Source organism: Mytilus californianus, unplaced genomic scaffold (assembly GCF_021869535.1).
Source record: "Mytilus californianus isolate M0D057914Y unplaced genomic scaffold, xbMytCali1.0.p SCAF_43, whole genome shotgun sequence".
In the NCBI taxonomy this organism is placed as follows: Eukaryota; Metazoa; Mollusca; class Bivalvia; order Mytilida; family Mytilidae; genus Mytilus; species Mytilus californianus.
In genome coordinates, this window is record NW_026262694.1 from 41777 (window position 1) to 113865 (window position 72089).

Sequence of the window (72089 nt, forward strand, 5' to 3'; positions counted from 1 at the left end):
AAGTTATATTTTGAATAATGTATTGTATTTTTTATGTTATTATACTACTTATCATGCTTTCCAATAAAATAAGGTAAAATAAGTGAAAGACCCCCCTCTCTCATGAATTATAGAAAATCTATCATTTACATTGATCATAATATTTGGCGTGTAAATTAGATGCACCAACTTGGGCTAACGCCTTCGTGGTGTATCTAATACTTACAAACCGGTATTTTATTGGATGTCCGTGCTAATTTCTTGACGTTTGAAGATAAGAGAAAAATACATGCAACATGGCTTCCAAATTATGTGCTGTCTTTGTATTAGATGTAACCCTCTCATATCTGAAGGGTGTCTGATTTAAATAAAAGCAATACATATTTTTTTTTTCTTTTTTCTTGTTCTAAAAACAGCAAGTAGTTTGGATAAAACGGGAAAAAGTGTTATCAAATTTTCCAGATGCAGAAACACTTTCAGAAGATGGTAGATGCATAGTTATGAATTGAGAATGAAATTTTAATTGTCTCTATTTTTCTGTCATCAAACCTTATAATAATAATAATTTGATTATATAACAAATTTGACAGATATTGTTCAACATCTTAATGATAACTTTAGTTCTTTCGGTCATAAATGTGTGCCTAAACCCAAAACCACTTTCTCTACAGATTGTTTAGCATCGTGTGTGAAGAGTAGGATAAATGGAAATGACTCATTTTTCCTCTATTCTGTTTCAATATCTAAAGTTTACAATAAACTTATTAAACTAGATGTAAGTCAGTAAGTCAACAGGGCTTGATGAAGTTGGACCTCGTATCCTACAACTATCCTCGCCGTTTATACCCGAGTCGCGTGCACTGTACATGTATTTTTCCTGATAAGCTACAGGAAGCTAGTGTTAAATCACTTCACAGGGGTGGCGACGCTACTGATGCGAACAATTATAGACCAATTTCTCTAATTATATGGAAATGTATCCCTTTCCGAACCAATTATATAAAAAAAAAATAATTAACGTGTGGTTGCGAGTGATCTCAGAAGATGACTGGATAAGTTTAAGGGTCATAACCTTTATCAGCTCACTGGATGAATCAAAATATGCTAACATGTGTTAATGAAATTGACAACTTTTTTTAAAGTGGAAGGCACTCGAAGGGGATTTTAGTTTAGCAAAAAAGGAAAATATATTTTTTAATCATTAGAGAAACATATTCTTACTCGTGGATTATCGGATTTATCCAATCTCGCTAGTTAAATTATAAATAATAAGGCTCGGACTTAAAAATTGACAATTTAACTATCTTGATTGGATAAATCCGATAATCCACTGGTATCAATGTAAGAATCTATATACCTTTACTCCCGACCATTTCTAAAATTTAAGCAACCATATGCATATTTCGTCAAATTAAAACTTCTTTTAAGGCAGTAATCGGGCTTTAGTTCGGGACATTCATGTAACACTGCACTACTTAAATTAATTGATGAATGCCTAAGTGAAATGGATAAAGGGAATTTAACATGTGTACTTTTTTTTTAAACTTTAAAAAAGCATTTCATATTGTTAATCATAATATTTTATTCAGCAAATTAAAAATGTATCATTGTGATGATCATGCTATTGATTAGATTTATCATGAAGATTTCAGAAGGTAATGATCAATGATATTGAATCTTATTTCCGAGAGGTTCAATCAGGAGTACCACAAGGTTCCATATTAGAACCTTTCCTGTTTATAATATCTCTCATTGATTTATCGCTTGTATAGAAATATGGTCAAAACCCGGACTTCTCAAACACGATACGAAAACCATTAAAAAGCGGCAGTTTGGTTGTTCGGAGTGCATTAATACGGCACCCACGTCATTAGAGAATTGGGTCTGCTTTTCAAATGACTTGCGAAAAAGGAGTTCCGCGCTCTCTGAACATTATAAAACTTTAAAGCACATGTTCAAGACTCCGAAAAATCTGCTTTCGTCATAATTTTATTCCTTCAGCCTGGTCGACCAACTATACAGAATTACCCATAGATAGATTCTAATGGCGATCTATAAGATTTTCAATTTACTATCCAAGCCTTCAATATCCTGCCTTTCAAAGGCACACCTCTGATTTCAGAGTAGAAGGGTGTACCCAACACCTGATGAAAGTTATTTACACGTAAAAAGTCTTGACAATATACATTTTGTAAAGATTCACGGCTTTGACTGAGTGATTACATGCAATCATTTCTTTTTATTTGTCGGTAACGTTAGTAATAGCAATAAATCACGAAATTCGAATTTGCCTTTTGGCCATATTTATGAGCAGAAAAATGGATTTCGCGATGTTAAGTAAATAGTGAAATCTTCAAGTCTATTCAGACTACAATCCTGAAAATCAAACAACTTTGAAAAACATGGTATATATATGTTGTGTACAAGTTATCATTTTGTACAAAAAAAAAATTGTACAAATTAAAATTTGTATTTTGACTTTGTACAAATTGTAATTTGTACAAAAAGTGCTTGTACAAATTACAATTTGTACAAAATTTCACTAAAATTCACTTATAACTTGTACAATAATTTATAGTACGGATTTGTTTATAAAAACAATTGATACACATCATAGAATTTTTGTTCAATGACCATACAATAAACCTCATTTACAAAATACAAAAAAATACCCAGATGGAGACAGGAAATGTAATTGATACATGCACGCCAGTTAATTCTGATAGTACAATAGAAATTGGCCCATGTGACAATTCTAAAAGAATAATAGAAATTGGCCCCAGTGACAATCAGGATGACACTGACATTGAAACAACAATCATACGTGCCAGGAAGCGTGCGCTGTCTGGACAACAGATCCCGGTGCACTACATTTGCGCGCAAAAATCATTACGCGCAGCTTTTGAATTCATTTGCACGCATTTATTTTATAGGTAATCCCAGGTACAGGAAAATACAAATTATTTCTCAAGACCACTCATTTTTTAGAATTCAATATGAAAAATATATAATTTAAACCAACAAATACTTTCAAATCTTGTCATTTATAGTTATATTTATTATGAAATACAACAATTTATAGTCATATTTATTATGAAATCTTTATGTTTACCTGGCTTACCTGTAAAATGAATGTGCCCAAATGTAACCAAAAGCTGCGCGCAAACATAATTTTGTTAATCCCCAAATGCGCACACATGTAATGCGCCCACAGATCAAAGCCGAATATCTAACCAAGAAAACGAAACGGAAATTATCAGAACTTGCTATGGGGGATCATCATACCAATTCCTCAGCATGATCGTGCCCCAACTGATCCTCGAAATATCTCAGGTGTAATTATTTAATCAGGATAATTTGGGTATCGCATTGGAATAGCTGTAGAAATTTTAACAGGATATTTGTCGAGAAATCAAATTTAAGCTGCTAATGACACACCTTTATTCGCAGCAATGGTTGCTGAGCTTCAACTTTCGCTACATGAACCAGTTAAAAAGCTTTCAAAAATGGTTGTCAGGGGTTTCTTTCATGTAAATGTAAAGGGGGATGAAGCACTTCTAAATGTAAATGTAAAAAGCAAAAGATGTTGTGCAATTCCTGATGCCATAATTCACTCGCATGCTCAAACAAATAATACAGAACTATTTTTGTACTTTGTAAATAAAATTTATTGTGGGGTCATTGAATAAAAAATCTTAAGTGTATCAATGCTTTATTTTTATAACAAAATTCACAGTCTAAATTATTGTACAAGTTATAAGTGAATTTTAGTCAAATTTTGTACAAATTGTAATTTGTACAAGCACTTTTTGTACAAATTACAATTTGTACAAAGTCAAAATACAAAATGATAACTTGTACACAACATATATAACATATGCAAAATTCAAAAGTCAGTGGCATCATATTGTGTATGAAATTCCTTGGGTCATAGCAACAAGAGAGTACAAGATCCTAAATATTTTGTCCTAGACTTCCTCTTACACATTAAGCGATAGAAACATAAAAATGGTGCATTACAATTGCACTTTTAAATTTGCAGCATTTTAAGATTAATCCTAGGGACTAACAAAATATTCTAGAAAAGAAACTAATGTATAGCCTTTGTTAGTCTTGTTCTTTTTTGAATTTTGGTTCATTTCTATGCTTTCGAAGCGTACAGTGGTGTCCATTTTGCTAAACTACATTTGTAGTATACATTATTGTTGAGGTGCAAGCTCAAGCCCGCCACTGGTTGCGGGATTTCTCGTTGCATTGAAGACCATTGTCGGCCTTTGGCTATTTTCTGCTCTTTAGTCGAGTTGTTGACCCCTTTTCCATTTTCTATTTTATTATTGATTTGGGAAAATAATCAATGGTCCATACTTTCAGACAGTAGTAGAACAATTGCTGTTAAATAGCAAAATTGGATTAAAAAAATTCTTCTAACTCTGTTAAATTTTGCTGAAAGACTCTCAGACTTTTTACAGAGTGGAAATAAATCTACAGCTAGCAACCATTCATATTATCAACCAAAAACAGAATGCAGAGCGTAATATTAGAAGAAACTGTATCCTCTCAAGTTCCGGTACTATCAGACGTTCCCCAAGGCACAGTTCTTGGACCTCTGTTATTTCTGACCTACATAAATGACATGCCAGAAACATCAACGTCATCTGAAACAAAACTATTTGCAGACGTAAGCCTACTCTTTAGAACAATCAACAACCAGGCAGACAGTGACTTTTTACAAAAAGACTTAACATCATTAGAAGAATGGGAGAATACATGGCAAACATTGGGAAATGAGCTTTAACGCAAAAAAAAAATGCACAGTTATCAGAAGAACAAAGAAGTAATAGATACACCATTCAAACTTCACAGACATACACTAGACAACGTTGATGCCAGCAAATACTTAGCCTTAACTATCAGCAACAACCTATCCTGGGATAGACACATAGACAACATTGTAGGCAAAGGAAATACAACATTGGGATTTATCCAAAGAAATCTGAAAGACTGCACTAAACCAGTAAAAGCAGCAGCATATACAGCCATGGTAAGACCTTCAGTGGAATATGCCTGCACAGTTTGAGACCCATCAAGCCAAAAAAAGATCAAATCATTAGAACAAGTTCAAAAAAGAGCAGCAAGGTTTGTTCATAACAACTACTCAGACCGAACACCTGGCTGTGTAACACACATGGTTAAACAAATACAGTGGGAAAGCCTGGAAGAACGTAGGAAAACCTACAGACAATGTATGCTATTTAAAATCCAGCATGGGCTAACCGATATAGACAGACACCAATATATAATCCCCAACGACAGCCGGACCAGGGGTATAGGCCGCTTTTTCCAAGAAAGAACAAAAACTGACACCTATGGACAGTCATTCTTCCCAAAGACCATCAGGGATTGGAATCAACTTCCATCTAAAACAACCTCGGCTGATACGATAGAGGGATTCGGAGCTGTTGTGAAAGCAGGCTCTGAAAGGAAGTAAACAGCACAGCCTGAAATATAATTTTAATTGTAAATTGTTGAATGTTTTAAATGTAATTAACTTTGAGAAGACTTGCTTTGCCCGGCACTACGCAAAGTTTTCGCGGGACCATACACATTAAATATGAATTCGGTTTCTTACTTGGAAGAAGAAGAAGGATAATGTCACAAAAGTTAAGGTAATCATTCAATATTAAAAGATGGAATTCCAACTTTGGAAAAAGACTCTTTGCACCTGTCCTAAGTCAGGAATCTGATGTTCAGTAGTTGTCATTTGTTGATGTGGTTCATAAGTGTTACTCCTTTCTCGTTTTTAAAATAGATTAGACCGTTGGTTTTCCCGTTTGAATGGTTTTACACTAGTAATTTTTGGGGCCCTTTATAGCTTGCTGTTCGGTGTGAGCCAAGGCTCCGTGTTGAAGACCATACTTTGACCTATAATGGTTTACTTTTATAAATTGTGACTTGGATGGAGAGTTGTCTAATTAGCACTCATACCACATCTTCTTATATCTATCTTAAGACCCTTTTTTGTTGGAAAAGTATACCTTAGAAATATTACAAGTTTGTCAACAATATAACAACAACAGCTGTATATAGCGAATGATTATATTTCCAAAATTAAACGGATTTGTTTTTTTTTATGTCATTTGCCTTTAAATCATTTCTTTTATAATTTGTTATAAACAACTGTGGCGCGGGGATATGCAATGTTGCTACTGTGTTACAAATGCATATCATTTGGAGAAGAGATTTCACAACGTTGTATATTGAATCAAACAATATATATAAAAAGCCAAAATATAAAACGTGATTTTATTAACTACTATCAGGACGCTATTGTTGGTTATACATCATATATTTACTGCAATAATATACATTGCTTATGTGCGACCTGTAATAGAATCACACATACATATCAATACACAGAAATGTTGTAAAGCTTCGTTCATGTCCTGTGGGATAAGGGATAGTGTTGATTCTTCGCCTGTAAAGTATCGAATCATTTCTAAAAATTCTTCGGAACATTCTCTAATGGGCTATTCCTCTGAATATTCAACAGCCAATTCGTCCAAGGTTTCTACGCTTCATTGTAAGGGAAATGAATAGTCGAATGAACCAAACATTTGAGGCTGAAAGTGAAGTACGTTAGGGATGCATGTGTGAGCTAGAAATCTTACTCGATGTTCATTCCAAGTTTCCATGAATTCTTGAAGCTGCCTACATATCAGTGGAATAAAACAGTATCTGGTACACTCGATATGAAATGGTTCGGCGGTACAAAAAATGTAAGCGTCACGGAAGTACGCGAATTTATTCCTTCAGAAAGACTTTCCGAAAGATTTCTCCATGACCTTTCAATACGTTAATTTCCAGTAGACCTCCCAGTTGAGAAACTTCTTAATCCAGACAGTGCATCACCATGATCAAAACGTAAAGCTATTTGTAGGTCTCTGACTATGACATTCTCGGTACCAGCATCCGCTCGTACGACACGAGGTATTTTTCTGGATTCCTTCACAAAATTTCAATAAAACTTGGCAATATATCTAGGATTGTTATTTGATGGCCCTGCCTTTAACCATAAGATTCATCTTGAATATCCGTCAATAGCTCAATGAATCGCTATACCATATGACTTTAACTTATCGTAGCTATCGATGTGTAATGGATAGTTTGGTCCACTGTTGAAATAACTTCTTCTGTGTAATCGGTGCCTTCTTCTTGATTCTTGACATACACTGTCAATAGCACGTAAACAAAGTCTGACAGTTTCTTGTGGGACAGTTAAATTGTACTGCGAGTTAAGTAATCTCCACATGGATCTATAACCAAGATTTGCATAACCTTCCGAACGGAGCGCTAATATCTTCTCCTGAACAAGAAATGTAGGACTGTGGTTTTGGCGTCTACGTAGTCCTAATATTCTTTTGATTCGTTCTATTGTTGACACACTTACAAAAATACCATGACACAGCATGAGCAACCCACAAATCTCTCTTGTATATAAACAACAGAAATAATATTTAACTAAATCTTCGGTTGATGCATCATCGCCTGTGTAAGGATACTCAATAACGCCGTGTAGGACAATCAATACTGATACGACAACCTGAAAATAAGTATAAATATATTATTACAGAAAGTCCACAAAGTATAAAGATATATACATTTTGTTCAAGGAATGGGGCATCAGTGTACCATAGACAAATTTTCTTGTTCATTATCGTTTCTTGTGTAGTGTCTTTTATGAGAAAACGTTTTGGGAGATATGTGAATACAATAAAAGAGTCCTCAAATAGACAAAGTACAAACAACAAACCTTACACATACTGCAATTTTTTATATAAAGTTTAAAATCGAAACTTATACATGATTGCTGTTGATTACGTGGGCATATTGGAGTTTGCTTCCCTCGAGAAACGCGGGAAACTTCGTGATGTGATTTGATACTTTTCTGCGTTACTTGCACTCAGTATCAGTATGAAAACAAGGTACATTGACCCTATACGACTTAGGTTAATTCTACCCTTGTAAAACGGGCGAAATGGCTGAACTGTAGGATATATTTTGAGAACGTTATGTACAATGTGATATCGAGCGGGCAGGTTTGCAAGCTATCCGCCAGCGGTACATCACCTTTTCGGTAACTGGATTTTTTTCGCATAAAAATCATGGTAGTTGTACCCGTGTATTGTATGATTGGTTACTGTTACACTTGTTTTCAATATAGTGCTGATACAATATGTAATCTAGAAATCCAGTGAATACAGATCACTATTGATGCACAGCTCAAATGATGAAGCTCCATATTATGCTGTAGAAGACCCCCAAAAATATTTTTGTTTTGTTGAATAAAATCAAAAATATGAAGTACATGTATCTGTATTCCAAATATGGCTAAGTGTCTGTAAAAGTTACATAGAAATCCCGAAAAGCGATATTTGAAGATTGATAATTACAATATTGGTACCACTTGCTAAAATAGGATTTAGTCAATGTTATGCTACACGAATCTTCAAAAATCACGCAGGTCGACTTCTATTACTAGTAAATTCAATGTATGGCTAAATAATATGGATACAGAAAGGAGGTCAACAGACGGACGTACGGACATCAGAGACACTATATGGGTCATTTTCAAAATCTGTCAATATTTGAGATAGAAATTGAGAAAATATTTTATCAATTTAATTCGATGTTATTATTATTAATGAACTCTTATTTATATGAAAAAAATCTAAAATATGCAATCTTAATGAAATTGGGAAGATTATTTTAAATGCAAATTGATATATTAGAAATTACGGAATTTGTCAACTACATATAGTAATATCATGTTGATATCTAAATGTTAAGGACTTATAAATGATGACTCTTTCTTAAATATCATAAGATAATTTTTGTTTTCTAATTACTTCGATTATTACAGTGTTCAACGACCGATTTTGACATTTGCTTTTTGTCACCTACATAACGATATTGTCAACCACACAACAAAAATGTCCACAACATAATACAGTTGTAGTTGGCCGTTACACTTAATATATTTATGAAAGTATAACTACTCTTTTCTTGAAAATGACAGCACCATATGAGACTTGTATTAACCGAATGTATACGTATGTTGAGCAATACGAAGGTTGCCACATGTGGAGCAGGATCTGCTTACCATTTCGAAGCACATGAGATTACTCCGGTTTTGTGTGGGGTTCGTGTTGCTCAGTTTTTATTTTTATAGTTTGTGTTGTGTGTTGGTGTTTGTCTTTTTTTTCATTTCTTGCCATGGCTTTGTCAGTTTGTTCCCACATTTGAGTTGGATAGTCACTTTGGTATCTTTCTCCTCTCTTTTACCAAGTGAGATCTCCCAAAACATGTTTAACCCTACAGCATTTTTGCGCCTGTCCTAAGTCAGGAACCTCTAGCCTTTGTTAGAATTGCATGTTTTTTTTTATTTTGGTTCATCTCTATGCTTCGTAGTGTAGAGTGGCGTTCATTTTGCCGATCTAGTATACGTCACTAGTGTTTCGGGACCTTCTCAAGCCCGCCTCTGGGTGAGGGATTTCTAGCTGTGTTGAGGGCTAATTGATGGCCATGGGTTGTTTTGTACATTTGGTCGAATTGTTGTCTCTTTGATACATTCTCCGTTTCCATTCTTTATTCTTAATTAAAAAAAAAAAACGGGGCTACCTCTACTTACTTAAATGCCAATAATTGTTGATACATTTACAGAGTTATCTTTTTATGCTTCCATTATTATTATGATATGTAAGTTAAGTTAATGCTGATGCACTTTCTAGTTGAAAAGGGGTGTCAGAAGTAATATTTGGCAAGCAAAAACGTGCTCATTTCACATGTAGTTGACATAATATATCAAGGACACTATAAACAAATAAAATAAATCTGAAACCATTGCCAACTACTATTTAATGCCTTTATGATATCATTCTACATTGTATTTTATATCATTAAACAGAAAATTGTATGAGTTTTGTAATAATTATAAAGATGTCTATTTTATAACGATAAATTGGTATTTTTGGTACATGCAATTTACGGTCATTTTAGAGCTGTGAGTTTGAGTTCCAAGAAAATCCTGGTACCTATTCCTTATTGTTCTTCTGCAAGTAGTAGAACCTACAAATCTACGTTGCATGGACACCAAAATTCAAATAATGATACAGCCGTATTTTTCTCAAAGGTTAGCCGGACAAGAATAAGGACGGATTTTGAAAATGACCCATATTCCGCCTTGCTTGCTAAGCGGCTGTATAATAATTTTTATTTAAGGAGATAATGTATTCATGAATAGGTAAGCGATAAATGTATGTGACTATAGCTAAAATGTGTCTTAGCAAAGGTGGCCATATTTTTCGTTGACGAGCACATCGAGTATGATTTCTATCTCAAATCGTTCAGCAATTGCTCTGATTTCAAAATTGAATGCACAAATGACAGATTAGGGATATAACACTCATGCATTTCCTAACTAAGGTGTGATAATACAGACATTTGAATATTTACCTTTAATATATAATTCTTTGCCATGCTTCCAGACAGGATAGAGTTGTAAGCAAAATATACACTGAGACCACGTGGTTAAAATATTAAGCCCTGCCGACAGATTTCAGACCAAGTTGACTTTCAACAAGATAACTTGCAATATTTTGATATCAAGTTTATTTGTGAAAAAGTACACTTAGTTAGATACAAACAATACAAGTATATTTTCAGTAAATGAGAAAGATGAGAAACAACTCGACAAGTAAACATTATTAGCAAGGAAAGTGAACAAAATCAACACCACAAGATGAGAATATACATTTTGTTCACTTTAATTTTGTTAATATAAAGTTCAGAAGAAGTTAACAAGTGTTCTTTCGGTAAGTCGGAAAGTTTAGAATATAACTCCACTTGTAAACAAAATGAAATATACAAGGTTTGTTGCAATGCAACTATCAGACTAGTTGTATGTTACAAGTGAACAAAGACAATGTACACAAGGCGAGTGTTTACTTATTGTTCACTTTGTCAAAGTACACTTGTTCAAAAGAGGTTAAAAAGTGCACTTTCGGAAAGTCGGAAAATTAAGAAAAAAACTAAACAAGTACACAAAATCAAGTTCACAAGGTTTGTTATAATGCAACTTTTCCTCTGATTTTTGTCAACAAGTTGAGCTGAGAACTGATCAACTCGTGACTATTATAAGCGTCAGAATAACACACGAGTATCTTCTAAAAAATGAAGTTAAATCATGCTTTGAATGCAAAATAAAGGCAACAGTAGTATACTGTTTAATGGATGGAGAGTTGTCTCACTGGCACTCATACCACATATTCCTATATCTATAAATCGATTAAGTGAAAACAAATCCGTGTTACAAACTAAAACCGAGGGAAACACATCTACTATTAGATGAAAACAACGGAACAACAGGAACACTGCAACAAAACCGACGCCAACATACATCATAGATGGTTCATTTTTTAAAGAATATAGAATGTATTACATATAATACAAATATGTTGTTTCAGTTTAAAAAGATTACAACTTTTATCACTTTATCTTAGTGTTGAATTTTTATTTGTAAACATTTAATTTTGCTTTACACTTGAGTTATAGTATATGAAGGGCCTTATGTCTAACTTTTAAAACTACCTCCGCAAACATATTTAAAATAGCTCTAGACACGATATAGTCTTTTTGTGCTGAGGTTGAGTAAAGCAAAATACAGTCAACAAATCAATTTGTCATGTTCTACCAAGGAATGGTCCGTTTGATAGACCAACAGCAGTGAAGATGGATCTAACCACATGATACTTGTAAATAATTTGAATGTGGAGTAAGTGCTAAGATTTCCCAGGAGGTTTTCGGCATTCTTATGGGAACATACTCGGCGCCTCCTCTTCTTAACTTTTTGTAAATTTCATATAAGTCGTAGTTTCTTCAGACACTTGTAAAAATCAAGTAAATCAGACACGCTACATTTTCTAATTTCATATACATGTATATTGATGATGTTCTCTTAATTAACAATTCAAATTTGTTTTTAATTGGATCACATTAATATATAGTTCGCAATTAGAGATTTCAAAAACCACAGACACAGCTTCCTGTACCTCATATTTTGACATATACCTCTAATGTGACTACGCAGGTCATCTCAGTACCAGAGTCAATGACATACAAGATGATTTCGATTTTGAAATCATATATTTCCTTCATCGAAGCATGCATTTCAGCAAATATATCAGATTTACCCGCGTTTTGCGTATGCATTTCTCAACTAATACGATTTTCGAGAGTTTTCAGCTGCTATTCAGGCTTTGTAAAACGTCAATGGTGTCTTAGCGAAACATTTATGAGCCATGGTCTCAAAAAGTTCCACGAAACGTACCACGATCTTAAAGACAAATATTGAGTGTCAACCTCATAAAATAATACAGGATGGTCTTGAGTTATTGATTTCAGGTGTTGACGTTGTGTATCATGTCATTACTTTTGCAGTTTTCTGTTTATTTGTATTCTTACTATTATGTCCCTTATGGTCGTATGACTCCTGACGTGACTATGTATATGTTGATACGGCTTTCGTGTTTTTGGCTTGGTGGCTTTCCTGATTGTGCTGGATCTAGAGGGGTGACTCGGACGCATGACATTTGTATAGCGTAATTTCATTGTGTTTACCCTTGTATTTCTATTTTACTTAAACCATACTGTATCGGGAACGTGTGTATATTCCGCGTTGTTTTATGTTTGAGTATAATGTACTACATTATATAAACTATCGTCTAGAAACGGTTGTTGTTTGTTGACGTCTCTGCTAGATGTATCTGTTTGTTTGTCTGGATTTAAAAACAAATAGTTATATTGTATATATAAATGATGTATGTATGCAATATGTGCTGCTGGATCCCAATTATTGTCACGTTAACCAAGTTTGCCTGTTTGGATTGCTCACGCAATATTGTCAATATAATGAAACTATATACAATTGTTATACAAGTGGGAGGTTAAGCGAGCTATAAACCCACATTAACGCCATTGTTTTCTTCGGAAAATGCCTATACCAAGTCAAGAATATGTCAGTTGCTGTCAGGTCTTTCCATTTGTTAATAAAGTCGAGAATTTGGTTTTTGTCAGTTTTTACGGACTTCACCTTTTTGATTTTACCGTGGAGTTCGATATTTAGGTTAGTACATTCTTTGTATCTTATAATCTTAAAGCATGATTTCATTGACAACGAAAATCTTAGTTATCTGTATTGGTATTTGCAAACTACTGTTTATTTACAATACTACATGGAACAATTTGTTTCGACATAGGTATGTATTTGTTTGTTAATGCCTGGTAATGGTATACGTTGGTGGATGTTCTGTTCTTATTTTTACGTAATTGGTTTAACCAATATTCAACACATCTGCAGTCATTAACGGTTTCTATCGTCAGATTGTTTTCCAATAAGAAAAGGCTGTATAAACATGAACTAGTAATCATGATCACTTACAGCAGACACGTTTGGTTTCCGGATTCTGTAAAAACGAATAAAAGTAAACTATGAACATCAAAATTATTTATTTTGTAAACATATTTCCTTTCTCCTTTTAAAATGAATACCTAACAACAAAATTATTTTCATTTACCTATGTATAATATTATTGTAAATGGCGGATTTTTGTTTAAGGTTATTGTTGTTTTTCTGAAATTGTTTAACATTTCACAGCGGTATAATACTGTAACTTTAATTATTCATCCCTGATTTTATTGATGTTGTATTTACATTGTATCGTAGATCAAATTTATTCGTTCAGTGTATGTTCACTTGTGTTAATATGTCTTTTGATTGAGTTAAGCCATTTCAATTGGTATTTTATTGTGTATCTTTCTATGTTATGATGTTACACTATTGTTTCAGATAAGGGTGAAGGTTTGGTACCATTAAAACGTTAAAATCCGCTGCCATTGTTTGCACCTGTCCTAAGTCAGGAATCTGATGTTCTGTAGTTGTCGTTTGTTGATGTGGTTCATAAGTGTTTCTCGTTTCTCGTTTTTTATATAGATTATACCATTGGTTTTCCTGTTTGAATGGTTTTACCCTAGTAATTTTTGGGGCCCTTTATAGCTTGCTGTGCAGTGTGAGCCAAGGCTCCGTGTTGAAGACCGTACTTTGACCTATAATGGTTTACTTTTATAAATTGTGACTTTGATGGACAGTTGTCTCATTGGCACTCATACCACATCTTCTTATATCTATGTAACCTTCATATCTAAGTTTTGTATATCTAATAGTATTTAATTAATTATATATGTGATGTAATTTTACTTTAAAAAGTGAATAACTACAGTATATCATTAAGGTTCGTATATTCCAACGTATGTTCGTATTAGCTTTAAACATGTTATCATTTCTATTCATTTTATGACTGCGACTTTGTTTGACACATACATATTATAGCTGTTGAAAATACAAAAGGAGAACTGACAATAGTCCAATTAATACAAGAAAATACAAGTTCAATATTTGGCTTTCAAATATTCGGCTTTGAGCGTTCTTGGTCAAGGAAAATCAAGAAATTCGCATCGGACGTATGAACATTTAGAAAGCTTTCCCTTTTTTTTACTGTACATAAGGTTTGAAACACAACTTAAGTTAATAAAGAAAAATGATGTTAAAGTAAATACATAGTCTTATCTTTATGAATATAATATGTGATATGATTTCCAATGAGAGAACTTTCAACTACATTACAAATGTCGTAGATGTTAGCAGATTGTTGGTTATTGCAATATTATTTTCACAGCTTTAACTATATCTTATCATATTTCGATTGCCTTGACTGAGACCTCTTTCTTGAAATCTGCCCGTAATGATATCAACTGTTATACTATGAGTGTGATAAATTTACCATGATAGTGTTCGTGTATTTATTTTGTTGGAATATAAAGCTTCGTTCAGTGATATTGGTTATACCATGGCGACCAGTTTTTGTTGGTGGAGGAAGCTGGTGTAAACAGACAGAACAACCGACTTTCTGGAAAACTGGCAATCTTTGTCAATTGAAAAGGAATTCGAATACACATCACCATGAACTAACCCGAATAATTCAGTCGTTATATTCCACTGCTCTACGATGGCTACATTAACGCCTGAAGGCCTTGTCAATAAAAAAATGTCGAATAATCATTCGGAATTAGCTCGGGATTTACCTATCTCGATAACATTGAGCTATTAGCTGATTGGCTCTCTCACCCAGAGGGCACCAAACAAAATCCTGGATTCGTGACGCGTTTTTATCGTATAAAGAATTCAGGCCCTCGTGAGTAGGCGAGTCGATCACGGGGAGGGACTGAATTATTCGGGTTAACCATGAACATGTTTTTTTTTATGTACAAAAGTTATTCACTCAATCCACATGTACAGTTTCATAAAAAAATGTAATGTATAAAAACGGTTTTGAAATTCATTAATCTCGAATTGTTAGCCAATGTTTTTCTTTGTACTCTAATCATTTGTATGACATGGTTGTGTTATACCTTTGTAGGATAATACGAACATTGCAAACTTTGTATTTCAGTGTTTTGGTACTCCCTTACACGCAGCTGCTAGCGGTGGATTTATCAACATAGTTAAATTGTTATTAGAAAGAGCAGATATAGATCCAAATAAACAAGATGAGGTACAGGATGACGTTCTTTACAGTATTGTCCAACTTTGTTCAATCTTCCATCAAAGAGGAATAATACAAATAAAAAAGGCTATAAATAGATTGGTGGGATAGTATCATTGGGACATCAGAAAAAAGAAGTTAAATGATGTTAAAATTACACGTCATGATATATATGGAAAAACAGAAAATGTGATATTATTGCCAATGAGACAACTTTTAACTACGTAACAAATGTCGTAAATGTTAGCAGATTGTTTGTTTTTGCAATATTATGTTGACAGCTTTAACTTTATCTTATCTTATTTCGATATCATTGACTGAGATCTCTTTCTTGAAATCTGCCCGTAATGATACCAACTGTTATACTATGAGTGTGATACAACTTACCATGATATTGTTCGTGTATTTATTTTGTTGGAATATAAAGCTTCGTTCAGTGATATTGGTTATACCATGGCGACCAGTTTTTGTTGGTGGAGGAACCTGTAGTAAACAGACAGAACAACCGACTTTCTGGAAAACTGGCAATCTTTGTCAATTGAAAAGGAATTCGAATACACATCACCATGAACATGTTTTTTATGTACAAAAGTTATTCACTCAATCCACATGTACAGTTTCATCCAAAAATGTGATGTATCAAAACGGTTTTGAAATTCATTAATCTCGAATTGTTAGCCAATGTTTTTGTTTGTACTCTAATCATTTGTATGACATGGTTGTGTTATACCTTTGTAGGATAATACGAACATTGCAAACTTTTTATTTCAGTGTATTGGTACTCCCTTACACGCAGCTGCTAGCGGTGGATTTATCAACATAGTTAAATTGTTATTAGAAAGAGCAGATATAGATCCAAATAAACAAACTGAGGTACGGGATGACGTTCTTTACAGTATTGTCCAACTTTGTTAAATCTTCCATCAAAGAGGAATAATACAAATAAAAAAAAGGCTATAAATAGATTGGTGGGATAGTATCATTGGAACATCAGAAAAAAGAAGTTAAATGATGTTAAAATTACACATGTCATGATATATATGGAAAAACAGAAAATGTGATATTATTGCCAATGAGACAACTTTTAACTACGTAACAAATGTCGTAGATGTTAGCAGATTGTTTGTTTTTGCAATATTATTTTGACAGCTTTAAGTTTATCTTATCATATTTCGATAGCCTTGACTGAGATCTCTTTCTTGAAATCTGCCCGTAATGATTACAACTGTTATACAATGAGTGTGATACAAATAAGATTGATATTTTTCGTGTATTTGTTTTGTTGGAATATAAGGCTTCGTTAAGTGATATTGGTTATACCATTGCGAACAGGTTTTTGTTGGTGGAGGAAGTTGGAATAAACACACAGAACAACAGAACTTCTGGAAAACAGGCAAACTTTGTCAATGTAAATGGAATTTGAATACACATCAACATGAACATGTTTTATGTACACAAGTTATTATCTTAACCCACATTTACATTTTAAACAAAATGCGATTAACAAAAACGGTTTGAAATTCATTGACTTCTCGAAATGTTGGCAAATGTAATTTTTTGTACTGTAATAATTTGTATGAATTGTTTTTGTTAGCTTTTATCATGTTCATATGATGCAATGAGCAGTGCAAGCTTTTTTAATTTCAGTTTAGTGGTAATACTCCCTTACATTTAGCTGCTATTGGTGGAAATCTCGACATAGTGCGATTGTTATTAGAAAGAGCAGATACAGATCCAAATAGAGAAAATGAGGTACGAGTTGACGTTTTGTACATACTTGTCAAACTTTGTTGAATCTTTCATCAAAATCATTGTCAACATAATTTTGCTCATAAAATCTATACATATCTTGGCAAAATACTTTAATCTTCAGAGTGAAAAAAAGCGTTATGTATCCAAAATATTCGAAATGCCAAGACATACTTAATCCTAAATCATTGAGATTTTATAGGAATCAAAGATAAATAATCAATTAAGATTCGATTTACTGTTAATAAATTTGAGAATGGAAATGGGGAATATTTCAAAGAGACAACAACTCGACCAAAGAGCAGAAAGCAGCCGAAGTCTGTTTTTATGATATCCATTTGACGTGACTCTGTACTTATGTATCCCGTCAAACTTTGAACGGCAAAATTATTTCGTTTTATTAATATATCTTTTAATGTTAAGTCTGTTTTTTTGTGATATCCATTTGACGTGACTCTGTACTTATGTATCCCGTCATACTTTGAACGACAACATTATTTTATTTCATTAATATTACTTTTACTGTTAAGTCTTTTTTTTGTGATATCCATTTGACGTGACTCTGTACTTATGTATCCAGTCATACTTTGAACGACAAAATAATTTTATTTTATTAATATTACTTTTACTGTTAAGTCATTTTTTGTGTGATATCCATTTGATGTGACTCTGTACTTATGTATCCCGTTATACTTTGAACGACAAAATTATTTTATATCTACCTGTGTGACGTCAAACGCGCGATGCTACACCAGTACTTAAAACCTTCCATCCTTTATGGGTGGATTACCGACCGTGCAAGGGCTGCATAGCCAGTCAAGGTCGTTAAAAACTTCCATTTGTTGTTGGGTGGATTTTACACAGATAAATAAAATCGTATAATAAAAAAGCAAAATGAGGATGTTAAATTTGATGTATGTCTCTTTGTGCTTCTTTGTTACATTTGGTTGTTTTTATAGTGATTAAGATGATAACACAATGTTGACTGCTGTACCCCTATTTTTGACATTTTTACCTATTGTGTCTGTTTGTTTTGTTCACGCATCGTTGTCAATATAATGGAATTTGGTGCGACTGTCATACAAGTGAGAGGTTTAGCTAGCTATAAAACCAGGTTCAATCCACCATTTTCTACATAAGAAAAAGTCTGTAAGTTTATTTTGTATTCCAATTGCACAGATACATTAAAACAAGGATTTGTCATTCATTAACGCATGTATATACAACCACTAACTATTTGAATAAAGTCTGAAAACGGGAATCCGTGATGAATGTAGATGTAGTATTATTGCAAAAAAAAATGTACTCAGTTAATTATATTCACCATGAGGCCGATTATAATCCATTCCATGCTGTATAATCAACTGTTTTTTAAACCCGAAGAATATATGGTTTTTTTTTGTACCATATAAAACAGCATATGATTGACCGAGTCTGATTTAAATCAAGCAATTTTGCTAAATTTATTTTTAAATAAAAAGATTTAACCCATTTACCAATGATATATATATATTTCAAAGTGTTGTATTTATCGAATGTTTAATCTAAATTGTTGTTGCTTTCCAGGAAATGAAATATGTTAGTCTGATGACAAAATTATATGACCTAGGTGATTTATTGTTTTACATCTTGAAAATTTCATTTACATTACACAATTTTCCTTAATTCACATGTTGAACTACTGCTAATTGATATCATAAAATCTAATTCTTATAAGAATTGTTCTTTCTAAATGTCATTTTACATCCATCACTTGTAGAATAAAAATTAGAAATCATTCTATGCTGTATAATCAAATGCTTTTTAAACCTGATGAGATTAGATTTTATGATATAATTAGACTAATACCTAAGACTTATATGGTTTATAATATCGAACAGTTTATACGCTTTTAAATCTGACACTGTTTAACCGAACCCTTTACTTTGTAAGAGTTATTTTCCCGAACACCGTTTTCTTGTTCGGACTACTCCTTCGCAACCGTAAAAGATAACGACAAATTTATTTTACCAAATTGCTCGTTATATCCTAAGGGTATGGAGAATAATTTTGACCGTAGAGATCCGGAGACTCCATATGAGAGTTATTTCCCTTATGCATTTGATATAAGTGATATGCATTTGTAACCGGTAAACCATCAGTGATAAGTAAGTAAGTAAGTAAGTAGGCAAATTTTATTTCAAGTCGGCATATATATATATACATAATAGCAGATACAATAGGAGCTCTGGTGAGCTCTTTAACCGACTATCATATAAAAATCATACAGCTTCATGTAAATACTAATAAATAAAAAAAAAAAAAAAAAAAAATGCAAATATAATGAAAGCAAATTAATTTTGATTTCTGAATCTCCAGGGTCACTGCCCATGCGTCAAACGCCTCTATGTGCATTGGATGAGGGAACCAGCAATCACTTAAATATCATAAAATACTAAAAGACTAAAAAGCATAAATAAATTAATTAATTAAGCACTGTCATTTAATAGCAGCTATATACCAGTGCATAGAAAAGCAGAGCAAAAGGCCAGACAAGAAAAAAAAAAGAAATTTCAGCTATGAGGCAGCACTGGATGGAAACGGCATGAACTGCAGTTGTATTTTTGACCCCACACCAGCAATTTATATAATTCCTAAATTGGTCAAAAGAGATAATAGTTCTAGCCTCATTGGGAAGGGAATCCATTCTTGTGCTGCCTCTGAATGTATTCTGAATTGTTTTATATAACAACTAGATCTTAAATAAATAAGACATTTTTTATTAATTATTTTAAAGATCTCCAAGGCATTTGAGCGTATTCTACTAGTTTTTAGTAAAGGAAGGTTTGAAATTTGCAGTAGTGTTTCGAACGAGTTCTGACGGTATTCTTAAAGAAAAACAAAGCGCTCGATCTTTAATTTTTTTCTATTTTTATTGTATTTTGTTCCCCACAGAAATGCCAAGTCAAAGGGCAGTAACTAAAGTTTGACATAACGAATGAGTGAAAAAATTCAATTTTACTCAGTTTGTTTAGGTGTTTCCTAATTCTTTTCAAAACGTTTAATTGCCTTGCAGCCTTTTTACAAATATTTGAAATAGGTAAATTGAAATTAAATTTAAATTCAATTGTATTAAATAATTGCTGTCTTCCTCAAGTGGATAAATTACATCTTTTAAGGAATTTCCAGACGTTGACAAAGTATTGTCATCAGCATAAGTATATAAAGAACATTTTTTTAACAAAAAAGAACAAATCATTTATAAAAATTTTAAATAAGGTGGGTCCAAGGATGGAACCTTTTGGTACTCCTTCAAATATGCCAATCATACCTCTTACATTTTCGTTTAATTTCACACACTGTTTTCTTTTTGTTAAATAACTATGTAACATATCAAGTGAGGATTTTGAATGACCATAAGCTTTTAGTTTAAGTAGCAGTAAGTCATGGGGGAAACAGTCAAAAGCAAGGTATTTATTTTGGTCTAGGATTAATTTCCAATCTTGAAACACTCTTATAAAAGTTGACTGACATCCAAAGCCTGATCTAAAAGCTGCAAAAAAATGGATTGAAGATATTATCAAAGTACTGTATTAATTGTACTTCTATGGCATTTTCTAAAATTTTAGAAATGGCCGGTAACATACTTTCCAGTCTATACTTTCCTTTTTCTAATACACTATTCTTTTTGTAAACAGGTGAAACTTGAACTTTATTAAGATGCTCAGGGAAGGTTGATGACGATAATGATAAATTAACTATATCTGTAAGAGGTTTTACAATAGCAGGTTTAGCAAAATGTAGTAATTTGGGTGACATACCATCTATTCCAGTGGCTTTTTTACCGATAATTTTACGTAAACGTTCCTCAACAAAGTCTTGATCAATAGGGGAAAAGGTAAAACTGTTTTGGCCAAGATCGTAAAGATTATGTTTAATGGTAAAAATACTCGGGTGAACATCATCAACTTTCATTTGATTGCTTCCATTAATCTTGTCATACTTTAAAAATTATTGTTATCTTGTTTTGTAATTAAAACATTATTTTCAGAGAGGACAGTTTCTTTTTGGTGTACATTACCTTTATTTGTAAGAAAAGGTTGCACTGTTGACCAGAAATCTTTAGATTTAGGGCCCCCAGCACAAGATATTAGTTAATAGACTTATTTATTTAGTTTTGTAACATAGTTGCGTTTTTGTCTATATGCTTCCCAGTTCTTAATGCCACTGAATTATTTATTCTATAAATGGCACTTTTAAGCTCTGTATTCATATGTGGTACCTGATTTGGAAATATGTTTCTTTCCTTCAAAGGTGCATGTGTGTCACTACCTCAATGACACGTTTACTAAAATGATCATATGCTGCATTTACATTATCAAATTCAGATGTATCAAAATTCTGATTTTCTAAATCTTTTTAAAAATTTGATGCATCAACATTCTTAAAACTACTGCATATCTTCTTTTTGGTAAAATGTTTGGTAAATCACATTTTAGCTGCACAGATATAAAGTTGTGCACATCATTAATTCCTGTACCAAAATTACATAGATATAAGAAGATGTGGTATGAGTGCCAATGAGACAACTCACCATCCATGTCACATTTAGTAAAAGTAAACCATTATAGGTCAAAGTACGGCCTTCAATGCGGAGCCTTGGCCCACACCGAACAGCAAGCTATAAAGGGCCGAAAAAATGACTAGTGTAAAACCATTCAAAAAGGAAACCCAACGGTCTAATCTATATATAAAAAAAAAAAAAAAAAAAAAACGAGAAACACTAATGAACCACATCAACAAACGACAACCACTGAACATTAGGTTCCTGACTTAGGACACGTGCAAACAAATACAGCAGGTTTAAACGTTTTAATAGGCGCAAACGTTTACACTAACCTGAACAAATAGTGTAACATCACAACATAGAAAGACACACTGTAAAATATCAATTGAAATGGCTTAACTTAATCAAAAGACATATCTACAAAAACAAGTGAACATACACTGAACGATTATTTTTTTATCTTTAACACAATGTAAATACAAAATTAATAAAAAAAAAAGGGTGAGATGTAAAACAATATCAGAAAGACAACTATAACCTTGGACAAAATGCCGCCAAATAAAATAACGTACACAGGTTGATAAAAATAATTTTGTTGTAAGGTATACATGGAGTACGGAAATATTTTTGACAAAATAAATAATTTTGTTGTTCATAGTACGAGAATAGAAGTGAGAATTTATCGTCATACCAAACACTTATCAAAGGTGATATATATCTAAAATAGTGAAATGAGTTATAACACTAAATGAGTAAACATTAAACAACAAAAATGCATTACAAATTGTATCAACAGGTCAAATTAACACGAAAGTACGATTCGTTTCTGGGTATGTTGGCGTTTGTTTTTGTTGCACTTCAGTTTTCCTGTTGTTCCTTTGTTTTCCTCTTTTAGTTGATGTGTTCCCTCGGTTTTAGTTTGTAACCCGGATTTGTTTTCTCTCAATCGATTTATGACTTTTAAACAGCGGTATACTACTGTTGCCTTTATTGAGAGTACTCGCAGTTACTGAAAACTAGTTAAAAGCCAAAAAACAATTAATAAAAAAATATCATGCATCAGAGACTAAAACCAACTAAGACACATCCTAGGGATTAAGTATTTCAACGTCATGGACAGTCAAAGAAGACATGCCTCGTGCAATGCCAAAATAAATTATCGACAGGCAGTAGGATAGTTAGGAGTTAACCTTTTAATAAATATGTATAATGTTATATACAGATAGTAAGAGTAATCTCTATATAGAAAATGAACGCGAATGTGTATTGATACATCCCAAAACAACAGTTTGAAAAGAATACAAATTTAGTTATGTTTTAATTTGATTATGACAAAATCGATATTTTTGCCAATGTAAACCATATTCAAAGATCTAATTACAACATTGGTAAGGTAACTTTTACTAATAAGTTTGTTTAAAGGTTCGATGAGTTTACACGGATCACATAGTGATTTCCGCGCTTTTAGTACAATATTACCGTAAAATTTAGGAGGTGAAACACCGTTTGTAATAAGTTTTCTACAAGGTACAGCCAAATTTACTAATCAAATCTTTGTATCTACAATGTACGAACGAATTTAGTAAAAGTTTAAAGTAATTTATAGTAACGAAATCCCTGACTTAATAATTTACCAGTGATGCATTTATTACGTTCGTTAAAATCTATGACATCACTACACACATGGGCATAACGAACGAGCTGGGATATATAAACACTGTATGATGGAGCCAAAGGAACATCGCCGTCTAAAAAAGGAAAATTAACAATAGGGAATGAAAAATCGTCTCTTTTGTCGTTAATTGTAGTTTGGAGTTTCCTTTAGAAATTGAAATATCTAAATCTAGAGAAGGACAACTACTGCTGTTTATGTTAGATTAATTTAAAGTAAGTTCCTTCGGGTAAATTTCGGTAGTATATTTTGAGAACTCTGGATTATTTAACGAAAAAATATCGTCAAGATAACGGTAGGTATTGTTGAATGTAGCAACCAAATGTAATAATGACGTGTCTTTACTGAGTTTGGTCATAAACTGAGATTCATAGCAATACGGGAATAAATCTGCCATTAAAGGGGTGCAATTTGTGCCCAAAGGTATACCTACTACCTGTCGATACACTTTATCGCCGAAACGTACATATATGTTGTCCAGGAGAAAATGTAAAGCTTCAATTATATCTTCACATTAATAAAATATGAACTTTTTTTCTTGATAAGATTGTGTAAAAGTGTAGTGTAGAGAGTAGACTAATCATAAATGTCAACAGAATAAAAAAGGACCATCAAAAGCATGTATTTTATCTAAAACCTCTAAAGAATTTTTAACACTCCAAAAATAATTAATACCATTGTTTTCATAAGCTTGATTACAAAAGTTAACAACAAGTTCTTTCAAAGTAGTAAGGGGGTAGTTAGAAGCACTGACAGATTAGTAGTAGAACACTTACTAGATGCGGAGATGAAACGGAATATCTTTTCAAAATCCCAGTCATGATTCATTAAAATCAAATCTAAAAGGGTTGCATTAGAAATTTTCGTAAAACATGTAGCTTTCTTAATTATGTTTTTCAAATTAAAAATATCACAGATTTCTCTTATCTTTGCCCTCTTATCACAGTTAAACATGTCATAATTAAAGTAACCAATAAACATATAATTGTCATATTTGGATATAATTTTGTAAATAGTTTTGGTACAATCTGTAGTGAAATGGTCATTTGACATATTAGGAGGCTTATATATCCCACAAAAGAACCATTTTTTTTTGTTTTCAAATGCTACCTCTATACCAATGTATTCAATATCAGCTGCAAGATCAGATCTGACAATATGCAATAAGACCTCCACCGTGTTGATTTCTATCAGCATGCCACATTGTAAAATTATCGACACAAAACTGGGCATTGGGAAAAGATTCATCAATTTTAGTTTCTGATAAAAAGAGAATATCTACGAGATTTCGATGTAATAAGTTTTTAATGGGTTCAAATTTATAACGAAGGCTATTGATAATCAAATACCCACACATTAAGTTGCTGATGTTACCGCTCCGAACTTTCTTTAGCTCTTCAAAAACATTATCATGCATGTTGTCATTTGCAAATGATATCCCAATGTTTACATCTGTCGATCCGGAAAACGTGCTTGAATGACAGGGGGAATAATTCAAATGAGCTGTTTCCTCGTTGATTGACAGCTCGAAAAAAGAATTCGTAAAGGTTGGTGATATACATGATTTGCAGAACCAACTCTCTCTTATGTTATTAGATAGGTTCATTATATTCGCGTATAGGCATGTTAATACATTTGATGTGGTGCCAGAACAGACAATCTTCACATTGGATAGCTCGCTGATTTTTCTTTGTTGGTTTACAGCATATCCCACATGGATATTTTATTGGGCGTGGATTTTGTGCAATATCACCGCTCATGAGGATAATTAAGGTAAAACCGCATTGTAAAAATGTTATTTGTTGCTTTTGTTGCTTGTATGGCATTCTTCTTCTCGGCCATTTTATGTTCTGCGACAGAGTGAGGGCAAAAGTTTTTCAGGATTAAGTCACATTTCGTCAAAAAGGATAGATTTGTACATGCGTATTATCCCAAGCCTTCAGGTTTACATCTATTATTTGGTCAGTATATCTGATTTAGGTGGTTTTAAACGTAATAAAAGTAAAAAAACTAGCATTGTCCAAACAAGTACGCCATGCCCTGTCGCCATCCTCAATGTCTCAGGGTCTTTTGATTTGAGGTCCTTGGTCCATCAAAATGAAAATAAGGTCAATGTCAAAGGCCAAGGTCATGTTATATATTTTGTTTTTTGCTTATTATCACTTATCATAAGAAACCGTAGAAGGTAGCGACAAATAACTTTTACTAAATTGCATTAAATTCATGTTAAAGTAACAAGAACGTTATATTTTTAAAATCAGTTTAAAGAAAGGTTTACATAAAACCGAATGTATAATTTTGTAAACCGGAAGTACTTACTTGTCTCCTTTATTTTTAGCAAAAGTATACAGAAACCATATATTTTTTAGAAACAACGTAAATTAAGCTAAAATGTATTTTCTGACACAAGAATTGACATTTTAAACGGACAGTGCATATTTTTCGATTAAAATATGTGCTTTTTGTGGTGGAAAGACTTTTAATTGTTCTCTGAACAAATGATGTTTATATTTTTTTTTATCTTTGGTATTTCATTCAATCTATACCGAAGTTAAGAAAAACTGAACATCATGTACAAACTATTACCTTCCAAGGGGGATCGGGGTGCCTATTATTTTGAAAGTATTTTTGGTACGCTAATAATATAATTGAAATCATTTTTATTTTCAGGAAAGTAGTGTTGATTATTAAATTATTATTTTTTTGAAATTTTGCCCCCCCCCCCCCCCCTAGACTTTCCGCTAATTCCACGATCCCGAAACTGATATTCATTATTAGAAAATTGTAAGCCGTGATAACACTCTTAGCATCTAAATAGAAACTGTATTAATTTTTTTCTATGAACAGAAATGTCAGTGCCAGTAATTTTGAGAATAAAAATAACAAACTACAAACTTTTAGACATCCAGCTTCCCCAGAACTTCAGTGTAAATGCAAGACTATTAGAATCCTTCGTGTGATATATATGTATCATCTTAAAATGTGATGCTTTGTTATGAAAGTGCCTGTCTGAACTTAAAATGATACTCTTTTAGTGGTCAACGTGCAACATATTGCAAGTCATAAATCCTAATCCATACCCAACAATCTCGTTTTTAAAGGTTGAACTGCGATCAGCTATTGAACTAATGAATAATATACTACTCGAATATGGATGATACCCTTGCATTTGGACATTCAGAACATAGCTGAAACATTCTTCTGATTGTTAACCAAACAATTTAGGATGGTTTTATATGGTCGATGTTTGGTTCAATTTTCTTACAGATAATGATAATTGAACGAATGAATGAGTGTGTTCTTCCGGTTTTCCTCGTTTATCTGAAAGCTAATGACAAACTGTTTTCATTTCATCTCTGACAGTTTAATTCTCATATAATATTTAGATCTAAAACTGAAGAAAATATATCACCACTGATTATTTAATGAATTATTTCACGTGTAGGGTTAGAATCTGATATTTTCAAAACCTAATTGAATTGAATATTTAAGAGTCTTAATAATACCCATTACGTTTAAATAATATTTTGGTGCATGTATATCCATCAAAATGAAATAACACTTTTAAATATTTAGATGCTATATTGGCTCTCAATAATGACGACTTCACTATGTACACTAAAGAGATTTATCCTCCTGAACTGATTTTAAATAAAACTAATATTAACAATGAACACTGTCCTTTCCTGGATCTTGACATCTGTATCTCTCACGGGAAGCTTAATACTACATTTACGATAAAAGAGATGATTTTTCATTTCATATTGTTAATAATCCATTTTTAGATGGTGATGTTCCCTTGGCACCATCTAATGGTGTTTATATATCTCAGCTTGTTCGATTCGCTCGTGTACGTAATAATGTATTTGATTTTAACGAAAGAAATCTCTGTATGACTTAAAACTTATTACACCAGGGTTTTCGATATCACAACTTGTCAAAACATTTACTAAAATCATCGGTACAAGGAATCATTCGTAAATATAAATCAACGTGCAGACATCTTATACGTTCAGGTATATCACATCCCATCTTTTATAGTAATATTCTATACAAAGCGCAAACATGTCGTCATTCATCTCAAACCCTAACCAATACCTTTGCACAGACAAAATCAGTTACTATACTGTTGACAGGTCATAAAAGATAGCATATTTTTAATAAATATTGAGACACTCATAGGGTCTTTTCATCGGAAATGAACATATTTATTCTAAAACCACTTGTTGGCATGATACGGATTATGTATTTTTCGTATATTTTATAATGGAATGAGAATTGACCCCTTACGGGAGGGATTGTGCTTGATTTTCATATCATGAAGACATAATCTTTCAATCAGTTAAATCAGTTTAATTGAGGTCTGGAGCTGGCATGTCAGTAACTGCTAGTAGTCCTTTTGATTATTGTCATTTTGCTTAGTTTCCTCTGTTACCTATTCTAATAACGGACTCAGACTAAGGTTTACTATGCGTATTGCTGTGTGTTTGTTTATTCCACATTGGCCAGAGGTATAGGGGGAGGGTTGAGATGTCACAAAACATTGTAAACTCGCCTCATTTTTGCGCCTGTTCCAAATCAGGAACCTCTGGCCTTTGTTAGACTTGTATGTGTTTTTTATTTTATTTTGGTTCATGTATATGTTTCGGAGTTTAGTGTGACGTCCATTTTCGCTGAATTAGTATACAATATTGTTTAGGACCAGCTGAAGCTAACCACCGGGTGGGGGATTTTTTGTTGAAGACCCATTGGCACCTTGGGCTGTTTTATTGCTCTTTGGTCGTTTTTTCTCTTTGACACATTCCCCGTTTCCATTCTCAATTGTATTCAAATTTTATTAAGCGATATTCACTGTTGTCGACAATACCATATACTAACTTTTAGATGTTTTTTTTCTTCATTGGAAAATATCAAATAATTTGTATTTGAAAGACAAAATAATTTGGTTTTGAAAAGAAATCGGTAACCATTCTCCTTGTTTGCGGTAAATACTCATATTTGCGAAGTTGCAGCTTTGATCTATTATTTGGTAATATGTTAAGAATAACCCCTTAATGTTGTTTGAAACTGGATATTTAAGAAAAGATTAGAAAACGTTTTGAAGATGACCCTGACATAAAATATATTTTGATGAATTTGTCTCAACCTTTTTCAATATACATGAACATGAACAATCTACTTAAGTTGCATTGTATATAGAAGAAAGTGCAGATTTGTTTTCAAACAATTCATCTGAATCAATTGCTGAATTTATCTATGACATTTAAAAAATATTGAAACTGTTCATACGCATTGGCTCCATATTGCATGTTCAAATTTTGAACTTTAAAATTAATGAATGAAAGCCGCGAGAATGAACATATGTTAATTATAGTAAGTTCTATTCTTCCAAGACATTTACAGTTATATGTCCTTACAATGACAAATGAATAAAAGAAGATGTGTATATTACAGAGACACTTGCGTAACAACATTCACCTACCAAAAAAACAAACACTCAAACACCATGGATTTGGAGCTGAATTAATGTCACAACTGATGTTTTATAACTCTTTATCTTAATTGAAGTGTGTAAACTTTTAAATGTCGTTATTAGGCTATTGCAGTTTTGTATTCTTTCCTTGTATGTCATTATAGTACTTAAGTAAACATGTTACCTTCTTATCTAATTTTTTTTATATTTAATAGTATTAAATTAATTATATATGTGAAGTACTTTTACTTTAAAAAGTGAACTACAGCATATCACCAAGGTTCGAATATTCCAATGTATATTTGTATTAGCTTAAAACATCTTATTATTTCTATTCATTTTTTGACTGCGACTTTGTTTTACACATACATATTATAGCTGTTGACAATAGAAAAGGAGAACTGACAATAGTCCAATTATTACAAGGAAATACAAGTTCAATAATTGGCTTTCAAATATTAGGCTTTGAGCGTTCTTGATGAAGGAAAATCAAGAAATTCGCAACGGACGCATTGACATTTAAAAAGTATCGCTTTACTTTTTTTCTTACTATACATAATGTTTGAAACAAAATTTAAGTTAAAAAAGAAAAATGATGTTAAAGTATGAATATAAGATGTGATATGATTGCCAATGAGAGAAATTTCCTCTACGTTACAAATATCGTAGATGTTAGCATATTGCTTGTTTTTGCAATATTATTTTGACAGCTTTAACTACATCATATCATATTTCAATTGCCTTGAGTGAGACCACTTTATTGAAATCTGCCCGCAATGAGATCATTTGTTATACTATAAGTGTGATACAACTCACCATGATAATGTTCGTGTATTTGTTTGTTGAGTTAAACGCCACATATAATTATAATGGTTATACCAAGGCGATCAGTTTTTGTTGGTGGAAGAACCTGGAGTAAACAGACAGAACAACCGACTTTCTGGAAAACTGGAAATCTGTCAATTTAAAATGAGATTCAAATCGAATACACATCACCATGACAATGTTTTATGTACACAAGTTTCTAACATAAACCACATTTATTTAACAGTTAAACAAACATGCGATTTATAGAGTTTAATGCCACGTTCAGTGATATTGGTTATACCATGGGTACTAGTTTTGTGTTGGTGGAGGAAGCTGAGTAAACAGCCAGAACAACCGACTTTCGCCTGGAAAACTGGCTATCTTTGTCAATTTAAAAGGGATTTCATTACTCATCACTATAAGGATGGAGTATATACACAAGTTATATACTTAATGCATATGTACAGATTCATCAAAATGCAATTTATAAAAACGATTTTGATATGCATTAATCTCGAATTGTTGGCCAATGCTTTTTTGTACTCATGTAATCATTTGTATGAAATATTCTTGTATACCTCTGTTGGAAAATACGAACATTGCATGCCGTTTATTTCAGTATTATGGTATTTTTACAGTATGGTGATACTGCCTTACACTTAGCTGTTAGTGGTAAACAGCTCGAAATAGTTCAGTTGTTATTGAAAAGAACAGATATAGATCAAAACAAAGGAAATAAGGTAAGAAATGACGTTCTTCACAGCAGTGTCCAATTTTGTTAAATCTTCCATCAAAACCAAAGAAGAAGAGAACTTAAAACATTATTATTAAAATATACACATTCCCCATGCCAAGACATACTTATACCCAAATCATTGAGATTGTTTTTGTGATATCCATATGACGTGACTCTGTACTTATGTATCCCGTCATACTTTGAACGACAAAAACATTTTTTTTATTTATATTACTTTTACTTTTAGGTCTTTTTTTTGTGATATCCATTTGACGTGACTCCGTACTTATGTATCCCGTCATACTTTGAATGACAAAATTATCTTATATCTACCTGTGTGCCGTCAAACGCGCGATTCTACGCCAGTACTTAAAACCTTCCATCCTTTATGAGTGGATTTTACATAGATAAATACAATCGTATAATAAAAAAGCAAAATGAGGATGTTAAATTTGATGTATGCCTTTTTGTGCTTCTTTTTTACATTTGTTTGTTTTTATATTGATTAAGATGATAACACATGTTGACTGATGTACCCCTATTTTTGACATTTTTACCTATTGTGTCTGTTTGTTTTGTTCACGCAACGTTGTCAATATAATGGAATTTGATGCGACTGTTATACAAGTGAGAGGTTTAGCTAGCTATAAAACCAGGTTCAATCCACCATTTTCTACATAAGAAAAAGCCTGTACCAAGTCAGGAATATGACAGTTGTTATCCATTCGTTTGATGTGTTTGAGCTTTTCATTTTGCCGTTTGATTAGGGACTTTCCTTTTTGAATTTTCCTCAGAGTTCAGTATTTTTGTGATTATAACTTTTTCTTAGTTTAGGTTTATTTTGTATTCCAATTGCACAGATACATTAAAGCAAGGATTTGTCATTCATGAAGGCATGCATATACAACCAATAATTATTTGAATAAAGTCTGAAAACGGGAATCCTTGATGACTGTAGATGTAGTATTATTGCAAAAAAATATTTACTCAGTTAATTAAATTCACCATGATGCCGATTATAATACATTCCATGCTGTATAATCAACTGTTTTTTAAACCCGAAGAAAACAAAATGTCGTTTTTCTTTGTATCATATAAAACAGCATATGATTGACCGAGTCTGATAAAATCAAGCAATTTTGCTAAATTTATTCTCAAATAAAAAAAATTAACCCATTAACCAATGATATATATATTTCAAAGTGTTCTATTTATCGAATGTTTGACCTAAATTGTTGTTGCTTTCCAGGAAATGAAATATGTTAGTCTGATGACAAAACTATATGACCTAGGTGATTTAATGTTGTACATCCTGAAAATATCATTTATATTACATAATTTTCACACCTGTTGAATTACTGCTAATTAATATCATAAAATCTAATTCTTATAAGGAAGGTTCTATTTTAGAATCAAAATTATAATACATTATATGTTGTATAAGCGAATGCTTTTTAAACCTGATTAGATTAGATTTTATTATATTTTTAGATTACCTCAGACTTTATTAAACGTCAGCAGCAAGTTGATGAACTAGGGTTATGTAAAAAAACGTCTCGTCCCTTTTCTAAAGAGAATCATCGGAAGATACCAAGACCTTGTTGATAAATATTCCGTATCTACTTCACAAATAATACATGATGGTCTTGAAGTATAGAATTTAGGTACTGACATTATTTTTCATCTTGATTACGTGATATATAGTTGATTGACTATTTTCCTGTCTAGATATGTTTTTTGGTGGAAAGACCTTAAATTATTCTCTAACAATTGGTTTTTTAAATTTTTGTTTTCTTCCGCCAATTTTTTTTCTTGCGCAGTATTGTTGTTTCAAACGTTGTCGCTTAGATATTTGGTATATGATATCAAACAGTTTATACGCTTTTAAATCTGACAATGTTTAACCGAACCATTTTACTTTGTAAGAGTTATCTCCCCAACACTGTTTTTCTTGTTCGGACTACTCCGTCGCAACCGTAAAAGATTAGGACAAATTTATTTTACCAACTTGCAAATATCCTAAGGATATGGAGAATAATTTTGACCTTAGAAATCCGGAGACTCCATATGTGAGTTATTTCCCCTTATGCATTTGATATAAGTGATATGTATTTGTAACCGGCAAACCATAAGTGATAAGTAAGTAAGTAAATTTTATTTAAAGTCGGCATATATATGTAGGACTCAAATCTAAGGTGGATTCCAGATCTATGGCAGATTCCTAATTTATGGTAAATATGACGTCCTGCCATCCACAATCTATGGCAGATTGTTAAGAATCCTAATCTATGGCAATTTTTTATTTTCCTATTCTATGGCGAATTTCTAGTTTTCAAATCTATGTCTGATTTTCTGCAAATGAAGGACCAGTCAGTACATATCTGACCAATGATTTCCAAGTTGCCTTAAACAAGTCGAAATGTCCAAAGGTAGCGAAAAAGCTGCTTTTAAGTAAAAGCCAGTATAAGAAAAACGGATTAGGAGTACAACTAGGAAGCATACCCATAAGCATTTGTGAAATGAACACAGACTTAAGGGGTGAAATGGTGTGCCCCGGAAGAATAAGCATTTCCTACTCAGTGCATGGTACCTGTTTGACCCTTCATTTAACCAAGTTCTTTAACAACCCAAAAAGCAGTTTGACATTTACCAAGTATTTATATGAGCGTTAATTAATCTTTTTTTAACTGATGACGATTTTAATTCAAAGTCCTGTAATGAACAATGACTTGCCTCAAACACGTGGCTTTCTTAAAAAATTCCTTCTTTCTCCAACAGTACAGTTTTATTAGTTTTTTTTGTTTCCAAATCTCAAGAAAGATTATTTGCTACAATAGTACAGGTAGTCACTGTTATATAGGTTATGTTACATGTAAAAGAAAAATTAAAGAGACCATAGGGATAAAAAAAATAACAAGAACACAGCATATCACAACGAAAAATTATGAAAGAAAAGCAAAATGCAAACCAAAATGCACAGTGAAAACTCGTAATTTTAAGGGACAACACGAGGAACATAAGAACAAGAAAACAAGCAAAGGAAACAAACACAAAACATAAACACTGAAAGCACTAAAAACATATTCGTTTGTGTGAAATTGCCTGCACCAGCGATTTTGCTGCTACGAATGACTATGGGTTTGTTCGCTAATATTCTTATTCAATCCGAATCCGATGATTTCATTTTCTCATTTGCAGGGATTTCCGTTAACGTAAACTCGGATTCTGAAATATAATTTAATTTATGAATTAGAGTCCTTGAAAACTGGCCTTTAATATTCTTCTATATAACAAAACCGTCATCGTTACGTGACGTTATTTAATTGTGACGGAAAATTACGTAATATCAAAATCTGCCATAGATTTGGAAAAAACAAAAAACTGCCATAGATTTATGATTTGTTTGGCGTTTGTGACGTCATATTTGCCATAGATTAGGAATTTGCCATAGATCTGGAACTCACCATAGACTTGAGTAATACATATATACATAATAACAGATAAAACATGAGCGCTGATGAGCTCTTTAACCGACTATCATATCAAAATCATACAGCTTCATGTAAATAATAATAAATAAAAATAAAAAAAAAATGCAAATATAATGAAAGCAAACTAATATTGATTATTGAATCTCCAAGGTCAATGGTTATGCGGCAAACACGTCTATGTGCATTGAATGAGGAAACCAGCAATCACTGAAATATCATAAACTACTAACAAACTAAAAAGCATAAATAAATAAATAAATTTAGCACGGTCATTTAATAGCAGCTATATAATAATGCAGACCAAAAGCAGAACAAAAGCCAAGAAAAAAAAAAGAAAAGAAAGACATTTCAGCTATGAGGCAGCACTGGATGGAAACGGCATGAACTGCTGTTGCATTTTTGACCTCCACACCAGGAATTTATATAATTCCTAAATTGTTCAAAAGAGATCATAGTTCTAGCCTCATTTGGAAGGTAATTCCATACTTGTGCTGCCTCAAATCTAAAAGATCTTTCACCATAACTCGAGGTTCTTGGTCTATGTCCCTCAGCAGTGTTCACATACCTGAAATTACATGAATTGTTTTTTATAACAACTAGATCTTGAATAAATAAAGGATCATTTTTTTATTAATTATTTTAAAGATATCCAAGGCAATTGAGCGTATTCTACTAGCGATGGAAGTTTTGAAATCTGCAGGAGTGTTTCGTACGACTTCTGATGGTCTTCATAAATGAAACAAAGCGATCGCTCTTGTAGTCTTTCTATTTTCATTGTATTTTGTTCCCCACAGAAATGACAAGTCAAAGGGCAGTAACTAAAATTTGACACAAGAAATGAGTAATAAATTTTAAGTTCACTCAGTTTGTTTAGGTGTTTCCCCACTTCCTTTCAAAACATTTAATTGCCTTGCAGCCTTTTTACAAATATGTGAAATATGTAAATTGAAGTTTAATTTGAAATCAATTGTAACTCCAAGTAGTTTTACCTCATCATTACATGATATAGAAATACCATCCAAATCAAACACAATCTTGTTATCATGTGTGTTTTGGCAAAAGAGATAGCTTGGAATTTCTCTGGGTTGGCCTGCATTTTAATTGAAGAAAACCGCTGTATTCAATAATTTCTGTCTTCCTCAAGAGCAGAAATTACATCTTATAAGGAATTTCCAGACTTTGACAATGTATTGTCATCAGCATAATTATATAAAGAACAAATCATTTATAAACATTTTAGATAGGATGGGTCCAAGGATGGAACCGTTTGGTACCCCTTTAAATATGTCAAGCATACCACTTACATTTTGGTTTACTTTCACACACTGTTTTTCCTTTGTTAATTAACTATATAACATATCAAGTGAGGATTTTGAAAGACCATTAGCTTTTAGTTTCAGTAGCAGTAAGTCATGGGGGAGACAGTCAAAAGCTTTTGACAAGTAAGGTATTTTTATTGGTCTAAGGCTTATTTTCAATCTTCAATCACTCTTAATAAAGTTGACTGATATTCAAAGCCTGATCTAAAAGCTGCCAAAATGGATTGAAGATATTATTAAAGTACTGTACTATTCGTACTTCTATGGCATTGTCTAAAAGCTTTGAAATGGGCGGTAACATACTTTCCGGTCTATTATATTTTTTTTCTAATACACTATTCTTTTTGTGAATATGTGCAACATGAGCTTTCTTAAGATGCTCAGGGAAGGTTGATGATGATAATGATAAATAAGCAATATATGTAAGAGGTTTTACAATAGCGGGCTTAGCAAAATGTAGTAATTTGGGTGACATACCATCTATTCCAGTGTCTTTTTAAACATTAATTTTACGTAAACGTTCATCAACAAAGTCTTGATCAATAGGGGAAAAGGTAAAACTGTTTTGGTCAAGATCGGGAAGATTATCTTTAATGGCCAAAATACTCGGGTGATCATCATCAACCTTTATTTGATTGCTTCCATTATACTTGTCAACATTTACAAAATAGTTATTATCTTGTTTTGTTATTAAAACATTATTTTCAGAGAGGACATGTACAATTTCCTTTTGGTGTACATTACCTTTATTTGTAAGAAGAGGTTTCACTGTTGGTCAGAAATCTTAAGATTTTGGGCCCTTAGCACTAAATATTGGTTAATAAACTTATTTGTTTTAGTTTTGTAACATAATTGCGTTGACGTCTATATGCTTCCCAGTTCTTACTACCACTGAATTTTGTTCTATAAATGTCATATTTTGTCAATAGTTTTGGTAAAATCTGTTTTGAAATGGCCAGTTGACATACTAGGAGGCTTATATATCCCAAAAAAGAACGCTACCTCTATACCAATAGATTCAACATCTGAGAATTCTAGTTGATTTTTTTCTATCAGCTGCAAGATCAGTTCAGCATATGCAATAAGACCTCCACCGTGTTGATTTCTATCAGCACGCCACGTTGTAAAATTATCGACACAAAACTGGACATTGGGAAAAGATTCATCAATTTTAGTTTCTGATAAAAGGAGAATAACTACGAGATTTCGAAGTAATAAGTTTTTAATGGGTTCAACTTTATAACTAAGGCTATTGATATTCAAATACCCACACATTGAGTTGCTGATGTTACTGCTCCGAACTTTCTTTAGCTCTTTAAAAACATCTTCATGCATGTTGTCATTTGCAAATGATTTCCCAATGTTTACATCTGTCGATCCGGAAAACGTGGTTGAATGACAGGGGAGATAATTCATATCAGCTGTTTCCTCGTTGATTGACAGCTCGAAAAAAGAATTCGTAAAGTTTGGTAATATACATGATTTGCAAAATCATGTTTTTGGATAGGTCATTATATTCGCGTATAGGCATGTTAATACATTTAATGTGGTGCTAGAACAGACAATCTTTACATTGGATAGCCCACTGATTTGGCTTTGTTGGTTTACAGTATATCCACATGGTTATTTTATTGGGCCTGGATTTTGTGCAATATCACCGCTCATGAGGATAAGTAAGGTAAAACCGCATTGTAAAAAGATATTTGTTGCTTTTGTTGCTTGTATGGCATTCTTGTTGTAGGCCATTTTATGTTCTGCGACAGGGTCAGGGCAAAAGTTTTTCAGGATTAAATCTCATTTCGTCAAGAAGGATAGATTTGTACATGCGTAATATCCCAAGTCTTCAGGTTTACATCTATTATCGGTCAGTATATCTGATTTAGGTGGTTTTAAACGTACTAAAAGTCCAAAAACTAGCAGTGTCCAAACGAGTACGCACTGCCATGTCGCCATCCTCAATATCTCAGGATCTTTTGATTTGAGGTCTTTTGTTCATCAAAATGAAAATAAGGTCAAGGTCATATTATAAATTTTAATTTTTTGCTAATTATCACTTATCATAAGAAACCGTAGAAGGTAGCGACAAATAACTTTTTTCTTAATTGTAAGTTACGACATGTCCTTAAATATACATTTTTGGTTGAAAGGGTACGTTGACATTTAATGGAAGTTTTCTCCCCTTTTGTATTCATTATTAGATGTATGTTGTTATAACTCATATACCAAATACAGTAGGGACCTTGGGTCTTTTGATTTGAGGTCCTTGCTTTATAACATTGAAATTGATGTCAAGGTTAAAGTTAAATTTGACGTTCTAGATTTTTCAAGACTATAAAAATCCTTCGAATGAATAAGAGTTTTTCCTCCGGTTTTCCTCGCTTATCTGAAAGCTGGTGACAAACCGTTTTCATTTCACTTCGGACAGTTTTATTCTCATATAATATTTAGATCTGAAGTTGATGAAAAATATATCACCCTTTGAATATTTGCTGAATTATTTCATGTGTAGGGTTAGAATCTGATATTTTTAAAACGAATATCTAAGAGTCTTAATGATACCCTTTACGTTGAAATTATAATTTAGTGCATATTTATCCATCAGCATTTACTGACACTTTTAAATATTTAGATGCTATATTGGCTATCAATAATGACGACTTCAGTATGTCCAATAAAGAGATTTATCCTGCTGAACTGATTTTGAATAAAGCTAATACTAACAATGAACACTGCCCTTTCTTGGATATTGATATTTATATCTCTCACGGGAAGCTTAATATCAAATTAATGATAAAAGATATGATTTTTCATTTCCTATTGTTAACTATCCATTCTTAAAATGATGATGTTACTTTGGCACCATCTTATGGTGTTTATATATCTGAACTTGTTAGATTCTTTCGTGTATGTAACAATGTTTTCGATTTTAACCAAAGAAATCTCTGTATTACTGAAAACATATTACACCAGGGTTTTCAATATCACAAACTTGTCAAACATTTACCAAATTTTATCATCGGTGCAAGGACATAATTCATTAAAATAAATCACCATGCATACTTTCAGTTATTTGACATCCCATCTTTTATGGTAATATTCAATATAAAGCGCAAACATGTCGTCATTCACCTTTTGATTTTGCCATTTGATTAGGCACTTTCCTTTTTGAATTTTCCTCGGAGTTCAGTATTTTTGTGATTTTACTTTTTATAACAATAATATGCAATGACTGCAGCTTTGTTTTACACATAGCTGCTGAAAAAAGAAGAGGAACACTGGAAACAGTCCAATTGTTATAAGGGCATACGAATGGAATAAAAAAGATTGTGTATGAATGGATGGGTCGGGTACTATGAATGATAAATCGTTTGAGGCAGTCATCAAACTTGATAGCAATACAAATGTTGTTGAAATGATAAGCACCAATGTTCTTAATCTTCTTAAGGTTTGAAAAAAAGAATAAACGTTATGTAACAAAATAATGCACTGTTGTAAGCAATCAGTTATTTCAATTTAATTTGGATAAGTTACTTTTTATATATTTTAATAATATTAAGATTAAAATATTTAAACTCTTTTCTGTGTTGGATAAGGGTGCAATTTTTTTCATTTCATGAAGTTTTGATTACATAAAAACCATCATTGGATATAATAAATTTTTGTTGGGTTGTTCCTCAAAAAAATATGTTGAATTTTGAGGGAAAATATACTTTATATTTTGTTTGCATCATTTTCGAGTGTCCAACATGCATATTTCTTTATTTTATTGAAAATGATACAACGAAATTTTCAATGAATGATCATTTCATCTCATTTTTTAGAGCATTTTCGGGAAATTTATTAAAAAGTTGCGATAAACACCGTCTAAGCACTCATCGGGTTTGAAAAAATAGCCTAAATATAAACGACAATCATAATTCTTTAATAATGTCTAAGTTTAGTTTTATCTGCATATTTCTCTTCTCCTTTAAATCTTATAATTTTGCTGAATAAATAATAATAAAATGTCGAGCTTCTGTACTTGAACGTTTCGTATTTTTCCGTGGCGCCATTTTAATTAAATAAAACGAAACTAAGATTCCGTAATTTGTATGAGTTCAACATGTGACGTAGTAGAGTTCAATCCGTCAGAAAGGTCAATCCGTCCGATCCGTCCGATCAGTCAAAGATTTCTACTATAAGTCGGACGGATTGGTGACGTGAGTTTGACGCGAACTTGACTGATCGGTGACTGATCGATGACCGCTGATTGATCGCTAAAATAGTAACGCCTAAGGCTGCAAATACTTTAGGATGTTAAGCTAGTTATCAAACAAGGTTAAACCAACTTTTTTTCGGAAAATGTCCGTGCGAAGTCAGGAATATGACGGTTGCTTAACGAACTATACTCACCTTGGTCAAATTGAAGTTAAAGTGTAATTCTATAAAGACATAGGATAACACTGGAGGTGTTAGATGAGGTAGTAATGCGCAACTGCAACCTCGATATTTACAATGAAAACAAAAATTGTTGACAAAGTACATCTACCCATGACAAATATTCCTTGTATATTATGTGAGCATAATTTCCTGCTTCTTAGTCAGTCATTATCCTTTTCAACCTTTTAATGAAGGATGACCATTATATTGTTGGGGTCTCCTTTTCCACACGATCAGTATGCTGAATCGGTATCACATCCTCCTCCTAAATTATGTTCAATTTATCAAGCATGTGTTATATTTGTGTTTCTCGATTTTGTTGCATTTCTTTGCTTAGTGCTTAGTTTGAATTCGATGTTAATTAATTTTCAAGGAAATTTATTGTTTGTATTATGGATTTCAAATTCTTTTTTGTTTATGATGTGGTTTAACACTGTTAAATAGAATATCATCAGCAACACTGTTCATTTTACTTGAATAACATTTGATAGGTAAACAGAAAATAAAAACTGTCCACTTAAACCATAAAGAGGTTATACCTGTGATTTATTAGTCAGTATTTGATATATATTTTTACCAGAACAGAGAACTTCTTTTATTATTGGTAATCCCTGAAATCATTTCTGGAAATTTGTAGAATAATTCTTAACATTTTCAAGGATTATAAGAAATCACGGGTCATTTTCATGGATTATATATAATACTAATGTTTTAGTGATTATGCAAATTTCCTGAAAAATCAGGGTTTCTACATAATCCCTGATTATACAAATGCAGTGTAGCATATAATGTCCAATGAAAGTTAGTATATACATGTATATACGTCATAACTTAAATTGTAATGGCCTATGTCTCACTGCAAAAATAAATGACCATGTTCTCCTACAAAGTTAATGAAGTTTTTCGTTGGCTAGTTCTCTCTAGTTTCTAGTTGTTTACGTTTAATTTTAAGTTGAGAGCAGAAAACTGCATATTTTGTGATATAATATTTAAGAAGATACCTTTTGACAAATTTCATTCAATTCTACTTTTAGAGAATTATATTTTGTTTTTAAGTTAACGGAAGGACTGGCAGACGTGGGACGGAATATAATGACAATAGTTCACACTGTCAATTAAATATATCGGATGAACAGACTGACCTTACCACATGTACCAATATCTTTGTCTTTTACGGCAGGAGATATATTGAGAATAGCGTTCATAACGCGAAAAACTAAATTTGCTAAGAGTTTTTTTATTGAACCTTTTTTTCTGAAAGTAATGGTAGCAATGAACTTAAGTTTACAAAAAAAAAAAAAAAAAATGAATGCCGTAATTCTCTTTTTCTCTGTTGGAATAGCTAGGTCAATTAGTCTTTTTAAAAGACCAGTTTGTCGAGTTTGTTGAACACATACTTAGACTATGAAAACAAGTAAGATGAGATCACTAGTGGAACATGAATTCAGTTGTGTCTGTTCGTCTTGTGATGTACGTTTGTACATGAAAATGTAGGACGTTATATTGTAAATCAACTTATTTTCGCGAGCAATTTTTTTCATGACTTTCGCGAGAAGAAAAATAACGCGAATATAAATCGTTGGGAATATGTAAAACCTGGATCGTTCCTTATTTAAGAAAATTTGAAAATAACGGAATTTAATCTCCGTGAAATTGACTTGTAATGGCTAAACGCGAAATAAAGTATCCGCGAAAATATGTTGGTTTACAGTATCAAAAAGGAACCAGAAGCATTTTATACTGTTTTATTGATGATTGATGCAAAACATTTACAAATTTCGACTCATGTTGTATGCTACGCATGGTGTTTTATATTAAAACGTAAAAAAGCATGATTCTTTTTTTTAATTTGTGTTAGTTTGAAACAAGTATATTTAGAAGATTTATTTGCAATTCAGACGTAGCTTCGTGATAAAGTACTCAGCCACCCATGGCACTGAGTAAGTGATAGTCTCATTATGTTCAAGTTTAGTTGGCGTATTGCTTGCTAAGATTGTCAAATTATTTTAATAAAGTCGTTCATTTTTTATACTTTGTAATACTTTTGATTTGTCCTCCTCCCTTGGGGAAAAAATACAATTTAAAGTATCAAAAAGGCTACTTTTATTTCAACATGTATGTGTACACCTATGATGGTATATTCTATATCATTTGGAAATTTCTCTCTAGTTGTTTTATCTGAACATGAAATCCTATTTCATTTAACCTCATTATTTTTAATGGCCATAGCCAGATAGGCAAAACTTGTTGGAATTGGTGGTTTTTTAAGCAGTGTTTGTCAACTTCGTTAGGCCTTCCAACTATTTTGATTCAAGCACCACTTATGAATCGTATGTAGACGAAATGCGCGCCTGGCGTACCAAATTATAAGACTAATATCTTTACGGGGGTAAACATACGAAATGCTTTGCAACATACAAGGGGCCTAAGTATTTAAACATCTTTAGGTCAAGAGTCTATGTCCTGTAGTTTTCAATTCAATATTTATGATAAATACACGGTTTAACCCGAACCTAGACTTATATCCTATTATTTGCCTAACTGAAACTACAAAAATGTAAATCATCTCTCACAAGTAACTTAATACACATTATAAGTCCCTAGAACTATTAAAAACAAACAATTTGGCGATTACGGAATAAATGAATTGAAAAGTGTATAAACACATACGCACAGAACTTTACAGCAATGTTTGCGAGGAAACAATATATATTTCATATTTTTTTTATTAAATATTAGTAAATTATTGTGACTGTAACTTGGAAGCCGACAATTTGTTATTTTGATAAACTAGTACATTGTAATTAATAAATAAAAACTTTTTGAACAAGTTAACTATCCAAAACTGTCTAAAAAGTTATAGTATCCAGCGCAAAAAGTTATGGCATAAAATATCTCAGCTTTATTTTAAATTACAAATCCGAAATAATTAAACAATATTGTTAGACCTTAACATATTGCATATCAATCTTGTTCGGGTTAAGTTTTCTTTAAGGCTGTTGACAGTCGCTACTTCCCGTTATATAATTGACAGTAAAAATTATCTCCGCCTCCTTTTAAACACATCTATTATCACGTTAATCATTGGGCTCCATGTATCAGCTTTAAAAAAACAGTGGTCATATTCAAATTTCATTAACATTTTATTTTGCATGTAATATGTACAACTGGTATTTAATCAATAATCCGTAATAAGTAGCTAAAGGTCCATTTAAAAAATGTCAATTACTACTGTCTCATATGACACACAATCGATGTTTTGTTATCTAAACCATCTAGACAATTATTAACAACGATTTACACCACAATGATAACATTTTGTTTTTCATATTTACTACTACAAGTTCATATTTTTGTATGAAAAAAGAGGCGAAAGATACCAAAGGGACATTCAAAACTCATTAGTCGAAGAAAAACTGACAATGTCAAGGTAAAACACGGAAAAAAGAGGAAAGACGAACAAGTCCACAAAACACTGAACAGCGGTATAATACTGCTGCCTCTATATAGAAAAAACAAGAATGAGCAACACGAACCTCACCAAAGAAATGAGGTTGAAATCATGTGCTCCTTAAGAGTGAATAACTTCAGCGCCACATGTTTATCTCCCGCCAGAATATACTTGTTATACGTTTAGTTACCCACAGTTGACTTGCTAACAATATTCACTCATATATCAACATTTAAACAATCAAACGTCAGTTGACAAACCATCTGACTCATGATGTATTATGATTCATTTGGAATCATGCCTACGACACTAATAGTAATGTCACCATTTAAATCCACTTATAACATCAACAATCATATTGTATAAAATTGGCCACATTTAAATTATCGAATGAATAAGTAATACTTTTCCCCACCATTCCGTTTCGTTTTTAGAATTTTTTTTTTGCTTTTGACATTGAATAATTCCAGGCGAAAACAACTTTACTCTTAGTAGCTTACCTTCATATTTAAAATGTGTATGTTTGAATAGTATTTAGTCAATAGTATGTGTGATTTACACAAAAATTTTGAAAATAAAAGAGGAAAATTGGAAAAAAAATTCCAACTATTATTATAATGCAATAGAAAGATAGGATATAAATGATGGTTTGGGAGGAATGATTTCTAATTCATTATGATGATGTGATTTAGAATAAGTTTGAATATAATTTTTAAATCTTGTTACCTATTACTGAATTGTTTCTTGTTTTACCATAGATCGTTTATATGTACAACTTAATATTTGAGGCCCACGATATATATATATATTTTGAGAATAGAAAATATCTACCAGTTTTCAAATGAGAAATCCGATTTTTGAATAGATTTCAAGCCCAGAAATTGTTGCATACAATCTTATCCAGCTAAAGCTTTCTTAATTGATTTTGGACCTCCATTCAAAATCAAAATTGTAATATCTGCAAACTACACGAACTATAATATATCATATTAACTCAATGTGTCGTTTCTTTCGCTATTATTCATATTCAATTCGTCTTATTTGATCTCAAGGAACTTAATTGATCACTTTTATAATGTTCTATTTTTGGTTTCAAATTTAATAAACTGCGTTAGTGTTTTTTTTTTTTTTACAATATTGCGTACAATGGTATTCATTAACGGTTTCTGTCTCTAGATTTTTTTCTAAAAAGGAAGTATATATATAAAAAAAAGTGGTATGATTGCCAATGAGACAACTCTTCACAAGAGACCAAATATCAGTGACTGCTTTATCAAGTGTTCCTATTACTTTTCCTTTCTTCAGCAGAATTTGTAGCATTCCAGAATTTGTCAAATCGAGACAAAGACAACTTTACTTTTCGCATCATATCTTCATATTTGATATGTCTATGATTAAATAGTATTTAGCTTTTTCGATGTGGGATTTACATTTATTTAACTTGTGAATAACGACAGTATACCATTCATGTTCGTGCACTTCAACGCTTTAGCGGAGGAACTTTTAAAAAGGTAACATTTATCTTGTATGACTGCAACATTGTTCTACACGTAGCTGCTGAAAATGGAAGAGGAAAACTGGATAGAACAAAAACAATGTCAATATAATATGCACCTCGTTCTCTTCTATACTTAAGGTTTGAAGAACAGAAGATACAGTTATATATCAAAAGAAAAATAATATTAAACTATACACATATGCTGATCTATATAAAAATTAGAAGATGTGATTTGATTCCCAATGAAATAACTTTCAACCTGGTATCAAATGACGTAGATAAGGCAATTTGTTTGTTTCTGCTATATACTTTTGACAGCTTAAGTTTCATCTTATCCTATTTATATTGCCTTCTCTCATAACTTTTTCTTGAGGTCTGGCCGTAATGATACCAACAATATGAGTGTTACCAAGGTTTTGTTGGTTTATTAGTTTGTTGGTGAATTACATGTTTAATACCACGTTTAGTGATAGTAGCCACATCAAGGCGACCAGTAGTATTTTGGTGGAGAGAGCTTTAGTAAACAAAGACAACCACCGACCTTCGGCTGGGAAACTGGCAATCTTTGTCAATTTAGACAAGAGTTGAAAACACCTCACCATGACCATATTTTGTGTACAGAAGGTACAAAATTAGATTAATACAAATGTACTGTTTCAAAAGAAATGCAATGTATTAAAACATGTTAAGTGAAAATGATTTCATTTTATATATTCTAAATTAAATTATTGTGTCATTTGCCTTATTTTATTGAAATTTCAAATTGAATTATTGCCTACAGCGTTATTCAGATAAGATTCGTACATGTTTCTTCATTTTCTTTTAGTTCACTGAACATCGTAGCATTTCTTTTATAGGATGGGAACACTCCATTTGACATAGCTGCAGAAAAAGAATATTTCAAAATAGTAAAACTTTTATTAGAAAGAACAACTATAGATCGAAAAAAAGTATATAAGGTATGGAATGTACAACTTAAGAGGAGTTTCAAACGTTGCGTGGTCGACCTAAACAATTGTCAGCCTTAATCTACATATAAGTACCAACTTACAACTAATCTATAAACCTCAAAGGGAAACAGACGTACACTATTCACAAGGAATGCAAAGTCATCCACAGTGTGTAATTCAGTTGCTGTTGGGCAATTGCGGTTTCATGAAGAAAAAGTAAAGACTCAATTGGATATTCGAGTGAGGTGGAATCAAATTTAATCAGAAATCAAACTCGATACCCACAAATTGTTGACAACATAACGTATACACGTAACTTATATATTACAAAACTGTGTTTACTATTTATTGTATTTATTTAATCTGTTACATACCTGTACTAAAATTTATTTTTTTAACAGAATATTGGTAAGAACTGTAAATATTTCAACTGTTTATTTCAGGATGGGAACACTGTTTTACACAAAGCTGCTAGTAGTGGAGAACTCGAAATGGTCAAATTGTTACTCGAAACATCAAATATAGATCCCAATCACAAAAATAAGGTATAAAATATGAGGAATAAAGTATGTCTATGTGTTGTCTACTTGCACTGTGTCATATGGTTTGTTTATCAAATCGTCTAAGAATATTTTTCAAAAAAGATGTACCAATATTTTCTAAGTTTTTACGATAACACAGGTGCAATTAAAATTTATAATAAAAGGAAAAGTTATGCTTAAGTGTGTGGATCTCCATACCATCCCGGATCACCTACGTTTACTCCCATTATTTTTATTTGTTTCGTGTTGCTTAGTCCTAAGTTTCTAGGCAATGTTTTGTAAACGGTCTTTTTTCTTTAGTTTATGCCATTGTGTTGTCAGTTTGTCTTCTACTTATGGTTTTTGGTTGTTCCTTTGGTTTCTTTTAAAAAGCTATTTGAGATCCTTTTTTTTCAACTTTAAATCCTCTGTTACATAAACCCACATGGTCCACGTATTATAACACTCTGATTTCCGGGTGGAAATTAAAAGGAGAAAGAAAAAGCAAATCATATTATATTAATCAATCCAAGTGTATTTATCTATACATCATAAATGCAAGCATATTAGGTTGGAATAAGATATCTTATTTATGTGAACAATATAGTAGACATATTACACATCGAGTGTTGTGTACATACTTGTACAATAGTGGTAGACGATTTGGTCATTACAATAACTTGACCAGGCAAAATATTATGTATCTACCAAAGTCAAAATCATAACAGAACGGGCTTCATATTTCGTACTTTGTTCAAAAGATTAGATTCCTGTTATTTTATCAGGTCAATTTGTGCAGGCGTTCATAAAGCTTTAATCGGCAATATTGAACTATTCAGTGTCTTCTATCTGTTTATATATGTTTATCAAGTGTTCCTAATACTCTACATTTCTTCAGCAGAACGTTTAGCATTCCATAATTTGTCAAATCAAGACCAAGACAACTTTACTTTTCGCATCATGTCTTCATATTTAATATGTCTATGATTAAATAGTATTGAGTTATTTCGATGTGGGATTTACATTTATTTAACTTGTAAATAACGACAGTATACCATTTATGTTTGTGCACTTCAACGCTTCCGCGGAGAAACTTTGAATATGGTAACATGTATATTTTATGCCTACAACATTGTTCTACACGTAGCTGCTGAAACGGAAGAGGAAAACTGGACATAGCAAAAACAATGTTGTCAATATAACATGCACCTCGTTCCCTTCTGTACTTAGGGTTTGAAAAACAGAAGATACAGTTATACATCAAAAGAAAAATTATGTTAAAGTATACACATATGCTGATCTATATTAAAATTAGAAGATGTGATATGATTCCCAATGAAATAACTTTCAACCTGGTATCAAATGACGTAGATAATGCAATTTGTTTGTTTCTGCTATATACTTTTGACAGCTTAAGTTTCATCTTATCCTATTTATATTGCCTTCCCTCATAACTCTTTCTTGAGGTCTGGCCGTAATGATACCAACAATATGAGTGTTACCAAGGTTTTGTTGGTTCATTAGTTTGTTGGTGAATTACATGTTTAATACCACGTTTAGTGATAGTAGCCACATCAAGGCGACCAGTATTATTTTGGTGGAGAGAGCTTTAGTAAACAAAGACAACCACCGACCTTCGGCTGGGAAACTGGCAATCTTTGTCAATTAAGGCGAGAGTTGAAAACACCTCACCATGACCATATTTTGTTTACTTAAGTTACAAAATTAGATTAATACAAATGTACTGTTTCAAAAGAAATGCAATGTATTAAAACATGTTAAGTGAAAATGATTTCATTTTATATATTCTGAATTAAATTATTGTGTCATTTGCCTTATTTTATTGAAATTTCAAATTGAATTATTGCCTACGACGTTTTTCAAATAAGATTCGTACATGTTTCTTCATTTTCTTTTAGTTCTCTTAACATCGTAGCATTTCTTTTATAGGATGGGAACACTCCATTTGACATAGCTGCAGAAAAAGAACATTTCAAAATAGTAAAACCTTTATTAGAAAGAACAACTATAGATCGAAAAAAAGTATATAAGGTATGGAATGTACAACTTAAGAGGAGTTTCAAACGTTGCGTGGTCGACCTAAACAATTGTCAGCCTTAATCTACATATAAGTACCCACTTACAACTAATCTTTAAACCTCAAAGGGAAACAGACGTACAATATTCACAAGGAATGCAAAGTCATCCACAGTGTGTAATTCAGTTGCTGTTGGGCAATGGCGGTTTCATGAAGAAAAAGTAAAGATTCAATTGGATATTCGAGTCAGGTTGAATAAAATTTAATCAGCAATGAAACTCGATACCCACAAATTGTTGACAACATAACGTATACACGTAACTTATATATTACAAAACTGTGTTTATTATTTATTGTATTTATTTAATCTGTTACATACCTGTAATACAATTTAATTTTTTAACAGAATATTGGTAAGAACTGTAAATATTTCAACTGTTTATTTCAGGATGGGAACACTGTTTTACACAAAGCTGCTAGTAGTGGAGAACTCGAAATGGTCAAACTGTTACTCGAAACATCAAATATAGATCCCAATCAAAAGAATAAGGTATGAAATATGAGGAATAAAGTATGTCTATGCGTTGTCTACTTGCACTGTGTCATATGGTATGTTTATTAAATCGTCTCAGAATATTTTTCATAGAAGATGACCAATATTTTCTAAGTTTTTACGATAACACAGGTGCAAATAAATTTTATAATAAAAGGAAAAGTTATGCTTTAGTGTGTGGATCTCCATACCATCCCGGATCACCTACGTTTACTCCCGGTATTTTTATTTGTTTCGTGTTGCTTAGTCCTAAGTTTCTAGGCAATGGTTTGTAAACGGTCTTTTTTCTTTAGTTTATGCCATTGTGTTGTCAGTTTGTCTTCTACTTATGGTTTTTGGTTGTTCCTTTGGTATCTTTTAAAAAGCTATTTGAGATCCTTTTTTTCAACTTTAAATCCTCTGTTACATAAACCCACATGGTCCACGTATTATAACACTCTGATTTCCGGGTGGAAATTAAAAGGAGAAAGAAAAAGCAAATCATATTATATTAATCAATCCAAGTGTATTTATCTATGCATCATTAATTCAAGCATATTAAGTTGGAAGGAGATGTACTATCTATGTGAACAATATAGTAGACATATTACACAGCGAGTGTTGTGTACATACTTGTACAATAGTGGTAGATGATGTGGTCATTACAATAACTTGATCAGGCAAAATATTATGTATCTACCAAAGTCAAAATCATAACAGAAAGGGCTTCCTATTTCGTACTTTGTTCAAAAGATTAGATTCCTGTTATTTTATCAGGTCAATTTGTGCAGGCGTTCATAAAGCTTTAATCGGCAATATTGAACTAGTTAGTTTCTTCTATCTGTTTATATATGTAATCAATAGTATTCAAGTCCTAGTTATCTTTTACTTTATTTATTCCACAAGAATTAAACTGTGCATAATATAAAACTACGGAAGTTAATATTTTCATAACATATGGCCACTTTTATTTGCCAAATGCTTCTGCTCGCACAAGAACGTATAAAGTAAACGTCTGCTTGAACAAGAATATTAAAAGTAGTTTTTGTCCAATTGTTCGTCTAGTGAGGTTAAACAGTATTTACCTATTGTTTTCCATTGGTGATGTTTCTGAATTCATTATACTGTACAAGCTATTCAACTGTTTTGATTTTATAAGTCCCTTAAAATAATAATGCCTATTCATCCTCTTTCAACGGTAAACAGCATACCTTGAGCTTTTGTTTGTTTTTTTCCGTCCCTGAAAAGGACAACTCTAAATATTCTTAAGTTTTTTTTTTTTTATGTATTTCTGGAATGCCTCTTAGTTCAAGTTTATACACAATCAAAAACAACAAATGTAGATTTAATAGTTTTTCCATAAATGAGAGATCTCTTGATTTTAAAACCTCTATGCAACGTTTTATGTTGTTTTGTGTTTGTAACCAAATTTGATTAAACTCTGCCCCATATCAGTGTTGAAGACTTACTGCTTGTACAGGCCGCGGATGCTATTTAATTAATGCCTAAAGTTTTTTTTTCAGAAACTCATTCTAGCCCCTGAACATGCTAAAACCTTTATATGTGTATTGATTTAAATATTTCTTTGAATATTATTTTAGTATCCTTTCTATGTTAGGGTCAGTTGAAATTAGTGGTTCTGCTTGCAGTATAAATAACATGGGAGCAAAAGGGTAACCATGACGAATTCATCGGTTGTAGTCGGAAGAATAATAGTAATATGCATATAACATTACATAGTTAAAAATGTAAGTCATTCAGTGGGACATGATTTATTTAAAAGTTTGTTTTGCTTCTATTTTTCATTTTTGTAATTGTTCAAATGAATATATATAATAAGTTCTCAAATATGAAACAATATACGATAACTATGTATATACCTCTATGTTAGATGTATATACAGACTTGTAAAAATGACGTATTAATTATTGAAAATTGTGGCAATTAGCTGTTCAAGGCAAGGTATACGGTATTAAATTTACTGTGTACTGCTCGCAATGTTCTGGTTTTTTTTAGCAATTTGCAGTTGAAACTATATTATTCATTTTGGTAAACAATCGAATTAACAGCACCCCTTCTCCTTGATGAATTTATAATATCACCAAACATACAACTTCCCATTGTAAATTGAATACTTCCATACTTTGACAAAATCAAACAATGAATGTTTGTACATCCTAACATTTCTGAGATATATGTTTAATTGTTCATCCTTCTTCGTAGCAAACAGAACAGTTTGGCAAATTAATTGGAAAGTGTATAACAACATATGCACAACACTATACAGCAATACATATAACATTTTGTTAACAAATAATAGTGACTGTAACTTGGAAGTGAATACTATTTTCATTTTCTGATTCATTTAAATTGAAAACAAAATATACTTCTATGAATAAGTTTGCATTTACTTTCATTAATAAGTTCATTCAAATCCAAATTACAATAAACAAAACATCTAAGAAGTTAAAGTGTTCAGTACAAATTTTGGGCATCAAACATCTCAGCTATATTTATAATTACAAACTCAAACTACTTGTTTAAACAGGATAGTAACCTAAGCATACTGATGATGATGTTAAATGGCTGCTTAACGTCCAGAGGCAAATTAATATGCATATTTAGGACGAGAACATGTTAATGTAATATGAATATTAACCCTGCTTTGCGTGAGACCGAAACGATGAGCCAGATTTTCAACGTGCTAGTTCACAAGGTAACAATCCGCAAGAACACATATCACCTTACCCGGACACATTATTCTTACTCTTTAATGCCGCATGCTTAGCGGAGAAGCAGCAAATACCAATGTTTAAGTCTTTGGTTTGACCCGGCCGGGGTTTAAACCCACGACCTATCGCACTCGAAGCAAACACGCTGCCACGAGACCACCGAGGTGGTATCCTAAGCATGATGCATACCAAACTTATTGATATAAAGTTTCTTAAAAGGCTGTTGACTTCGATTCATAAACTTGGACGTGTCATCGGCAAACATTATCACCTAAAAATCATGTCACAGTGGTTGGAAGAAAAACTGAAAACACTATATCAGAAGATGAAATGAAAAAAAAAACCTTCTCCCACTGAGTAAGTAAAAAGTAACCTCCTGACGAAAAAGGTTCCTCAACACTACACAAAAACGCTTTAGAATAGAAAACAACACAGACACCACTAAAAAAAGGGGGTGACAATTTATCTCAGGAATTGATACAGCATAGCTGTTATATATAAAAGAATACACGACAACCAGTGGATAACGTATATGTTAGGCATCACTTTATTTCTCATAACATAAATCAAGCCTAAATACCACCAACGAGATAAATCCGTTTTAGCATTACAAGTAGGTAGCTAACTAAGCAATCATGAAAACTATTACCAAATGATTCTATCAAATTCTTTAATCCGCTATTGTAATTTTTTTTTTCGATGAACAGTCATTCACATTTTACAATTTAGTTAAATATTACAAACGTTTACTCTTAAATGATATAACTACTCAAAGGTCGATTTTTCAACGTTATAGTTTGAAGATTGTTTGCAAATCAGAGTTAGCTTCGTGATGAGACTACTCAAACCACCCTTGACCCTGAGTAAAAAATAGTCTCTAAATATCAGATTTAGCTTATTTTTTGCTATGATTGTCAAATTAGTTTGATGAAGTTGTTCATTTTTAAACCTTGTATAATTCTTTTGATTTTTCCTCCTCCTTGGCAAAAAGTACAAATTGGATTATCAAACAGGCTACTTTTTGAAACATGCATTTGTACACCTATATGCTGATATATTCTAGACTTTAACTCCTTCTGTCTTGTATTTTGTATAACTATACTAGAACATTTGGAAATTGATCTCCAGTCAGTTTATCTGAACCTGAATAGTGTAATGACAAACCAAGGAAAAGGTGCTTATTTTACGACTTTAATGGACAGGTATAACTGCAGGCTAAAAATCATATTTTTGCAAAGCCAATACCTTAATTTTATTTTTTTGCCCGGTAGTAGCCATTTCATATGGTGCAGTTTTTCATAAAATGGAAAGAAAAGAAATGTTGATTTTTCATTCAAAATGCACTTGACGAAATATCTTATGTTACTTTCTTTGATATAGTCCTCAAACTCCTGATTTTGGCATTTAATGAAGTGTTTGAGTGCGTATTCATATTGTAAAACTATCATTCTCTCTTTTTAGCCTTATTAAGGTCGTTTTCACTCACTTTTGAAAACTTGAACTGTGTTTAATATCCACAGAGTTGTAAAGACATTTGGTAATTTAAATTACATCCGTATCTTTCAATTTTTTCGAGATAAAAAGTCAAAAATTTCATTTTTGTAAAGTTTTGAGACCACTCCGGCTCAGTTTTTCAAATAAATTCACGTTTTGTTACATATTTTTAGTAGACATAATAATTCAGTGAATTTCCTGATCTATTTCACCACCCGGTACGAAGAAAATTTATTTTTGATTGACAAATCGCTTCGGCACTGCAATAAAGCATTGTTGGTGTTTCGGTCAATCAAATATGAAAGTTGTGATATTTTCGTATCACATGTTTATTGAACAATGTTTTTAAAAGTTTTTGAATAATATATTTTGTCTTAAAGATATTTTATGGTGTGTTCACTTTAATTTTATCAGTTTTTGGAGTCCTTCATCAGCTTCAGTAAAACGTAGTTGTTTGTCGCGTTTGTACGTTTTGCGCTTGTAGAAAATATAAGCAGTCCAGTCAACTACAGACATCTTCGAAAGTTAAACGAAGCCGTGTTTCAAACAACTGAAATTGTTTAATTATATATCCGAAATAAGCAAGTAAAACCCGTTCCTGTCTAACTGTAATTGTGTGAATACAAGCAAAGAGGATGTGTACCACCGACTCCATGAAGTTTGTATAGTTCCCTTGATGATGGTGGTATAGAAAGGTATCATTATCACAAATTTTGTAACAAATCAGACACTAATATGGTCAATTTAGAAAAGTTAACACAGCCTTATATTTCAGATGATCATGCAGATTCTGTTCATGCCGATGATCAACCATGTTGATTCTAGTCGGTTCTGACCAGAATAATGTCCTTACCTTTCGAATGGACTGCTTGTATTTTCTGCAAGCGCAAATAGTACAAACGCGACAAACATCTACGTTATACTGAAGCTGATGAAGGACTCCGAAAACTAATGAAATTATTGGAAAACAAACGAGATTTAGAATTAAAAGCACTCTTTTTTCACAATAATTTATTATTAAAACCAATGCCCTTCACTACACTACACAATGAGTTTTACAAGAAAGCTTCTCATTGCCTGATTTGTGACATCCAGGAAACATGAGATACATCTGACATATCTTGGATATTTCCTCGACTTATTTCAAGACAAAACTCAGATCCATTTCCCATTTCTGCAAGTATTTGATCGTGTGGAGTGTATGCGGGATGTAGAAATCATCTTTCTCATCAAGCGATTTCTGAAGAAGACGACGATAAAAACGATGTCTGAACAATGTATGTAAAAGTCAGACATTTGGTACAAATGTATTACAGTGTATAATTCATGGAGTATGGATACCACTTTTTGAGTTTGCGGAATGTTTAAACCCAGGAATTAACAATGGGAAGCCCAGTATTCTTATCATTTTGTGCATTTTGCATGTTAATGCAACCTTGCAGGAACTCTTTCTGAGGGTTCTATAGTAGGCTGCAGATGTCAATATTCCTACCCATACTGATAACAGTAAAATATACGCTAACCAACAGTACTTCATTTAAACCATTGTATTCAGTTATCTAGTGAAGTATTTACTGCAGGCAACCGGTATATAATTAAACAGAAACTAAATTAGCTTCAATTTTCATGAAACCGTAAAGTTCAGAAATATATCTTTAAATTTTCATGTAATGTAAAACAATATCAATTGAAAGCAATGTCCTGTTTCGTCTCTGCCTTTTTCTTGTTGCCCACCTGATTTCCATAAAAATTGGTATTTGGTGATTACATTTTTTTTTCAAAATGACTCTAAAATGATTTGATATTGTTTACTCATTATTCATTAAAGGAGGAATTTATTGCCTATTTCATAGTTCAGATATTATTTTCTGACTTTTTACAACCCTTCGTGAAATTTTTTAACACTAATGAAAATCTCAACTACCGAACTTTAAACTCAAATTTAAAAAAAATGCACCATTTGTCGATTCTACGACGAGTCAAAAATTAAAGTTAAAATATTTCTCTAAACGAAAAATCAAATCTCATTAACAATTGACAATGGATATGGGGAATGTGTCAAAGAGACAACAACCCAACCAAAGAGCAGAAACAGCCCAAGGCCACCAATAGGTCTTCAAAACAGAGAGAAAATCCAGCACTTCATGAAAAACACGAGACTGAGCAACACGAGACTCACCAGAGAACTGGGATTAAATCAGGTGCTCCTTATGCTCCAAATGTTGCACCGACCAGGAATACTTGTTACGCATTACATTATTCACAGTTGACAGGCTAAAAAAATCACTTGCATTGTTTTCTTCATGATCACTAGTGATATCCAGTATTCATTATCCAAACAGATTTACTGCGTTTAACAGATACAGACTTTTGTCATTTTAAATTTTGTGTTTTACTCTTTTTTTAAGTTCCCTTCATTAGAGCTGTTTTAAAGTTGTTTTTTAACGATATATCAGCAACTGGTGATAAGTGTCTCAACAATCTCAAAACAATAAAAACATCCCAAATATTTACACTTGTTTGTACAATTGGTCTCAAATGATATACTCCTATGAGAAATTGTATCACAAGTGGATGCTTTCCAACATTCAGATTGTCAAATGTCAAACCAAATGCAGATAGTGCTGACCTAGTACTATTCAATGCAAAATAATTCAATCCTAAATTAAACAAGCAATTCAGAAATTATTAAACAAGTTTTACAGACTTGTGAAAAGTATCCTTCTTTTGTTCAAGACAGGAAAACCAAATATGTCTTGATATATGTTTTGCATTGTTTTTAAGTCCCTGATCTCAGTGATGCCATTATAATAATGGAAGTTTTTTTTCTGAAATACCTCTGTTTTGTACTCGTTTCCGGATAGACCACTTATCATCACATTCAAAGACTTTTCTCAATGATAGTCCTTGTACTGTAGTGTCAATATCTTTTTCTTCGCCTATATTATGTATGGATTGTTTATTAACAGTTTCATTACTTAAGCCATATGGTCCCACAAATTACACGTCTGGCTTGTCTTTTATAATCTTCTTTACACATCATCCTATAACGCTGAAAGGAAGAAATATACAACTGAATGAATATTTCCCAAATCAAGAGTAAAAGCATCAACAAAAGATAAGTCTGAATCACCTTTCCATAAACCAAAAAATTATTTACTGTATAGTAAGATGTGAATCAAATAAATCTATTTCTGGTTTATTCCATAATAAACATACAAGTACTATTTCAATTTTATTTTATTCAGTTGCCATTCTATCATATCATTTAAATTTTTCGACTGAGAAAAGTCGGCTTTTGTATTAAACTTTCCCGGTATGTGAGTAGCTGTAAATTCAATTTGGTGTTCAATGCACCAAATCCAAATTGTTCTAGCAATTTTATTGTATTCAATTGACTTCATAACACCCATACTGTTTATATAGCTTACAGTAGTTGTGTTTTCTGCTAATATTTCGAAACAATTGATATGATTACAATATGTATCTTTGCTCTATCTGATACCAATTGTTGTTCCTTAAACATGCTCCCCAACCTAAATTTGAGGCGTTTGTCTGAATTGCAACTTTTGGGTTACCTCTATTAAATATCCTATTTTGATGTAAATGTTTTCTGACCACCACTCCAGGTCTTGTTTCATTTCTGATGTTACAAACATTTCTGAATCAAAATCAAAAATCAAAATGTTTTGTCTGTCTCTTTTTTTTTCGATAATAGTGCTAACCAGGGAGACTAGATATGGGTAACGGAAGTACTCTAGCTACTTCTCTAATTTTATATGTATTTGTGTTTTTTAATTGTTTGCTTTCTTTAGCTATAGTGTTTTGTTTTTCAACTAGTAAAGTAATTATCATTGTTTTATGCAAACTATATACAACTTTCATATTTGTGATCTAAAGCTGTGGTGCCATAGCTATACCATTCGGTAAGCGTGAATATTGAAAATAGTTTCCTTTCATAACAAATCTTAAAAATTTTCTAAGCTGTTCAACAATATTCACAGAATAATAAGCATGTCTAAGATCTACACTTGACATTGCTGAGTTTCCATTTTTAAATGTTGATATTCAATGTGTTTATTTAATTCTTTCAAATTAAGTGTCATTCTGTATTCGCCATTTTTTTTTTTTTTTGGTCTTACAAAAATTGAGGAAATAAATTCATTTACTTCAGATTCAACTACATGAATAACATTCACTTCTAACATTTTTTTCAATTTCTATATCATAAATTTTCTCTTCCTTTAAATTGAATTGATAATTTCTAATTGCTATCTGAAGTACTAGCGGACACCTCATGGCCCTTGTTTACAACGATCTTCCCGTTAGCGTTTTTGTTATTGACCTTTACCTGTACCTACTTTTAACAATAGTTTGTGAGCATTTTCTTTTAGCCGAACGTTTACCCTTTCCTTCTAATGCAAGTTCGTCTTCACTCAACCAAGATAAATCATCTACAAAAGAAGATTTAGAATATTTTCTACTTTCTCCTTGTTCAGCATAGCGTTCGCCATATTTGTCAAATGAATAATCTCGTTTGGCAAACGGAATTGTTTAATTTTTATTGCGTAAAAATTTTCTTTATAAAGACATATACTGTTATTTATTATAAACAATATATATGTAAAAGTCAATCACATTGACTTAATATAACTTTATGAATATCTTCGTTAGAAGTTGCACATCAAGACAAACCACGTCCGCACGATAGGCAAGTTAGCAACACTTTGCGGTTGCAGTGGCGCAATACTATCTCATCTAATACCGAAGTGTTATGACGCAATCATTTTTTACTTCGCTCCTTTGGCTGATATAGTGGAGCGTTTGATTTTTTCTTGTTACATTGAATTCCCCTTTTTTCATTTACCTTACTTTCGATGTTGTTTTGATATTTTTTGCCATATGTTAATTAAACATTGGGTTATTTGTGCGTTTCATAATCAAATTAATTAGACACAGTTGTATATTTTTATACTTGTTTATAAATAGCTTAAAAATTACAACCTTTCTATTTCGGTAAGGAAATACTCCTTCATACAGTGCTGTTATAGGTTGACATTTTGACAAAGCCCAATTGTTACTTAGAATGCTTCTACCGCTAAAACATGTCGCTAATAAGTTGAAAAACCCACACATCGTATCGGTTGACAAGGGCCCAGATAATCATTAAATTCAATGTAAATACAATGTCGCGAAAATTTGTACACACATTCGTAAACTTCATAATTATATTTTTTGCTCATTAACACTCAGTTGTGAAATAGAATTTTTATAAGAACTATTCTAAATCAATATGTAAAGTCCTTTTCCTTGATTTGTCGTGCTTTGTCGTTTTGTAGTTGCCCATACGAATGTATAATTAATATCTCATTCGAGAACAAATGTCTGATTAGTATGTGTCTACTACCAAGTTAGATACCTATACATTATTGTAAAAATAAAATATATGCTCTCGTTAGTAATATGTGTAAAACATTAAAAACTTAGAAATAGAGGTTATTAAGTGGAACAAGGATTATTTAAAAAGTTTGTTTTGTTTCTATTTTTCCTTATGAACCAATATACGATAACTATGTATCAACTTCTATGTTAGATGCACAAACAGATTTATTGAAATAACGTATTTGTCAATGGAAATCGTGGCAAATGTATGCAAGCTTTTTTGAAACTACTTATATTGTTTTATTTTAACAGCACTTGGTTTTTCAATTTGAAGTATGCGGTATAAAATTTGTTTTTGCTCTGATTGCAATGTTCTGTCTCTTTTTACGGATTGCAATTGAAACAATATTATTATTTTAGGTAAACGATCGATTAAACATTGAGGATTTTATAATATCAAGTCTAAATCTCCTGATTGCACCTGTACTAGTTCCCACATTCATATATAATCCGGCTGGCCACGTTATTACCGATGACCGAAACATTGTCAATAAAACTTCTCTACGATATGTGTTATCCAAAAGGCCCGAAATATAGTGAACGTAAATCAATCATTGGAAGCACAACTTCAAAATACTGAGGGATTCAGTCGAGGATTATGCCAGGCAATGGGTTAAACGCGAGAAAGAATACGTAGATACTCTTTCCGAATGGATAAATGCTGTGTGGTCGTTGATACAAATCGGAATTAAGAAACTGTATGGGTTTGTGAATACGAATGCTACATCAATATTAAAAGACCCAAATGTTGCAAAACACTTTTCATACCTCCATGACAAATATGTTGTTGTGCCCGCAGATAAGGCCTCAACCCACATCGTTTTTGTGTTTAAAGAACATTACATAAACTGCTTGGAGAATTAATTAGGTATTGGTCATTCACTTGAACACTCAACATATATTCCCACGACACTTTCCAAAGAGGAAATCCTTGATAATCATAGGTCTGTTCTATATTCCTTTGGAATTTCAACCGAAGATGAAGAACTGGATCTTCCATCACTTTATTGGATACCTTAACTATATTGCTGGGTCTTCCAAGTGCTCCACGAAACCTCTTTATTAATTATCAACATCAATTTTATCAGCAATCAAAGCCAAGCTTCAAAGTTATTGTGCAACTACCTATTCCAGAGGTAGTGTGAATCAGATGTGGATACTGAAAAATTCCAAAGATCTTTCAGAGTATATACAACCTAAGACTCTTTCATCTTGCAAAAGTATTAAGACATTTTTCTGTTCTACACTTTACACAAGTATTCCTCATTCCGAACTAAAATACAGATTGAAAAAAAAATGGTCCTGTTTTGTTACATAAAAAAGAATTTCAAACGTAGATACAAGCATCTTGTCTTAGGGAGGGATATATCCAACCTTGTTAAAAACCTCTCTGATTCAAACAAAACATTATCTGAAACTGACATTATCAAGACGCTGGATTTCTTAATTGACAACATAATTGTTACGTTTTGAGGACGTGTTTTTCAACTGACATTCCCATGGGAACCAACTGTGCTCCTGTTTTTGCCGACTTGTTCCTTTATTCATATAAGGATGACTTCATACAGGAACTTCTTATGAAAAAAGAAAAGAAGTTAGCAGTATCCTTTAACTTTACTTTCCGCTATATAGATGATGTTCTCTCCCTAAAAATGTCAAAATTTGAAGACTATGTTGAACGCATCTATCCCATCGAACTTGGGATAAAGGATACACCAGATACAGTTAAGTCTGCCTCATAGCTTGACCTACATGTAGAAATTGACAATGAGGGTCGATTGAAAACTTTGCGACAAAAGAGATAATTTCAGCTTCCCAATTGTGAAATTTCAATTTCTATGTAGCAACATTCCAGCAGCGCCTGCATACGGAATGTATATCTCCCAGTTGATACGATATTCAAGGGCGTGTATTTCCTATCATGATTTCCTTGATAGAGGGTTGCTACTCACAACGAAGTGAAGTTGAAATCTTCCCTACGTTAATTTTACGGACGCCATTACGAGTTGGTTGACCGTTATGGAATATCTGTTTCACAGATGATAGCGGATATGTTCCAAATGTCATAACAACAATCCCGTCCCCTTTTCCCCGAATGTGACTACCTATTTAGACTTATTTCCGGGTTTTCACTAATTTGAGCAATACGATGGGTACCACATGTGGAGAAGGATCTGCTTACCCTTCCGGAACACCTGATATCAACCCCAGTTTTTGGTTGGTTCGTGTTGCTCAGTCTTTAGTTTTCTATGTTGTGTTTTGTGTGCTATTGTTTGTCTTTTGGTCTTATTCTTTTTTAGCCATAGCGGTGTCAGTTAATTTTCGTCGTTTGGTATCTTTCGCCTCTTTTTTACAAATCAGCATACAAATGTTTCTCCAATCGGTTTTACCCGAACCTGGACTTATATCCTATTTGTCCCGCCGATAGAAACTACAAAAAAGTATATCATCTCTCACAAGTAACGTCATACACATCTTAAGTCCTTAGAACTATTAATAACAAACAATTTGGCGATTACGGAACAACGAAATGAAAAATATATAAACACATATGCATAGCACTTTACAGCAAGTTTTTATTTACTTTCCAAAAATGTCTTGCTACCTGTTAAACCATTAAGTTTATTTAACTCCACATTATGATAAAACACAACATCTAAAACAGTTATAGTGTCGAGCACCAAAGTTTTGGCATCAAATATCTCAGCTATATTTCAAATTATAAATCCGAAAATAACTTAAAGAATTATATTAAACCCAAACATATTGTATACCAATCTTGTTCAGGTGAAATTTCCTTAAAGGCTGTTGACTTTGAATAAAAAATCGGACGTATCATCGGCAAAACATTATTATTCAAAATCATGTCTCATTGAACGGCAGAACACTGACAACACTATATCCGAAAGAAACATGAAACATCCTCTCCCACTGGATAAGTAACCCCCTCCCCAAATAAAAGGGTTCCTCAAAACTACACAAAACAAACCATTAAACATACAAAAGAACACCAACCAAAAACATTTGATGACAGTTTTTATGAGGAATTGCTACACCATAGCTGTTATTTCTACGAAATTACACAACAACCAGCTTATAACGTATATGTTAGGGATCCTCACTTTCTATCCCATGACACTTATCAGGTCAAAACACCATCAAGAAGATAAATCCGTTATTGCAATATAAGTAGGTACATAACTAAGCAATAATGAAAACAATGAACAAATGATTATATCAAATTCTATAATCCGCTATGGTGATTTTCTTTCGATGGACCACAATTGACCGCAGTTCAGATTTTATGCTTGTTATTAAACTAATTTGTAGTCGCAAATAACGTTACTACTCGAGGGTAGATTTTTCAAAGTAAAAACATCTACAAGAAACTGAATACGTTATTTCTACAAAGCAGTAACATGATTGTTTACAATTTGATTAGATGATAACGTTCCCACTCGAATGACTCAAAATATAGTTTTGTAAACATATCCAATTAAAATTGCTATTACATTGTTGACATATTTGTTTGTTTTTATAGTGATTAAGATTATATATTACACAATGTTGACTGCTGTACCCCTAATTTTGACATTTGTACCTATTATGTCACTCTGTTTGTTTTGTTCACACATTATTGTCAATATTATGGAATTTTATGCTGTCATACAAGTGAGAGGTTTAGCTAGCTATACAACCAGGTTTAATCCACCATTTTCTACCAAGTCAGGACTATGACAGTTGTTTTACATTCGTTTGATGTGCTTGAGCTTTTGATTTTGCTACTTGATAAGAGAATTTCCGATTTGAATTTTCCTTGGAGTTTGGTATTTTTGTTATTTTACTTTTTGCAACGTATATGTATATTCTACTTGAGAGGAAATTATATTTTGTTTTTAAGTTTACGGAAGGACTGGCAGACGACGGACGTGAAATGATGACAATAGTTCTCACTGTCAATTAGATATAACGAATGAACAAATCTTACTATTATATCTGTCTTTTAAAGCAGGAGATATATTTAAACGAGCGTTCATAACGAGAATAAATTAAATTGCATAAGTTGTTTATTAAACCTTAATTCTGAAAAATAATGGTAGCAATGAACTTTAAAAGATTACAAAAAAACAATGAATGCCGCAATTATGTTTTCTCTGTATTGCATATCAAGGTCAATGACATTTTAACAGACCAGTTTGTTGAGTTTGTACATGAACATGTAGGACGTTATATTAGAAAAGAGCCCGAAGCATTTTTTCACTGCTTTATTGATGCGTGATGCAAAATATTTACAAATTTTGACTCAAGTTGTATGCTTAGCATAGTGTTTTGTATTAAAACATGATAAAGGATTTGTATTTTTTTTTATTTGTGTAAGTTTGAAACAGGTATAATTTCAAGATTTATTGCAAATCAGACTTAGCTTCGTGATAGAGTATCCAAATACTTTTGATTTCCTCCTCGGCAAAAAGTACATTTTGGAGTATCAAAAAGGCTACTTTTATTTCAACATGTATTTGTACACCTATGTGCTGATATATTTTAGACCATTTAGAAATTTCTCTCTAGCTATTTCATCTGAACCTGAAATCATTTTAACTCATCATATTTTGATGACCATAGCCATAAAGGCATAAGTTTTTTAGGGAATTGGTTATTTTTTAAGCAGTGCTCGTCAACTTCGTTCTTGAGTTGACCTTCCAAATATTTCGATTCGAGAGCCACTTATGAATCTTATGAAGACGAAATGCGCTTCTGGCGTACCAAATTATAAGCCTACTATCTTTACTGGGTTTTTTGTCCAAAATGCTTTGCAATTTACTAGGGTCCTAAGTATTTAAACTTTTTTAGATCAAAACTCCACATCCTGCAGTTTTCCTCTCAATATTTATGGTAAATACACTTTTAAAAAAGATTTTTTCTTGAATTTATGATAACAACACATCCTTGTTATATAGTTACTACATATGGATGCTATAATAAACATAGCAGTGCTTTATTTCTAAAAATTTGATTCATAGTTCTACCTATAGATGATGACGATGGATGGCTGCTTAACGTCTAGCGGCAAATTATATTCATATTCAGGACGAGAACATGTTAATGTAATCTGAATATTAACCCTGCTTATTACTAGACCGACACGCCGAGCCGGATTTTTAACGTGCTAGTTCCCAAAATAACAGTCCGCAGGGAAAGATGACACCTAACCCGTACACATTATTCTGACTCCGAGCCGACCAGTTTTTGCTCTTACTCCTTACTGCCGCGAACTAAGCGGAGATGCAGCAAATACCAAATTTAAAATGTTTGTTTTGACCCGGCCGGGGTTCGAACCCACAACCTCCAGCACTCGACTCGAACACGCTACCACGAGACTACTGAGGCGGTTAGTTCCAACTTTTAGAAAATCATATTTCAATTCACATTTAAGTAATAACAGTCGCTACTACCCTTTACATAATTGATATTATAGATTGTCCCCGCATCCTTTTAAAAATATTTATTAGCACGTTGAACATCGGGCTCTATGTATCGGCTTTGAACAAAACAGTGCATTTAATATGTTCAACTGGACTTTAATCAACAATTCATAATAAGAAGCAAAAGGTCCATTTAAAATATGTAAATTACTTCTGTCTCGTATGACACACACTCGACGATTTGTTATCTGAAACTTCGAGGCACTATATAGAAAACACAAAACTGAGCAACACGAGACTGAAAAACATACGACTGAGCAACACGAGACTGAACAACATACGACTGAGCAACACAAGACTGAGCAACACAAAACTGAGCAACACGAGACTGAGCAACACGAGACTGAGCAACATGAGACTGAGCAACATAAGACTAAGCAACACAAGACTGAGCAACATACGACTGACCAACATGAGACTGAACAACACAAGACTGAGCAACACAAGACTGAGCAACACGAGACTGAGCAACACAAGACTGACCAACACAAGACTGAGCAACACAAGACTGAGCAACATAAGACTGAGCAACATGAGACTGAGCAACACAAGACTGAGCAACACCAGACTGAGCAACACCAGACTGAGCAACACGAGACTGAGCAACACAAGACTGAGCAACACAAGACTGAGCAACATAAGACTGAGCAACACAAGACTGAGCGACACAAGACTGAGCAACACAAAACTAAGCAACACGAGACTGAACAAGATAAGACTGAGCAATACAAGACTAAGCAACATAAGACTGAGCAACACAAGACTGAGCAACATAAGACTGAGCAATACAAGACTAAGCAACATAAGACTGAGCAACACAAGACTGAGCAACATAAGACTGAGCGACACAAGACTGAGCAACACAAAACTAAGCAACACGAGACTGAACAAGATAAGACTGAGCAACACAAGACTGAGCAACACAAGATTGAGCAACACAAGACTGAGCAACATAAGACTGAGCAACACAAGACGGAGCAACACAAAACTGAGCAGCAACAGACTCAGCAGCACGAGACTCACCAAATAAATGGAATTACATTAGGTGCTCCTTTTGCTCCACATATGGCACCCATCAGAAATACTTGTTACACATTAAGTAATTCACAGTTGACTAGAAGTATTCACTTGCATTGTTTTCTTCTCGATCACTAATGATATCCTGTGCACATTATCCAAACATTAGTTTAGTATAGCATCTGTGTTGTTTAACAGATAAACGCTTGTGTTATTTTGATTTTTGTGTTTTACTCTTTGTTTTAAGTTACCTTGATTAGAGCAGTTTTTTCCTAAATCTTGTTTTAAGTTTTTTTAAAGGTTAGTTTCATATAAAGTTGAACAAAAGTTAATTAGTAGTCTCAAACATTTTTGTCTTTGGTCTAGGTAAGATAACGTTGAGGTTTGTAAGGACATGTTTAACTATAATTTTTGAAACAATCTGTTTACCTCTTACTAAATAGTTGATGTTTTATATCTCTAATCTGAAAAATTACAACATTTGTTTCAAGATTAACATACACAATAATATCCTCTATGTTAATGAAAAAAATCATATTTCATAAAAAAAAAACCTTTGCAAAAGGCGTATTCTTGCTGAAACCCTTGGCTCCAACTGACAGAATACTTGACAAGTTATAAATAATAAAAATATTCAGGCTGCCTGGTTTTTTTTAACTATTATTAATTATGCATTAGTTTTTTTTTATAAAATGATCAAAAGAAACAACTACATGTTTATGCATATGTTTTGATTTTGCCGTTGTAACCGTTCTTATACCATATAATATGTATTTGTACTTTTGCCAATAAACACTTTTCAAAAAAATAATGATTCTCTATCTACAGAGTGATTGTGACCCACGATAAATGTCTATTTTGACAAAACTATCTTATACATTTTTTTTAACAAATACAATTCTAAATTGACATCGAACCCTGGACTTGTTGAATACAGTCTTAAGCAGCTAACGCTTCCTTAAAGGATTGTGGACCTCCATTCAAAATTGATATATTACAATTTTTTGGTGTTTTGGATTTTCTATCGAGTGAACTGCGTTAATGATTTTTACAATTATACTTTGCACAACTGCGGTCATTCATGGTTTTAATTATCAAGTATAGTTCCAACAGGAAGTGCCATTATAAATGATGTTCGTAATCACGCTGACTGTGTTTAATTCAGCAAAACGTTTTGCATCTTGGATTTTGTCAAATCAAACAAAAGCAAAAATCTGGGAATGTCTCCTTCTTTTGTGTACTTCAGAACAGCTTCAATTTATCTGCAATTAAACCAGTCTGATCAAATTCAATACATTTTTCTATACTTTTTTTTTCTATGAGCATTTTTTACACATTAAAGATCTCCACCGTAACTAAATTTGCTTCATCTTTGTAATGCTTGAAAACGAGAGAAGTTACATCTTTTCAGAACATGAGAATAATGAAAGTCGGTTGACAAACCATATGACTCATGTGATGTATTAATAAGCATTTGGAATAATGCCTGTTTGCCTTATAGTAATATCACCATCTAAATCCACTTGGTAGTTTACTAAAATTGAAATCTTTTAGTTTCGTCTTTTAATCATAACATCCCTGACCATATTGTATAAAGTAGTTTCGTTTTTTAATCAAAAACATCCCCAACCATATTGTATAAAGTTACTTTTTGCGATTTGGTTAGGGATGTTATTGATTAAAAAAAGAAATTTTAAGATTTAAACTAAAGTTAGCTTCATTTGAAATATCAAATTAGTCAGTAATACTTTTCCAAATAGCGAAAAAAAGGTATGGAATGAAGTTCTTTCAAGAATTGTCTAAATTTGTTAAATTGTCCAAAAAATCAATGTCAGGACAATGTTGCTTATAAAATCAATACGTATCTTTGTGTAAAATTCTTCATATCAGAGGGGGAAAAGCGTTATATAGTAACAACAACAACAACAAAACAAATACCAAGACAAACGTCATTCATTAAGTCATGTATATACAGCCACTACGTATTTGATTAAAGTCTATAGATGGTAACCCTGCATAAATGGAGAATTGATATTGTTGCAAAAAACATAAACGCAATAAATAAAAAAAAAAAAAAAAAAAAAAAAAAAAACGAAACAAATTAAATTCAAGGAAACTGAACATATGAAACGTATTAAAAACGAAAACAATCTATCAGAAATAAGCAAATGTTTTTTTTAAAGTAAACTAAATTTTTTTTTGTTTTCTTTTGTAGTCTGTAGAACAGCATATATTGATGAACTGTTTCCAATAATTACACGAGTCTGATCAAAATCAATCAATTAGGCTCCACTTGTTTTTAAATTAAACGAAAAACTAGCAATAACTCCATCACCAATTATAAATATAGATAGATATATTGTAATGTGTTCTATTTATCCAAAGTTAGACCCTAAATGTAAATGCTTGAAGAAACTGAATTTTACTGTGCGTATTGCTGTGCGTTTATTTATTCGACATTGGCTAGAGGTATAGGGAGAGGGTTGGAATCTCATAAAACATGTTCAACCCGCCACATTTTTGCGCCTGTCCTAAGTCAAGAACATCTTGCCATTGCTAGTCTTGTATATTGTTTTTATAAACTTCGGTTCATTTATATGGATCGGGGTTTAGTGTGACGTCCATTTTCTATAAACTAGTACACATTTTTGTTTAGGGGCCAGCTGAAGACTTCCTCCGGGTGCAGGATTTTCTCGCTGCGATGAAGACCCATTGGTGGCCTAGGGCTGCTGTGTGCTCTTTGGTCAGGATGTTGACTCTTTGACACATTCTCCGTTTCCATTCTTAATTTTATTAAAAAAAAATGTTCTACTCATTCGAGAACATTAAATATGTTAGTCTGAAAAAAAAACCCCGATATGACCATTATTTATTATTGTTCATCTTGACAGTTTTATTAGTACAAGGACCTTGGCCTAGTCTCACCTGTTGAACTACTTGTAATTCAAGGCTCTTTCTTAATAGCAATTTGACATCCATTACTGTTTGTTTTATATATTTCTCATTTTAAATATAAAATTGGTTAGTAATACGTTTTTCCATTGTCTCTTAGTTTTCTTCGTTTTGGAAATGTTTGCTTGTTACATCGTTTAATTCAAACCATATATCTTTACTCTTAACACGTTACTTGTATACTAGAAATATCTTTACTCTCAAACAATATTTGATTATTTGTATGATTTGCTCTTGAGGGCTATCATTTTCAACATACCTTCACTATAGTTGTTTTGCAACAGATTTTTGTTTAAGTCTGTTTACAGGTTAAGTTCAAATCATGTGAACAAAAGTTCATTATAGTCTCTAACATAGTTTTCATCTGATTTGAGCAAGTAGATGATGAGGTGATTTAGTACAGGTATAATAAAAGTTTATGAAGAGGTAATTTAGAATAAGTTTGAATATTTTTTATCATCTGTTTATCTAATATTGAATGGTTTCTTTTTTTACCATTTCTCAATCAGATCTTAAACCGGTAAAACTAAATAGTTTTATCTATATCAACATACATGATAGTTATTGTGGCTCACTCCATAACAATCTTTTATAAAGTTGACCTCATAGGAAATATCGAATTAGTTAGTTATATTTTTCCCAATCATTCCGTTCTGAGTATAATATTTTGAAAGCTTGTTCTGAATCAATGGTTTGTGTTCACAAGTTATCAACCTTATGACCATAATCAGTTTAAGAGTAATTGTAATTAATATAAGAAAAAGGGATCTCCAAATGCAGAAGTTGATTTTGCGTATTGATGGCTGAAAGTGAATAGTTTTTTCATAATCAAATTATTTCTGAAAAATCGCTCATTTGTATATGATTGTATAAATACTATGAACATGTCAACCTTTTTATGTCAGTCTGGTTAAACTCCCTTACAATGTTCTGTAAAAGATGGACATATCGGCATAGTTCAGTTGTTACTAGGAATAACAGATATAGATCCAAATAAAGTAAATAAGGTATGAACTGTTGTTCTTACCAGGAATCTCTACGTTCGTTTAATCGGATCAGACAACACGAATGCAATGTTTTGGAATACAGTCGCGTCGACTTGGCACGTTTTAGGGGATTTGACATATTTGAGGGGAAGGACACGTTTCTGGGTGTTAAATGTTAAATCAAATTATAATGCTTAATATGTAGAGTAACACCCAAGTGTTTTTTTTTTCCTAGGGCATTAACATGTAACATGTAACTTAAGTCACTATGACTTTCCTCCAAAGTTTAATTTCAAATAAGTCGAAATGGCCTTGATGGTTAAATTGTAACGTGCTTGCGTCCAGTGCATGGCGTTTGATTTTGCAAGCGACATTGAAAGCAAAACTAAAGACTGTTTGACTTGAAGTTAGTATACTGTCTTCAGTATGATGACTTGTCTGTTTGTTGATTATTACGTTGTCAGCTATCACGTTATAGATCCGGCTCGAGTGGTGGCCTTGTATAAATCAGTTTTCATAGTCATATCACATTAACATGCTCTCTTCTGTTTATTATACACTTGCAACTGGACATCATTTTCATCATCATTATCGTTGGTCAATTTTAAAAACTGTTAATAACTACTATATAACACACAATCGACGATTTGTTTAATTTGAAATTACAAAACAACAAGAGAAGGAATAGATTTATCACCATAGTCTGCAAATCAAGAGATGAAGAATGCGTGACAAAAATGATACTAGAACTTCAGCTTCCGTCACTACAATCAAGACGTCAACAGCAACGACTGATTTTCTTTTTCAAAGTGGCTGAGGGGAAGATACCAGCGGTCCCTTCGGACGACCTTATTAAATTCCACAGACCTTAATGACAAATCAGAGCAACAACATACAACAAATGTGTTACTAAGAACATTATAGACCAACAAGTCCGTAACAACAAACGAGCGGTCATAGTTCCAAATAGTAAGACCGACCAGTTCAAAAACTCTATTTTTGTGCGCACTGCAGTAGATTGGAACGATCTGAAGGACTCAATAGTGTGCGTCACTACAACCAAGGATTTAAAATCATCACTCCTCAGCAAGCGCGACTAACTTGTGCGCAGACCAACCCGTCACACAATAGCCGAAAAGAATCTGTGACGTACCCATCCATATTCAGAAGTGGGAAAGACAGATACAGAACAATTAACAACGATTCGTTTTAAAATATCATAATGAGACAAAGTAATATGTGTACAATTATTCACATGTAAATATTCACATGGATAGTTTTCTTTTGATCAATGAAATGTTTAATGCACAGAAGAGATATTTAAAACATTTGTTTTCTTTTTATTTTTATTCATGCAAAGTTCTTGGTTTTGATTAAGCAATATATAGATGAGGTTAATTGAGATTGACAATTGTAATTCAACTTTTTATGATATGATTTCATTATGAATGTAGCTTAAGAACATTTTTGATTTGTGAAACTATTTCATTATATGCAATGATTTTATCCAAAACAACATAAACATAATACCCAATAGTTTATAAATTTATTCTGGCAGAGGATAAATTATCGTGTTAACTTAAATTATATCGGCTATATTTGTTATTACAAATCCACTTCTTGGTTTTTTTTCAAATTGATAGCAAGATGTGGAATGTATTTGTTGCTCATTCGATTTTGTATATATAAATATAAATATGACATACAGTACTAGCAACCTTAGACGTTACTGTTAGACGGAAACTTGACTGATCGGTGAATGATCGGTGATAGATGACCCATATAATCCATCAGATACGTCAAATAAGCTATGTGAGAGTTACCGTGACAACGATCAGCGATCGATCAGCAAATTAATTATATGCACGGATCGGACGGATACGTATATAATTAAAATTCTCATGTAAAACGAACTCCACCGTATTTACATGCGATAAACGCGGACCTCTACAAAGACACCTTTACTCGTTAATTTGTAATCAACATATGATAAATAAGATGGTCTTAGATTTTAAGATCTCAAACTTATACATTATCTAAGCTCCCTTGAACATATATGCATTCCCAAATATTTTATCTTTTGCATTTGCAAAAATTGTACAGAGCACGTCTGCTGGATCACGGTGTTTTTATTTTTAAATTGATGTCTTAAACTTTTTTTTTAGATTAAGAATTTTACCCGCTTAATTATTTGTGTAAATATTCTCTTATACCCAATAAGGGGTGTTCCTAAGATAGGTAGCTTATACATAAGAAAGGGAGAAACAAAGAAGAATCAACTTGGTCGCAATAACACATAACAAAAATATATAAATTACTTTTCACGCATTACATGTTTTTTTTTTCTTTTCTGCCAAAAAAATTACACAAGTGCAGAATAATGTACTGCTCCGAATGTTTCTCAGTACTGTATCACTAAAAAGAGATAAAATGTTGTTATTTATGTAGCAATTATGCGATCGTCATACAAGTGAGAGATTTAGCTAGCTATAAAACCAGGTTCAATCCACCATTTTCTACATAAGAAAATGCCTGTACCAAGTTAGGAATATGACAGTTGTTATCCATTCGTTTGATGTGTTTCAACTTTTGATTTTGCCATTTGATTAGGGACTTCACTTTTTGAATTTTCCTCGAAGTTCAGTATTTTTGTGATTTTACTTTTTAATGTCATTAGATGATGAAAATGCAAAATGATAATTTATACCAGTAAAGATACTTAAAGCTAGGTTTTGATAGATTACGAGTGCAATCATTTCTTAAATTAAAGGAATATCAGAGAAAAGATAGTAAAATGTTGTTCACATAGTTTAAAATGACCAATATTTCTTTGTAACTAGTTATTTCAATGGCATCAAAGTAAGTTTATTTTGATAAAATTTTAATAAAATAAGGATGAAAATACTTAAACTTTTGTTTGTGTTGAATAAGAATGTTATAATTATTTTTTTAATAGAAATTATGAACCGCCATTTGATTTTAGTACTTCTTGTACATCAGGATTGGCTTTTTTTTTTTTTTTAAATAAAATATGCTGAATTTTAGGGAAAAGATACTAAAATGTTGTTCGCATTGCTTAAAAATGCCAATATTTCTTCTTGTATATCAAAAATAATGCAACGTCATTTGCAATTAGTCATTATGAA

The 72089-nt window shown here is 32.3% G+C and overlaps 1 protein-coding gene across 1 annotated transcript; it reads left to right on the top strand.

Annotated features, from left to right (window-relative positions):
- Window positions 1–30505: 30505 nt before the first annotated feature.
- Window positions 30506–48861, top strand: LOC127699900 (putative ankyrin repeat protein RBE_0317). The gene is made up of 5 exons (XM_052203292.1): window positions 30506–30622; window positions 45654–45755; window positions 46190–46291; window positions 48218–48319; window positions 48754–48861. Exons 1-5 carry the CDS (start codon window positions 30506–30508, stop codon window positions 48859–48861), a joined length of 531 nt encoding a protein of 176 aa, XP_052059252.1.
- The last annotated feature ends 23228 nt before the right edge of the window (window positions 48862–72089 follow it).

Bases quoted from the DNA above. Each gene is read 5' to 3' on its own strand.
- LOC127699900 (XM_052203292.1), top strand. From the start codon at position 30,506: ATGGTATTTTTACAGTATGGTGATACTGCCTTACACTTAGCTGTTAGT. The intron at 45,756-46,189 runs GTATGGAATGTA...TGTTTATTTCAG, and splicing joins ATCGAAAAAAAGTATATAAG to GATGGGAACACTGTTTTACA. The intron at 48,320-48,753 runs GTATGGAATGTA...TGTTTATTTCAG, and splicing joins ATCGAAAAAAAGTATATAAG to GATGGGAACACTGTTTTACA.